Source organism: Camarhynchus parvulus, chromosome 20 (assembly GCF_901933205.1).
Source record: "Camarhynchus parvulus chromosome 20, STF_HiC, whole genome shotgun sequence".
Lineage (NCBI taxonomy): Eukaryota > Metazoa > Chordata > Aves > Passeriformes > Thraupidae > Camarhynchus > Camarhynchus parvulus.
In genome coordinates, this window is record NC_044590.1 from 2,540,696 (window position 1) to 2,612,420 (window position 71,725).

The 71,725-nt window shown below is 44.9% G+C and overlaps 1 protein-coding gene across 1 annotated transcript; it reads right to left on the reverse strand.

Annotated features, from left to right (window-relative positions):
* Nucleotides 1-18,723: 18,723 nt before the first annotated feature.
* On the reverse strand, nucleotides 18,724-57,712 carry BMP7 (bone morphogenetic protein 7). The gene is made up of 7 exons (XM_030963316.1): nucleotides 57,199-57,712; nucleotides 33,490-33,682; nucleotides 23,370-23,518; nucleotides 22,007-22,204; nucleotides 20,550-20,626; nucleotides 19,827-19,937; nucleotides 18,724-19,320 (listed from the first exon to the last, which is right to left on the reverse strand). The coding sequence occupies exons 1-7, from the start codon at nucleotides 57,710-57,712 to the stop codon at nucleotides 19,171-19,173; spliced, it is 1,392 nt and encodes a 463-aa protein (XP_030819176.1). The 3' UTR covers nucleotides 18,724-19,170.
* Between the last annotated feature and the right edge of the window lie 14,013 nt (nucleotides 57,713-71,725).

Sequence of the window (71,725 nt, forward strand, 5' to 3'; positions counted from 1 at the left end):
CTGTCATTAAAGGCACGCCTCTTATCCTCTCTCAGTTCTCTCCTCCTTCTCTTCTTACCCCACAATGACTGCATTTAAAAACTAAATTTCCTTTCAGGGTAAAAAAAATACGCAGGGTAAATTACCTCCATCCATTACTGCCTCCAGCAAGCTGCAGCTGCTCAGGTCCATTTCCAAGTGGACTTCATGTGTATAAAATGAGAGAAAAAAAAAAATCTCTTTTCTGTGCCATGCAGTTGAACAGCTATGATCAGATATGTCCCAGTGTGAGAGGCCTTTAATGGTCACAGGGCTGACCAGATTCACCCTGCAGTCCCTCGCCAGGATTAGGTGGAGCTCACAGCAGAGGTGGATTGGACCCAGGAGAGAACACCAGCGGCCTTTGGGTTTGCTCTGCAGAGCACACAGAGAAGCTCTTCAAAGGCTTGTGGTACAACATAACCCCGACTTCAACTCTGCCTTTAATGGCTGCTTGGAAGATGACAACGACCACACTCTTTGGGAATCTGTCACAGAGTGAGAAGCCTCAAAACCACAGGGCCCAAATGTGAGCAGAGCTGAAGCCTGTGCAGCCCACACAGCTGCTGTCAGGAGGGTGCCAGAGCCAGCCCTGCTCCTGGCTGACAACTGCAGGGCAGAGGGGCTGAGCACAGCTGAAAGGAGATGGGTTTCTTTGATGGGTACCCAGGAGGGGTGACTGCTTCCTCCCAGGACCAGCCTGCTGTGCCTGGAGAGGCTGATCAGCTCCCACAGCAGCCAGCATGGACGGGAGGCATGGCAGGAGCCCTGATCCATAGGCAATGGCACTTGGGGAACCTGGAATTGATGAATTTGGGTGGAGCCCTGATCCATAGGAATGGCACTTGGAGAACCTGGAATTGATGAATTTGGGTGGAGCCCTGATCCATAGGAATGGCACTTGGAGAACCTGGAATTGATGAATTTGGGTGAAGCCCTGATTTCACTATAGGACACGAAAGAACACAAGCGCACACCGCTGCTCTCAAGGCGAAGAAGAAAAAGGGAAGTTTATTTTCTGACTCCAACATTTATAGTTTTCCAAAAGTGACAGTGGATTGGAAGGTGACAGTGCCACCTCTCCAATGACACTGGACAAACCAACAGCCCATCAAATTTCTCCTCCTCCATAAAGGAATGCAAAACAATGAGTTATTTACAGAAAGTGTGTGAGAAAGTTGGCTACAAGAATGTCAACATCAGAAGGCTTAGAAAATCTTAAAAAATTCGGGGCAACACCCTGATCCATAGGCAATGGCACCTAGGGAACCTGGAATTGATGAATTTGTGTGGAGCCCTGATCCATAGGAATGGCACTTAGGGAACCTGGAATTGATGAATTTGGGCATTTGTTTGACTTGTCAGAGGGAGAAGCCAAGCTGTGGTTGATGGGTAGAGGAGGACTTGCCTCATTCATTTGCTAATGGTTTTCTGGCCACTGGGAATCTTGGTCCTTAAGAGCAGGGATTTTGTCCTGGCACTTGGTTTTAGCAGGAGTTTTCTGCCCTGCACTGCCCAGCATCACACACCATCCCTCCCCACCTCCATCTGTGCTCACCGTCTAGTTCACTCTCAGTAACACATATTTTATTAAATTTGGCTGTGAGAATGTCACCAATTATGAAGGGGAAAGCAAGAGTGAAGGTTAGGGGGGAAAGGTGAAGGTTAAATTCAGACACTCATGAGTTTATGGGGCAGTTTGTCCTCAAATCAAAGCCAGGCATTCATGTCGAGCTGCGTAAACAGGAATAAACACTCATGTGAAAATCACTTAAGGAGCAAAAACCCCTAAGAATGTTTGCTGCAAAATATGTTTGCTGCTTTCTTCTCTCTCCCTTCCCCTCCTCTTGGCCCCACGGAAGGAGATTGCTCAGAGTGTTTCCAGCATGGACAGTGTGATGCCTCCAAAGATAAAGACAAAACCATCCCTGCCACAGACACATCTCGTGCTCTGAGCCACTGCTGGCAGCACGGCCTCAAAAAACAGCATAAGAGTCCAGAGCCCCAGGGTGAGGACACATCCCAGTCCTTCCTGAGGCGCCCAGCGATGTTTTTCCTCAGTACCACACTCTGTAAAGGTTTAGCTCAAAGTAAAGTTTTGGGAAGAAATGAGAAAACTGGTGAGAACAGTTTTTAAAAAGCAGATTAACCTCAGATCCTCAGCTACCTTTTATTTACCAAACAGAAGAAGTTTCTCTGTGTGATATGTTTCTCAAATTATAGGTTTCCCATTTCCTGGCATCCCAATAAAGTCTAGATGAATGATGAGAGAGTCTGCTGGGAGAATGAGTAAACATCTCCTACTGTCTGGAATGCAAGACGACTACTGTCTTATCCTTTGTTACAGGTTGTTAAGATAAAATTACCCTATATATCAACAGCACTGTCAATGAAATTAGAAAGGGCATTCTACCTCCACACTGCCCCCGAGGGTTTGAGGAGGGAGGAGTCAAGGCAGTTGTTTCTTTGTTTATTTTGATTTTTCTTCTGCCGTGAAAGAAAGGAAGAAAAGGGGTTTGTTTTGGGTTGGGGGGAGAAGCTCTGTTTTGCTTCTTCTTAATGCAAATGAAAAAGAGGAGAAAAGCCAAGGAGAATGTGCAAGGCAGGTTTGGGTATTTCACTGACTGTGCAAACAGGAGAGGGAAAAATTATAGTTTGATGAGAAATGCCCCAGGACAGCTGAACTGCAGTGGCTCCAAAGCTGGGGTGCAAGGAGACCCTGGAGCTGCAGATGGTGGCTCCAAGCAGGGCAGCATCCCCGAGCCAAGGACACCCCAGGGCTTCTGTCCCCATCCAGTGTGTGCTCTGAGCAAGGGCTGCTGCAAAATTTGTCAGCTGCAGTTTGGGGAGAAGCCTCTCGTACATCCCTATAATCCACTGACCTGTCTGGGGTGTCTTTTATCAAATCTTCTTGCTGCTGCAGTTTTCCTGGGATTTAGAGAGAAGATCTGCTTCTGGATTTTCTGGGAATGTGAGTCTCATGAGTGTGCACTTGATTGCCAAAATACTAGAAAATACTGCATATGATCTTCCTGTACTTAGAGAAATCCAGTTCTCCTTGCAATTAGGCTGTATCACCAAAGTAATTACCTGGTTTACATTTGTTACATTAATTGTGTCTTCAGCTGTCACTGCCCTTGAACCCTAGAGCCATGAGAGTGGGATCCAAAACTTAAATCCCATTGCCTTTTTTCCACAAAAAAAATTTGATTCTCTGTTCCAGACACCTCCCCACAGATGATCTCTAAACTGCAGGAGCTGCTGGGCTGTGGTGGAGCTCAAGGGTTTCTTGTGGAGGAGCTGGGCTCTAGTGCAAGTCAAAGCCTCATCACTTCCATGTCCTCTCTTGTGTCCATGTCAGCTTCTGCCACAATCTCATTCCTTTGCCTTTTCATTCTGTTTTTCCTGAGAACTTTGGATCACTTCTTTTTCTTTAATTTTTAAACAAAGTCGTTTATTCATTTTTGAAGCTCAAACGTTTCACACTTCAAATATTTTCATTTTGAAATCAGAAAAAAAATTAACTGAAAACAATACTGGAGAAAAGCTGGGCATAAAATGCTGAACTTGGGTGAGAAATGCTCTTGGATTCACAGAGCATTCCTGAGTTCCCCCATCCCATCTTGTGGCATGCCAGAAACTACATGTCACTCTCCTGCCCTTACGTGTGTGTGCACACATACACAGGAGAATTTCCTCTGACAAGCTGTAGGGCTTTGCTACAGATTTTCCATCCCTTACCAAGTCAAGAAGAAAATATCTTAATGCTCTACTCACAAAACACTTTTGGCCTGTTTCCATGTGAACGTTATGCTTGTTTGCATAGGCAATTCAGAGGGGAGTTCATAAAACCTTGTTTTACCTGAATTTGTGAATGTCTGCCCACTGCACGGTCTTAAAATGAAATTACATTGGAAAAGGGGCTGTTTTGGGATGCATACATTTTGCACATATCCTTTAAATAACTCAGATGTGTTTTCTAAGGAGGATGTTTTTCCTATGCACTGAAGGCCATGTTTGTGCCACCTACGAATTTCTTCAGCTTCAAAACAGCACTGAGTAAACAGCTGAGGGTTTTGCCAACTCAGTGTTTCCAGCACTTGGGTCTTCCTGTTGAAGAGATCCCTCAGCAAAGGACAACCTCTTGCTTTAATTCTTTCTTCTTAGTTCCAGCAGAAAATCCTTCTCCTGCCTCCTTTCCCAGCCTAAATCTGTGATGATGGGGACAAAGGCTCTTCTCTGCCCAGCCCTGCCAGGAGCAGCCAGCCCAAAATGGATATTTGTCTGTATTAATCAAACACACAAAATGTGCAACCTGAACTGTGCGCAGAAATGAGTGGAAAAAGTGCAACTTGACCACAAAAGTATTATTTTATAAATAAGGTCCTTCAGTAGTAGTTAATTGGACACACATTTTGCTGGATTCGTGGAACATTAAAAACTATCATATCCAAATTGACTGACTGAGTTCATGTTACATCTCCAAATTGCCAGTGACCATTCTGCCTCGCAACATCAGACCTTGGGTTCAGCAATCTCGCTCCAGGGCCTTTTTTAAGTACGTGGTGCTTTTTTTTTTTTTTCCCCCCTAATAGAGATTGATTTAGTGTATGTTTAATGGCCCCATAAATCACTCAACATGCCCAACTCACATACAAATTCTGCCAAAAAACAAAGTTTTCAAGGAAGCAGATGCCTTGTTGGTGGAACCAATTTGCCTTGCTCTCTGCATGTGCACGAACCCACCATTTCAAGAACCTCCTTATAAAAATGTTCTGCTCTCCCAAGCCCGCACATTGGTCATTTTCTCTGGGGCTGCTTTCTTACCATGCCAAGTTAAACTCGGGCGATTCCCCTGCTGTGCCCGTTCTGTTCGAGTGCCTTTTAGATCAGCAATAAATAAATTCATTGTGCGTTTCAACAAGGAGAAAGAGCTGGAGCTGGAGCAGCATTGTGCCTGCCCTTGTGAAGATCTATTGTGTGCAAAGCAGCGCGCTATCGGATGGCGTGGGTCATTTTTCATTACCCCACTGAGGATGCAGCTCAAAGCAGAGGATTATAGAAACTCATTTCCTTTGGTTAGGGGGGAAAAAAAAGAGTTAACATTCAATAAACTGGAGGGCTATGACGCAATGTGGCCCTCAGAACCTTCCGAGCAGAGCTGTTAATAGCTTCCTTTCCCAGGACGCGGGTTTGCCCCGCTCACTTATCGACTTTGATGCATTAGTAAAAGAAAATATCAACCCCTCATAACTCTCAGAAATGATACAATACATCACTTAAAAGTAAGCTAGGATCAACACATTGTTAACTGTTTGATCTCTCGAGTCAAAATTAATGATAGGTGTTTTGCACACAAAAAAATGAATGTTAAAAGCCTATTTAAGCTAACTAAAGACATCCCTACAACATCAGGGTTGAATTGGAGGTGATTTCCTGCAATGCAGCTGTTATAAGTTTATCAGTCTGCGGGTGGCAGTAACCAGTAATCATAACCAGATTGCAGAGGGGTGGGATGGAACTTATCTTTAAATAGAAGATCTATCTGACTAACTAACTACAGAGAGCTGGTTGGGAACCAAGTCCACGGTATTATTCACTAGAACACCCAAGGGTCTGGGAGAAGCCAGTTTTCTGTATATTTTAAAGAAATGAAACGATTCTGAAGGTTTAACTGCTAGGCAGGGAGAAACCAAGGTTCATAATGATTAACAGCAGACCTCCTGCGCTCTTGTACTTGCAGCATTTACACAATGATGATAGCTAATAAGAAATGGCATTAAGAAATGACTTCAACTTTCTCCACTGAGATGTTGCCATAGGCTGTTGATGAACTTTTAGCTCATTCTCTTGTGACATGGAAAGGAAAGATCTGAAATGCAGCATATACTTCAAGCAGAAAAGCGATTGAAAAAATTCCAAGAAATCTCTGTGAAGAGCCAAAGAGAAGTGTTGCACTGTGAGACAATGCCTCTGGACAATTACAGCCTGTTAGTTTTAATGCAGCTCCAATTGCTTCCGTCTGCAGCTAATCTGACCACTGGAAACAGGCACTTTTGCAATGCCCTTTAGTTTTTCTGATTTGTGTGTGGGCAGTATCTGTTGGTATTAATATGACTCTTTTCCGGATTGAATTAGAGAAAACAAGATGAGCTTTCAAAGGAGCCTCAACTTTCTTTGAGAAACGTGAGCTGCAGAGCAGAGGATCCACGTGGATGGGCTGGGTCTGCCCAAGTGCCTGGTGTGCAAACTCAGGAAGGAGGCACAGAGGAGTCCCATGGGTCCCCAGATGTCCCCAGCAGCACTCCACAACCTCTTTAGCCATCCTTGCTCCTGGTTCTGCCAGGTACTCCAGCTCCATCCTCAGAGCTGTGCCCACAGCCAGCAGGGATCCCACAATTCCCAACCTTCTGGGCCATGCAGATCCACTATTTTCTGTGGATTAATTAAACAGCTCATGAGCTAAAAAATCTTCTTCCATCCCTACAGTCAGACAGATACACATTTTGTTCTTAAACTGACCCTATTTTGCAAGAACCTTTCCCAGATCCAGCTCCCTCCCCTTGCAGGGATTGTCTTATGCCTATACTTAAACCTGGCTTATGGAAACCACAGCTCCAGAGAAGCTCAAATTTGCTCTTTTTATGAGGAACAGGCTGAAAAATGGCAAACATAAAGTTCTAATAAAAATGAATGTATTTTTAAAAATTCTTCACACAGCCTTCCTTCAAACTGTGCTGCAAGTTTAAACCTAAAATAATTCTCCCCCATGTCTGACATCTGTACGTTATTTATACAACACCTTTTTTCATAGAGGTTTTTTAATTATTATTCCAGAGGTGTTTTTCAGTGGAGAAAAAGGAAATTATTGATGAAACTGTAAATTTGAAATACATTTCAATTAAGACCCTTAGTCATTTCCACTTTTTGTTTTCCAAGCCTTACTCAACAAAACCTCTTAATTATTTCTCCATGGCGATGGGATCAGCTCACTCTGCTGCTCTCCCTGCGGGGCCTATAAAACCCTCAGCTGGCAGATCTGTGTGTGCAGCAGCCTGAGAGATGTGACACATCACAAATATCTGCAGAGGATAAATTTTCCATTGAACAAAGTATCAGAGAGGCCCCTGCACTGCCTGCATGAGGACAGGTGGATGGGGGCCAAACACTTCCCGATTTTTGGACTTGGTGTGAGAATTCCCAGCTTTGGAGGTGACCCATTCCAGGCAGTCTGGTTGGCCTCATTCCTGTCTGCTCGCTGTGGTCACTCCAGACTCCTCACCACAACCTCTGCCCCCTGCATGAAGTGCTTTCTGTCCTTTACAGCCCACCCCATCACAGCCATTTCCTCCAAAATTCTGCAAAATTAAAATTTTACAGGCTGGGAAATTGTGGCAATGATGGGTGAGGCCTCCTGCCCAGAGTTATGCAGTGGATGATGTGAAACAGAAATCAAGACTCCAGGTCCAGCTCATTCCAGTCATACTGAGTTATGTCTTGTTAAAGGACAGAAATGAGAGTGGGAATTATCAATATTCAATATAGGAACTTTTGCCAGAGTAGGCTCTGAAATTCTCTGATGTGTAAATCAGTTAATTTATAATAAGGGCTGTGTTAAGACAGGGTGAGTTTTGCTGCAATCCTTAGACTCACAACCCCCTGTTAAACACACCCTGTGCAGGTGCGGGATGTGCTGCCCATCCATCTGACCTGGAGGAAAATCTCTCTGCAGAGAAGGAGGACTGGTAAAGAACCAGTTAAGTGGCTGTCACCCAATCCCTGCTGCACTGCCAAGTGCTGGATTCCTAAATGTGGGACCCAGATGCAGAGGGAACAAAGACCACATGAAAGTGGTGCTGATCACCGAGCTGTGGCTCTGAGCAAGATGCAGCAGTGCTTGGGAGGCTGACACAGGGCTGGGGACAGCCAGAAATGGCTTTTGCAAAGCACATGTGAAGGGGAAAAGGTTTCTGTGCCTGCACCAAACCTCCTTGTGCGCAGCCTTGGGCATTGAAACCATGCCTGCACTCCCACACGCGTGGGCAGGGCTCCCAACCCCTCTGCAGATGTGGGGCCCCCCAACCTCCTGGAGCAGCTTGGGAGAGGAATGTTTTGGGAGCAATCCTTGCTAAAATGGGCCATGAGATGTGAAAAATCTACCTTTGTCACACCAGGCTTTCCATGGAAGCAGTGATTTCAGTAGGAGCTCCCTCCCCACTGCCCAGCTGGACTTGTAAACCAGCCCAGAACCTGCTTGACACCCTGATTCTGTGGGCAGGGAGAGGGAGGCAGGACAGGGGCAGGTTCTGCCTGGTCCCCACAGTGATGGGGGGCAGAAAGTCCCCTTGCAGAGGGGCCAGGTGTGTGGGTGGCTTCTGGTGGCCACAGAGGACTCAGACTGTGTGAGACCACAACCCGCGAGGTGAAGGTGATCAGCAGCATTGGTGACTGCTGAGTAGTGAGGGCCTTGGGGTGGGAGCCTGGGAGAGGGGCAGAGAGAGGCTGCTCCATGCTTAAACCATAGCACATGGTGGAGAGACAACCTAATTGAAAAACTGATGGGTAAATTATCACAAAATGAGGTGAAAATCAGAAGTTCCCAGAAAGGACTGCGTTATGGGGTTTTAAACCAGTCACTGAGGCTGAGCTGGGAGCTTGGTTCTGGGGTTTAGTTAGAGAGGCTAGAGCTTGTCCTAAGGAGAGGAAAGGTCTTGTGGCCTTTGGTGCTTTGGTGACTTCAGAAAGGAGCAAGTTCTCTTTTCCCTGGAAGGACAAAATGCTGTGACCTTGATGTCACAGCCTACTTCTCTTGAGAAGAGAGCATGGAGGAAAGGCAAAAGGTGACCTCTGGTACTGGACAGGTAAGATTTATCTTTTGTTGTCCTAAATAAAATGATGCAGTGGTTTGCAGTGTCAGAGAAACAGGTGGTTGGATTGAGCACTGAACAGGCTGCAGCTTGAAATAGTGTGTGAATCCTGGTAGAGGAGATTCTGTGTATTGTTTTTAGGGTTATGTTATTTTAATTTATTATTCCAATGATTTATTTGCTCTGGCTTTGCCTTCTTTTTGGTCCTGATCAGGTGAGGGGCTGGCTGTGACAGAAGCAATTCAGGCAGTGGCCTCACTTGTTGTAGCTGGCAGAATTTGTCTGCGGGCTGTGTGTGTTGTGCAGAATTTGTCTGCAGGCTCTGTGTGTTGTGCCCTGTTCTGCTGCTGCCCACCCTGCTCCACTCACTGACAGGGGTGAGCACAGCACAGAGCTGGGGGTGCTTCCTGCAAGTTCTCCACACTCTGCAGGCAAAATAACCTTGAAATTGTGAATTTTGCTGCTGTAGCTTGATCTGCAGGGAAGAGTGGATGTTGTTCTATCTGTGTAGGGGACCAAAAGCATTGCTTGGAACCAGGGGTGCAGAAACAAAGAATGAGGAGGTGCTCTGCCTTTGGAAGTCGGTTTGCTCTTGTCCTGAGGCCAGCAGAGCTCAGCTGCAGCTCTGGCTGGAGGCACTCTGAGCTCCATCCCAGAGCAGGCTGATCCCAGCTTCCTGAGGAACTGGCTGGGTGGAATGAGCTCCCCTTTGATCTGGCAGGCAGGAGCCACAGCAGCTGCTGAGCAGGGGATAAGGACAGGCACTCTGCAGGCTGATGCTGCTGGAGATTATCCCAGGATGTTGTGCAACAGGAGCTCTGCCACCTGCAGCTGGGGCAGGGGAACCTGTCTGCTGTGTGCAGGGCTCAGGTGTGATGTAAATGGAGGAGCTTCTGCTTTGGCCTTCTCTGCTGTGCACCCACAACTCCTTCCTTGGGCAGAGGCTGGGGAGAAAAGCTGTTCTTGCCAGCAAAATGTGTGAGCTGAATCTGGAAGCTGCTGTAAAGATTTTTTTGGTTGGTTGGTTGGTTTTTCCCCTTCTTTTGCTTGGTTACCACCTCCTCTCTCACAGTTTTTTAGCAAGAAACATTTATTATTCCAAACAGTCTCACTAGAATGCTTTTTTTACTTGAATGTTGATTTGGTCTTGCAAGAGAGGGTGATGTGGCTGGTGTGGCCCTTTGGCCTTTGTGCGTGACGCAAAGGTGACACACAAAGATGTGTCACACCTTTCTGGACACCTGGGGGCTGCCAGAGTGTGGGTGAGGCTGGCAATAACCTCTGCCTGCAGTCAAAGGTAGTCAGGAGTGGCGGTGGACATGACTTCACCGTGCCCACTGCTCAGCATGAGTAACCAGTTCCATGATTTCCATGCCAACCATTAATTTCCAGATGCAATGACTAGCACGGTATTTTCCATTTCCAGATCGTGTTTGTACTGGCATGATTTAAAATACTTTGTAATTACAGTGGTTCCTATAGTCAAACTTCTAGAGCAATGCAGGGTGCTTAGAAGTTCTTCTTCAACCAGCAATTTTGGTAATGACAGTAATTCACATAACCTATCTTTGTGGCCTTGTGGCTTTCAGAAGTATAAGGTTTTTTTTAATTTTTCAGAGATGTAGCCCTATCTCTATATATAGCTCAGTAGGTATCTGGTATTCTGGATGTGTTAAGACAAACTCCACTGAGGAATTCCAGTCCCATCACCACAAACTTTCTGATGTTGCTGCTGCTGTTAATGCAATTGAGTAAATGGCAGAAGAAAATGGAGTGGGGAGGGGGATATGGAAGTTTCCTCTCAAAGATGAGGAGGCCTCAACAAAAACAACTCCAGGCAGCAGTGGAGCTTCATTTTGGCTGACAACTCACAGCACAATAAGCAGTTTTGGCAGCCAAATGTGACAACATCCTACTGAACAGGGAAAATCCTTTAGTTTGGGGGAGATGGCTGAATCCCAAAGCTGCTCTCATTTACTGGTTTAGAGTAACAGAGACACTTCTAAATTACTTGAGGGAGAAGCTGCTCGGGCAGATCAGAGGCAGACATCTCCCTCCGTGTGCAATTAGATGTGCTGCCTCCTTTGAGAAGGGGCCAAGGCAAATGGGGAGCAGCAATTAAGGCAGACACCAGCAATGAGGACCCAAAGTACAGGGCACAGTGTTTATCAGCTGTCACTGCACAGAAAAGCTCTTTAATTTGACTGAGGAGGGAAGAGCTGTAGTTCAATATTTTTGTGAATTGATTAACTCTTATTTTCCCCAGAAGATTCTCATATGTGCCGGGTGGGAGGGGCAGATGTTGATTAAATGTAAACTTCTCTGCAAATGCGTGTGTGACCTCTGGCATGTTGTTCATTCACACTCCCTTCAGAGGCAGGGAGCAGAGCTGGGGAGGGTTTTCCATGCCTCTGTCCAATTAACCTGTGTGTTTTCAACCAGAGGCTGACAAAACTGGGGGATCCTGAGCCAAGAACAAGCCCCTGAGGTCCCTATTCTCATACTGGCAATAAATCACCCCAAATCATTTGGTTTTCAAGCTGCAGGAGCAGTAAATGCAGTCTGTGGTGTGCCAGGGTGTGCCCTAGATGGTGACAACCCTTGGGATCTGTCCCACCTCCCCATTTGCTGAGAGTGTTTCAGGAGGAGGCAGGGGAAGGACAGACCTGAGGCATCCATGGTTGATAAAGGGAAGGAGGACACTTGAGGGGACACCAGGGTATGTCTGACACATGGCCTGGAAAGGAAGCAAAAGCCACTCCAGTATCCTGCAGGGCCAGCAGAGATGTTTTCCTTTTCATTTTCTGAGAGGTGCTGCAGCAGAAAACCAGATCTGCTTCCTCAAAGACCGTCACTCCCATCTGGAGAACATAATATTTGACCCGTGGGCTTAGTTTGCTGTCAATCTCCCACAGCTCCCAGGAAGGAGCCTCCATCTCCTTTTAACTTGAGGCCGTTGCCTCTTGCCCAAAAAACAGGTTTCTCAAGGCTTGTTCCTGAGCCAGATGAGAAACATGAAATAAATGAATGCAAAATACAAGCATCTTCCTTTTTAACTGCCATCAATAAAAGCCCTTTGAAGAGGGAATGCTGAGCAAGTGTTAATTAATAGGACTGTCACTGTGACTCCACATTGCCACTGCAAAGTGCACTGAGTCACTGGAGACACACGGCTCTTTTTGGCTGTGATTTTCCTTTTATTGAGCATCTTGTTCTCAGCTGCTACTAGAAGCAGGAAATCTCTCAAAGCTGTGAAGAGCTGATGCAGTTTGTGCCTTGAATTGGTTATGCTTTCCCACCTACTCCCATGAAGAAGTGCCTCCAGCAGCTCTCTGAGGGGGCTGGAGGAAAGAAATTTCTTCCTGGCCAAGGAAGAAATTTCAGGGCTTTGGGACCCCCTATCTCTATCAGGTGTGGTCTGAGCACACCCCACTAATCTAGACTATGAGGAGCTTGGTTCTTTTCCTGCAAACCAAAAATACCAATGTTTTTTATTTTTTTTTTTATAATATCTGGAAATAAACAGTTACATGATCCACTGAAATTCATAACAAAGAACAAATTGAATCCTTCATGCTGTGTAACAGCCATAAATAAAGGCTTTATGGCTGAGAAGTTGTAGGCAAAGCTCCAGCAAAATCAGATTTATTCCCTCCCCACCCCCTGCCCTATAAGTCTCTGGAAATGGGGGTTCCAAGGGCTGTTCTGACACAACATTAACTGCAGCTTCTTAAAGCAGACTCCCTGCCAGTATTTACAGTTCACATTCTGTGCATGGTATGTGTCTGTGTAACTGCACCAGCTTTTACAGTTGATTTCTCAGTAGTCATGTGAAACCAAAACAACTCATGGGCTGAACTTGGAATCACTTGTGCATTTTTCTGATTTAGAATTTAAAAAAAAAAGTCTGCCTTGGTGTTAGGGTAAAAGATCTCCTGGTTAAGTAGCTCCAAGTTGATGGTGGCTCAATCTCTGTGAGTGTTGTGTTCCTTCTCCCCAGAACCACTGGCTGGGTTTCCAGGGAGCCCTGCAAGGTGGATTTCAGAACTTGGTTGTACAATTGCAAAGGCAGTATCTGCATTCTTTCTTCTCACAAAGGCCTGGCCCTACCTCTACTTGCTGTCTCCTCTAAAACTTACCCCTGAGGTGTCACAAAATCCATTTTGGAGTAATTAACCTTGGAGTAATCAACTCCTAAAAGTGCAGTTCAGCCAGGACATTCCCTGTTAAGGAAGAACAACTCATTTCAGTGGATTTAAGAGCTGGTTTCTCACTTCAGGAGCCAAATCCAGGTCAGCAGTGGCAGTAGATCACTGAGAAATGGACAAACAAATCAGAAGCAAAGCTCCTCTCATGTCCGTTTTGGATCAGCTGATATTTTGGTTTGTTCTCCTTTCTTGTGTGCTTAGTATGTAGCCTAAGATAGAAGCTAAAATGAGGAGTTTGTTCTCATTGAGCAGCTGCCCAAATCTCTCTTTTTAAAGAGTCTGAGGCAGAAGATGTAGAGCCACTGACTGCTCTGCTCTTGTCTGCAGCCTGTTTTAAACACTGAGCAAAATGACTTAAATTGTTGGGACCTGAGAAATGATATCTGACCCCTCATAACTGAATCCAGACACTCAATGTCCCTGCTTCCTCCTATTTGATGTGAAGCACCTGACGCAGCAGCAGCAAATGGCATGGGGGTAAATCCAGCAGCCTGCAAGGTTCTCCTTCATTAGCCAAGGCCAAGGTCCCCTGGCTGGTGTTGCCACCAGTGTCTGGCCACTCCTGGGGCTGCTGTCCACTCTGGAGCTTAGTGGAGAGACCATGCAAGGGAAGGGAAGGTGGGGAGCCAGGCCAATAGAGCCTCTGTGTCCCTTTGTGCACTCCACAACCACAGTGACAAACCTGTAGTGCTGCTCTGGAAACTGAGCACAGCCCCAGCGTGCTGGGCTGGAGGCCCAGGTGCTGACACACTAAAGCACAACAGATCCACTGAGCTCCTGGCATCCCCTCCTTTCTTCTTAAGAGCTTCTTAAAATAAGCCCATTAGGCCCAAGTTATCAGCAGCCCAGAGCTGCTCACTCAGGAGCCACCTCAGCTCTGAGAGTGGTTTTAATTACAGGCACTGGGTACAGCACTCACCCCAGACACAGCTGCTGCGCTCCCCACAGTACTGCTGGCTGCCCTGGGATTGGGGTTTATTGCAGACAAGCAAGGCAATTCTTTGAGGGTGAGGTTAATTCAAGCAGCCCCATGTAGAGCTTTAGCCTGCAAATGGTTAAATGCTTAACCATGCCTGCAAAAGCTGCTCAAGTGCAAAGCTGGCTTTCTAAGGGTTTGTGGGGCTGAGGCTGAGCCCCCTTTTTCCCCCCAACGTTCCCCAATACCTTTCACTGAGGGGAAAAAAGTGTGAAGCTGATGGATTTGTCTATGGCTTGTCCTGTTCTCCTTTTAAATGCAAAGCCAAATTTAAACTGCTTAAAGATTGTGCTGTCTTCATTTATGGAATTAATTCATACACAAGGATTCTGTTGGAGAAAACAGCAGATTTATCCCAAACCTCACAATACCAAGAAACAACTTTCCAAATTTTAAAAAGTCTGTTCCCATTGCTTGGTAAATGAACCCTTGGAAAACCAGCTAGGAAACAAATCAGTGTGTTAAACGTGCTATCCTAAGCTTCTGGTCTTTCTCAGCTGCTGATTTAGGAATACAAATTCCACAGCATTAAGCAGAAAAAGGGAATAGATATTTTTATTTAAAACAGAGTAACTCAAAGTGGCCATAATAACCCATTTCTGTTGCTTTTGTACTTGGGTAATGAGTGACTGCAGCATAAAGTGCTCCTAGTTTTTGCCTCGAGGTCTTGTCAATCATTACCTGATAAATAAAAACTTCAAACTGGTTCCTTTTAGCTTAATTGGGCAGAATTTCTCTCTGAAGGAAGGTTGGATACCGAGAATAATGTGTTTGTGGCAGCAGTGGAAGTCAGCAAGCAGGGTGTTTGGATGGAAGCACGCAGAGGATGTGAACTCTGAACTCAAAAGATGAGTCTGTGGGGATTTTTATCCAGCAGTATCTGTTCCCATTGCTGAAGGACTGAATCCAGCAGCAGAGGGAATCCTGCAGCCCCTGGCCATGCCCTGAGCTGGGCTTGTGCAAGCTCTGCTGGCCCGCTCTGGTTTTGGGCTTTACAGCTGACCCTTCCATAACAATCAGGAATCTTAAAGCTGCACTAAGGCTTATTTAAATCATTATTTTTTATTACACGAACACTGGCAGCAGCAGAGGCAGTTTCCTGCATAGGGACAAAAGGATTTTTTTTGTCAGTACTGGAACAGATCTGAAACAGCTCAATTAAGCAAACATAACATCCTCAAAGTTTGGCCTGAAAGGGAGCTAGAATAACTGTTCTATAAAATGTTTTAAATGTGCTTTAAAATGTCATTACTCAGATAAATCTAGCTGTTTGGAAGCTCATCCACCAGGGTTTTATGGCCCTGCCAGTTTATGGCAGTGGATGTATTCATGTCAAGAATTCCTCTTCCAGAACAGTAGATGAGGAGACAAAGCCACAGGAGTGCTGCAGACCAAGGGGAGGCTGCAACCAGCTTGGGAACGGAGTTTTGGCTCCTAGGCTGGGAAAGCTGCTCCAAAGCACATCCAGCAAGCTGTGTGTGTTTGTGGCAGAGCTGGAAACCAGCAGATATTTCATGGCTGGACGTGTTGAACTCAGTGGTAAAGCTGCTGTTGGCTGCAGGACTGGCCCTGCAAAGCAAAAATATTTATTTTTTCTGTCCTTGCTGGCACCACCCCTGTCTTACACCTAAATGAAGAGAATTGGGACCATAATGAGAAATACCAGAGGATCCTCTTTCTAAATTTAGTCCAGGCCTACAAAAGCTGAGTAGGTCCCGTTTTACATCAACAAAGGTCTTTCCACTGATGCTTTACTGGACTCTCAGAGCAGTGCACAAAGCAAATTTACTTATGAATTTGTACTTGCTCGTGGAAGATGGCAGATTAACTCCCAAATGCTGATGATTTAATCCTCTGGCCCTGTAAATATATCTATGTAAGCTGGCACAACTCTGCTCACAGTTCAAAGAAAACAAGAACCCCAAAATTGCTGTTGTGCCCCGAAGATACAATGCTCAGTTAATAGAGGGATTTAGACCATTATTTTTTTCAGCTGCCTCCATAGCAATGCAGTGGTATCCACAGTAGGAAACCTTATGCCAGCAGCATCTCTCAAATATGCTAAAACAATCTAAATTAGAAAATGTCAGCTTCTTGGCTGATGCTTCTTTGGAGTTTCTTTCTTCCTTTCTTGTGCCTCTATAATTTTATTGGGATGACTAAATCTCTGAACTATGTTAGCAGTAAACAGAACTAATTTACCCCCTGCTTCTTTGAAACAGCTGCTGACAGCTGCACTATAATTCAATCATGGATCTTAGCAGCACAGACTGCAAAACACATCCATATTTTTGCTATTCTTCCCTCCCTGTTGTATTTGGACTGAAGGAGCTGCCCCAAATAATGACACGTGACAGTTTTGCCCGTACATAGAGACTGAGCTGCATGAAAACAGAGGCCCAAGATGAAACATTGTCCAGCCAGAAAGGTTCTTTGAATAAAGGGAGAATAACCACACAGATACACAATGTCGTCGGGATATCTTTTGTAAAGTTGCAATGATTTATTTTACTAGTTTGTACAAAAAGGCTTCTGACAACTGCTCTATGAAGAGAACCAGAAATGTGTATGCATTTTTGCCAACTGTTAATAAATAACTTCTTAAATAAGGAAACAAATGTGTTTAGGAACCCAGAATCATTTTTCCTGCATGTGATTGAAAAGGAATTCAGAGATGGAAATAAATAATTCTTCTTCCACTTGTGACAACTATTTACACAAAAATGTACAAACAGTGAGGCTGATGTTGAGCCTAGCAACAGAAATCCTGTTATTATGCTTAAAAACAACAACAAAAAACCAAAACAGAAACAATCCCCGCATAATATTTAATATATGAGTCCCATACAGCAAGACACCGTGGTCCAAGTTAAAAACGCAATACACCAACGCAGAGACCACCAACACTGAAACACCCACAAGAGAAAACTAATCCTTGACTACTAAATAGTGGAAGCTCAGGCATGATTAGCTTTTAACTTTCTAGGCAGCACCTTCACTTCCTTTAGGAGGTTTACAGAAGCACTGGTGTGTATGTATGCAATGTCAAAAGATGCTTCCTCTCTGTGTGATTTCAGTTCCTCACCCTAACCAGGGATGCATTGAGGGCAGGTTGTGGTGGATGGTGCTGTCTGCAGGCTCCATGAGAGGTGGATTTTTGGCTTCAGCTGTTGTCCTGCCATGTGGCTGGCTGTGTTTGCCCAAAGTCTGCCCACAGGGAGGTTTGCTGCAGTCCTCCCTGCTGCAGGCAGGCTGCTCCTGCAGATGTTGGAGGGCTCTAAGGGGATGCCAGGCACATCTGGCAAGGTGGCAGCTGCTCAGCAAGGCCCCCATCCAAAACCTGCCAATGTTGTAGGTTTTTCCCCTTTCCCATCAGCCTAATCCTGCTACTGAGAAAACTGCTGGGAAAACACCAATTGACTGAAATGAGATGAGAATTAGGCCATCAGAAACAAGTTTCCAATTTATTTCGTAGACAGTAGGGGTTTTTTCTTCCTTTGCTTATTCTTTTTAAAGTGAGGCATCTGGTCTGGATTTGATCTGCGACTTAAAGGGAGAAGAGCAGCGAGTGAAGTCCAGAATTTCATTTATCTTCTTTCTCTAACTCTCCTCTAAGGCAGGACATGGAGCCAAGTCCCTACTGTGGCTGCATGGCCCCATCTGCTCACTGAGCAGAGACCCATCTCCAGGGATTTGTGATGCCCTGGACCCATCTGTTGGAGGTTTAGCTTTCTGAAGTTTGGAGATTTAGAGCTGGGTGTGCTGGGCATGGTGTTTTATTGGGCATTATTTTCTTTTTATCTCCCTGGTGAAATTTATACCAATCCTACTTTGGTGCGTGCCAAAGTGGGGAATTGGTTTGTGATTTGGTTACTGCAACTCTGCATTCTTCTTTGCAACAACTTTAACTGAGCCTTAATTACTTAAGTGTGATGTTTGTGTAACCTGTGACTTTAAAAGAAGGGAAAAGAAAAGCCTTGAGGGGACATTTTCTTGCTTCTGGTTCCAGCTTCTTGGTGGCCCTTGAAGGGGATTGTGGTGGGGTTTTTTGAGGTGAAGCCAGGAGAGCAGGGGGTTTATCAGAGGCACTGGCCCCAGGAAGGTTTCCCAGCTTGTTCCCAGTCTGTGTGGGGCTGGGTGTGCATCCCAACTCACAGCACCTTCTGACTTGAGTCTCCATGTTCTTGGAAAAGGGCTGGAACTTGTTCCCTCAGGGGAGTCAATGGACATTTTCCACACAGCAGCAGGATTTTAGTTGCAGCTTTTATAGCAACTGCTCAGGGCACCCCAGCTAAACATCAGGTTTAATCCCTTCTTCTCAGCATTTTGCTGCTTTCCTGTTTCAAGTTCATAGCAAATTGAAACACCTTCTGGCAGCTGGAGGAAATTTCCTTCCTTGTTGATAGAAAAAAGCACACCCCAAAATTCTCACTCTTTGAAGCACTTTTCTTCAGCTCTTTTGCTTGCCAATTGTTTTTTTTTCTTCCTTAGCCTAATCTGTCCTTTGAATTTGTGTCAATCCACATCCAGCTTTTGTTACTGTAGTTTAAAGCTGGAAGTTGCATGTAATTCATCCTTGGTTTTGCCTATGAAATTGAAGCAGAGGAATGGAAGCAATAATTCTCTAACAAAATACCTGTTCACTCCAGGTATATTTTGTTCACTTATTTTATTGCAAACCGTGTTACAGGAACTACACACACTTATTAGTCACAGCACAGTCTCACCTTGGATAGATTATTACTGTTTTACTCACAATCAACACTGGTGAGTTTGCAATCTCCAGAAAGACTCATTTGCAAAAGTATGTACTGTAGGAGCCAATTTTGTAAGCAGATTTGGTTTTAAACGGTTTCTCTGGCTTGTTTCAGTTTACAAGCTCATTGTCTGTAATAAACTAAAACAAAATGTGTTCAAATGCCTCTTCAGATCCAGAAACTGTTCCATTGTCTGAACTTTCAGAGGCCTGGTCCTAAAATGGTTTGGGACTTTTTTAAACCCACGGCTGGAGCACCAACCTTTCCCCCAACCCCACACAGCCATACAAACCCACTCTTTACAAATAACTTCTTTTTCTTTTTTCTTCCTCTGTCCTACAAACCTAGTGGCAGCCACATGCTCGTACCACCATGTTCCTGTATTTTTTTAAGATAACATTGGAGCTGTCATCAAAATAGAGCACTGAGATGGCGTTGAGTTGTGTAGGAGCACAGCAGGGCTTCGGCACAGTCTCTGGGTTTATAAAGTGAACCTGGGGAATGAAAACAGAGGAATGTTAAGATTCACTTCTCCCCTCTGCTCCCCCCATATCCTTCTGTCCTGGGCAACCTTCTGCCTGTCCCATACCCTCACTCAGCAGCTGAGCTGTGTAACTTTGGGATTCACTGATTCTCAGCCTGACCCCAAATCCACTTTTGGTGGCAGCACGTTGTGGATCCTTACAGAGTTTCCCCAAGAGGTGCTGACAGTGGGTCTGGTGTCTTGCTCCTTCCTTCCCGTGCAGTGGGACCAAACCCCCATTAGTGTCTATCACAGGGCCCTTTGAAGCCAGAGAGAGCCTGCCACTGCCTGCAGCAGAGACAGGGTCATTTCTGGCCAGGTTCTAATCCAGACATGTGGGGCCAGGTGCTGCAGGCACCCTGAGAGCTAAGGCAGATCCTCCTGCCCCTGTTAGCTCAGAGACCCTGTGTGTATAAATTTATTTCTGAGTAGCAGCTGTCAGGTGTAAGGCTGTGCTAGGAGACAGGGTGCACCTACCAGTGTCTGTACAATGGCATGGTTTGTAGCATTCATGTAGGAATTCAGGGGGAAAGCACATTCTCCTTCACAGTAATAGGCAGCGTAGCCCTCCGGAGCAATGATCCAGTCCTTGAGTCAATTGAAGCCATCAGATTGTGGAGAAGGACAGAAATGCAGTGAAACAAAAAGCCAACCAGCACATAAATCTAAACATTCATACACACAGTTACAGCGGCCTGCAAAATAAAAATCTGCCCCCCTGGCCTTTCTGAAGCTCTCTTAGAGGCCTGTGAAGCGCCTGCTCTTCCTGCAGGGACACACCCCACATTGCAAATGTGCCCACAGAGCAGCCGCACATCTGGGTTCAGTTGTTTATCCATTCAGCAGTGTCCTGCCTGCCCACGAGGATCCCTTCACCCAGCAGCACAATGCAGACACAAGCTTTCAGAAAGGAAAATAGCTTTAACCAGGTCTAAAAAAACATGTAGAGGAAAATGGAGAGCCATGCCTTCAGCACTGCCAGAGGACCTGCAGGCCCACAGCCCCTCAAAAACACTGTGTTGAGCTCCCAGCCAGCCTCCCACTAAATATTTGTATACCCAACTTAGCAGAAACACTTAAGCATGCTACAGGCTGTAAACAATATTTTTCCCCTTCAGGATTTAAAATAAAAAATCTGTTAGCAGCTGTGTCTCACTGCTGCAGTTGATAAATGATGTGCCAGGGCACCCCAGTCCTTACCTGCCACCCCAGGTCCCTGAAGCTGACGTAGAGCTCGTGTTTCTTGCAGGCCTGTCGCTGGTCACTGCTGCTGTTCTCTGTGAGGGGACAATGGTGGCCATGAGCTTGGGCTGCCCCAGCTCCCTCAGCAGGGAGTGAGGCATTGCTGCTCATCTGGTGCACTTACAACTGGTTATTTAGGTTTTTTAGTCATACAATAATGGCTGGGTTCAACATATATGAAATGCACTTCTGGCTTTTTTGTGCAAAGCCAAAAAAGGCCTGGGAAAGTAGGGGTTTTATCTTAATTTTTTTCCCCTGGACATCCTCTGACCTCCTAATAGCAACACACAGATCACTCTGATTACTGCCTATAGATAAAAGGAGAAACAGCGCAGTTTTAAAGTTTTGTCTGTTCTGGACACATAGCCTGAGCTGAAGGCCCAAGCAGAAAGAATGGCTCAGGAAGAATTTAATCTCCAACAGGGTGGTCAGGCACTGGAAGGAGCTGCCAGGAATGCAGTGGAGTCCCCATCTCTGGAGGTGTTCAAGGGACTGGACGTGGCACTCAGTGCTCTGGGCTGGTTGACAAGGTGGGAGTTGGTCAAAGGTTGGACTTGATGGTCTTGGAGGTTTTTTCCAACCTTAATGATTCTATAAAAGTGTGATTGGAAGCTCTGTTTTCCTTTTCCTTCTGCTCCTCACAGCCTCTCCTTCCACTCAGTGAGGCACTCCCAGAAGCAGCTGGAATTTGCTGCTGCCTCAGCAGAGCCAGCCCTGAGCTGGGGCTCCTGCTGGGACCCTCATCAAGGGCCAGAACCTCCGAGGTATCACATAATTAAGCCACATTTCTATTTCAAATGCCTGATGGAGTTTTCTTCCAAATTAGGAAGCACAGCTCCCCCCAGAATAGCCGTGGTTATCCAGAGAATGAATGGGTTTTCTTCTTCTATGCAAGAATTTTGGGACTACTGTGCTTTTTAGGGGCTAAACTTAAAATCACGAGCCCTGAAAATGGACAGCATTTGGATTCAGATACACTGATCACTGATTGTTTTAACGTACTTATCTTCCATTTCAAAATGAGAATTTATTTCGCGTGGGAGAAAAGGAGTTTTTCTGGTTAGATGCTTGGGGTATTTTTTTAAATTTGGATTAAGAAATCCCTCAATCTAACATAGGGAAAAGAATGTTTGTTTGAAGCTGACATTTTTGGAACAACACTAACCCCACACCATTCTGAACATTTTTGAACATTTTCTTACTTCAACTTTTTTAAAATTTGAATTAAGAAATCCCTCAATCTAACATAGGGAAAAGAATGTTTTTGGAACAACCTGATATTTTTGGAACAACCCTAACCCCACACCATTTTTGAACCAATGGTGACCAAAGGGACAACAAACAGATGAAGTGGGAGAAACCACTCCCACACCATCCCAGAGCCACAAGCGTGCTTCCAGGCAGCTGTGCTGTACCTGCAATGTTGGAGACCCGGAATGCCTCCTGGTTCTTTGGTGTTTTGGATCTGTTCTGGCTCCTCTGCTTGCCGCCTGTGGAGCGGATGCTGCGCAGGTGCACCTCGGTGGCCTTGAAGAAGGCCACGGTGAAGGGCTGCTTGTTCTGGGGGCCCTGCCTCCCGATCAGCCCCGCCAGCTTGGGGTTGATGCTTTGTCCTGCAAGCACAACAGACTGGTGAGGGTTTTGTCCTGGTTTTATCCTGGTTTCATCCTGGCAGCAGCCAGGATAACTCCTGGGAATGCCATCCACCCTCCAAAGACCACGGCTTAACGGGCAAAGCTGCTTCTGACACGAGCAGCTCAGTACAGCTAACTTCATTTTATATCTGTGTGTAAAAGTTACATTAACTAGTCCTACATATAATTGTTTTAGCCCAAATCCGCTTAGCGTTAGCTTTTCCTGCATTCTTTAGAGGGGTTTCTTCAAGTTCACCAACCTATAATTTGAAGTGATCCTATAAAAGGAGCCGTAAAACTCAGCCCATAGGAACACTAAATTCCCACTGGAAGGTTATTAGCTTAAAATAAAAATGCCTTGTATGAAATGCTGACAGAGTTCCAGATATACCTCAGCTGAGAGAAACAAATATTTAGAGGCATTTTGCTTATTGCTGCATCTTGCCACCACTGTACCTGATAACTTTGTACAAAACTCTGATTATCATCCATGATAATCATCATGATTTCATCATCATCCTTCATCTTGGGCTCTAGAACAATTTGATTTTTGCTAAAAGACAATTAGTAGGTTTCTCTGTAGAATTAAATCAATTATTTACAAATAAGGCAAGGAGAGGGTGGCAATGGGAAATTTAATGTTTCTCCTTGTTGCTGTTGAGGGATGTCTGGGTGCTGCTGTGAAATGCAGAGGTGATTTCCAGGATTATTCTGTCCCAAGCCACTGAGTGCTGCTGCTAAATCCAGGTTATGGTTTTGTGATCCTTTTGCTAAGGCCAGAGCTGGGCCTTGTTATCCACAAATCAAACATGCCAAAGGACAGCTGACATTTTCCTGGAGAAGCCCTGCAAGGCAGCCTGACCAGAGAGAGTGGGAAAAGGGCTCCCAGTTCATTTATTTTGTATGATTATTTTTTAATAGACTGCATTTGCTTCATGATTACAGATCATGTAACAGCAGATAAAATGAAAGGATGGGGGTTGATTTACTTTGACATTTTACGTCACTTAAAGCCTTGAGGATTGCCCGAGCATAAAGCGTTGCATCAAAATGCTGCTGTACTTACATCATATGATATTTAGTGCCCCTCCTGGCTGGGAATCATGAAACAGAGTCCCTGATTTCTGCTGGGGTGTGAACTCACCATCAATGCCTTCCACGGAGAGCTGCAGGCCCAGGTTGTGCTGGGGATTCACCACCCAGTGGTTACTGGTCGCGGTGATGTCGAACACCAGCCACCCTTCCTCTGCAGCCCAGATCGTCCTGGAGTCCAGCAGGAACAGATCTGAATCCCTGAAACAAAGAGCAGAATTCCCAGTTAGCCAGGATTTCCAGTGGAGTCTCCACACACATCCTTTAGGCAGTGCATGGGGTTGGGATTTCAGCGATAGGTGGAGCTGGGCTGGTTTGTGCTCCCCTCCCATCACCCTCAGGTGAAACTTCTCTTCAAAAAAGGGAGGATGGGTTGAAGCAGAGCTGAGCTGGGTTGGGGTTACTTTGCTGTTAACCTTGAGCTCCTGATGCAACCTTAAAAAAACTTTTGCCAGGCCCAGATCTGCAGAATTACTGTTTGCATATGCAAATCCAGTAATTGGGCAGACAATGCTGCTCATTAGCCTTTCCACACATAATTTCCTGACTTTTATGCATAACTGTAGTGTTGGTGCAAGCCAGCTGGAACAATGGTGTGCATACATTATCATATGTAATAGGTTTTTTTTTAATTGGCTCATCTGAGGTTACAGATAACTGATTGAGGCAATAACCCTCTGCACTGCTGTGGGTCACAATCTTTTTTCAATTCATTGCTTGGGTGGTTTTTTTAAAGGCCACTGCTGGGTTACTCTAGCCAAAGAAATAATATCAGAAAATGGAAAAGATCCTAAATAGAGAGATTCTGTTCTTTTGAAATAGGTGAAATTATTTCAGATTTACAAGCTGTTTCCTGGCATATTTCTGAAAAATTAAAATTTGAGAAAATACAGGTTCTGTAAAAGAAGGAGTTTTATCAGAAAAGAAGGAGATAAAACTCCGATTAAAAAATGGATGCTGCTGCAGTTCTTTTATAAAAAAATACTTTAAAAGAAGAACAAAGACACATGGTGGAAGTGTCTAGACAAGTCCTGTAAGAGCTGCTTTTGTGCCTACAGTGAACAAACATGATAACTTGTTCAAGTGTAATTATATCCTTTTGAATGAAGAACTATCCTTGAAAAACCCTTTAATCACATCCTCAAAGCTTTAAAAGGCCTTATGAATTTGGTCACTATAGATTTGTCAGTGCAAATATGTATATTCAGCTTGGTTTACACAGTGCCTCTTGTTTGCATGAAACATCAAGTGATCAGAAATGAATCTGAGGAGAGCTGTTGGCATAAGGGCTTTTGACTCACAGCTTTTAGTGTTTCTTTCCCCTTTGACATACCAAGAAATTAGAAGCTTTTGTCCCACACAGAACAGGAATGGAGGGGTTGTTTTTTCAATGCTTTTATTGTTTATCTTTCCTTTCAACCTTAGTGGGCCAGAGTGTGTAAGAGGTGATGCTTTCTTCTGTGAGCTAAGGGGTGTCACCACCCACCTCTGATTGTGCTGGCTTGCATGAAATTCAATTTCTGAAATGAGTTCCTGCAGAGCAGGCGAGCGCAAGGCTGAGGAAGAAAATTTTGTGTTTCCTCCCTAAAGGAGGAGAGATTTGGGTACCCCGTGGCTGAATATGCAGCCAGTGCTGCTGAGGGTGCAATCAGTGCTTGCTTTTAAGCAAAGCTCTGGTTTGTGGAAGAAGCCCTACACCAGAGCTGGACTTGCTGCACCAGCTCCTTGCCAAGGCAGAGGGGATCCTGTGGGAGTGCTCAGGGGATGTTTGGGGGCCAAAGTGGGTGGTCAGGAAGGGCTGTGGGGCAGCAATGCTCCAGGCAGGTGTTGGGAGCTCAGTCAGCTTTGCTCCCAGGAAATCTGGAGTTAAACAGGACGGGTAACCCCTCTCACATTAGTTACAGCAATGCAAGAAGCTTGAACTCCAAGCAGGGGACAAATCTCCTGGGGTTCCATCCCCACCCAGGAGCAGTGGCGCCGTTCCCACAGCACAGGACACCTCCCACCCTTCCCTGTTTACAGCACACTGAACCAAACACATCCCACAGGAGCCAGGGACCAGGCAGTTGCATGGATTGGCCCGTCCCAGTGGCTGAGGCCAAGTTTCCAGGAGTAAAGGGTGTTTTATTCACATAGTCCATTATTTCAGCATGGCCCCTGACTGGAACTCATGATTCACACAAGGTTTGGTTAACAGGGACTTGGCTTGCTTGGTTTTCTCCCCTTGTAGTTTGCAGGTTAATGATAATAGCAATCGTGATAATTTTTTGTTTTGTTTTGTTTTTAGCTACTGCTCAACTGCAGTATTATTACTCAGAAAAAACAGCCTTTAAGCTTCCCATGCTGACATGATGCAATCAGGGTAAGCAGACTACATGAGGCATCAAGTACCAGGGTGAGTCAGTCTGGGAAATTGTATAATACATTTGTTTTCCTGTAGTTACAGCAATGTGCAAACAATAGGCCTGGAGGGGAAGCCCGAAGTGAGAGAGATCAAAGGGACCCACTGAAGGGAAATGTCCTTCCCACACACACTTGGAACATTTGGACCCCAAGAAAGCCCAGTGTTGGACGCCCTTTGGAGGAGTTCAAGCACTCCTGGGTTAGTGTTTTCTGGGTGGGATGCAGAACCTCACTGGTGTTGCAAGCAGAGGCTCCTGAGATGTGGCTCCTGTTCAGATGAAAAGAAACCTCTCGTTCTTTTCAAAAAGAAAACCTCCTTGAAGTGGAACGTCCTGCTCTCCAAAGACAGGCAAACAGCATTAAATCACCAGCTAATAGGCAGCCAGCCCTCAAGATATCCTTGTTGGACAAGACACAGTAAACACAGCAAAGAAATGTTGTTCTGCTAAGACTTAAACAACATTTATTCTGAGGGCTCCCATCTAATGACTTGCCACAGAAGGTAGTGCTGGTTCAGTCTGACTAATGTGGCTGCTTTGGGTTTTAGCTGAGAGATAAAGATCTGAGCCCAAAGAGAAAAGGTTTCTATGCACATCTCACTCCTGTACCTCACCTTCCCACTGTGTACTCACAGAGCTTGTTCCTGGAGCAGTGTGAACGATGGCTCTGCAGCAAGGAGGGAAAAAACCCCTTTGGTTCCTCGGCCCTGCATTCAGTTCCTTCATTTTAGAATTTCAGTGCATGCAAGAAACTGTACTTGCTTTTTTTCCAGAGCAAGAGATAGGAAAGGCACATGATCCTCCTTTTACAGAAAAAATTAGGCTGGGACATGGAAATGTTAATGTCTAGATTAGAGTTACATAAATTACAAAGTCTGGATCCAGACCACAAGTATGTTCTGTTGAGACCACATCAAAATGGCTCAGTGTTCAAAGAACTGACATCAGCGGGAGTGTCAGAGCTTATAGCAATGATAAAATTTGGGGCTTTCTGCTCGCCTGTCTCAAGCACTGAGAGCCTGAGATGAAGACAGGAGGTTGGCATTTGCCTGCTGATGTCTTTGGTAGTGTCTCACACTGGATGCCAGACAGGAGAGTCACCTCCTGTTAGAAAGCACTCCCAAAAATTTGTCTACAGGTCATGTAAGTGCTGTGTGGTCTGTGAAACTTCCTGAGTGAACTTGTTCTCTGGGCTCAGGGCTGAGTAACCAGCACTGCAGCATGAGGGTGGCTGGGCAGGATGCATGTGAGATCGTGTCTGGGAAGCAGCTGGAGCTATGGAGGTGGAAGGGCTGACCTGCCAAAGGGCTGATGGTGGTAAGGAAAGGGATCACAAATATTTAGTGAAGAGAAAAGGGCTGGAAGAAGTGAGGATTGTGGGGGTGAGCACAGAAATCAGAGAATAAGGCAGGGAAGGGAAGGTGTGGGATAAAGGGAATTGTTGCAACATGGCAATTCTAAATTAAGAGAAAGGATTAGCAACCATGAAGCTTTGTGAAAATAGTATGTATGGCTTCTTGCTTTTTGCTTTTCCAGTCCCTGGGATGCAGCTTGGTTTGAAGCCATAAACACTAGAAATATACCCAAAAATGCGAAGTGCTCCATCTGCCCCAATCACCTGCCTTGGTGAGTTGGAGCACAAGGAGAACATGGATGAAAACATGAGAGACAGAAATTCTGCACTGGCAAGGGAACAGGAGATAAAACTCTGCATTTATAGACTATCATGCTGGAAGGTCTACACTATTTTAGGCCAGTCCTCCTGCCAAACAGTCCCTGCTTTTATGTCTGTTTTCTTCACCCACTGTCCCCATCCTGCTCGTCAGCCCTGTTATTTCAAACTGCTGCTTACAAGTGGCAGTAAACACTAATGAGCACTTCCAAGAGGGATAAAAATAAATGGGAAAAAGGACGGGCAGCAGCAGCGAAGGTGACTCTTGGATATTTCCATTACACTGTAAGACAAGGTGATTGCTGTGACCAGGCAGCACTCTGTGCTGGGAGCAGCCCACAGGCTTATCTGCCTGCATCAGGGACAGGGAATCTCTCAGCCCAAAGAGCCCACCTGGCAGCTGGGCTCCCCTGATCCCTCCCTCTACCTGCAGGAATTCCAATATCCGTGCTTTAAACAGATACCACACAGAGGCACCTTGCAACAGCCTTTGGGTTAATGTGGGTTAACTCTCCTGCTTCTGTTTTAAAGTAGGAAACTCTTGATGCGTGGATATGTTGAATTCTCATTGATTCAGCGTGTAAACCACAGTGTCAAAGGCAGGAGCACAATCCTCTCCTCTCAACTCATATTCTGACCCTAGAGGGGCTGTTTGGGTCGCAGGCACAGGGCAAGTTTTCCAGCAGGCAGCCCAAGGGCAGAGCTGGCACGGGGGAAGGGGTTATTCACATCCAGGTTTGAGCAGGTGGAGGGAGGAGAAGGCAAAAAGGGCATCCTGGCAGGGTGAGAGGAGATGTGAGGCTAGAAGACATCTGTTTGGATTAAAAACCTGCCCTATCCAGATTCCAGCTTGCTTGGTGTCATTGCTTAAAGTCAGCTGCAGCTGTCCAAAGACAAGCTTAGGAAAATATTTTTCAGACTTTCCTACTTTGAGAGGGCCCCAGGATCTCCCTGGGCCTCTCCCTGGCACGTTTGCAACACCCTCTGTACACAGACCTGATGCAGCCCTCCTCCCACACCTTCCCTTCCCTGTGCCTGGGATCCCCTGCTTATCCTTCCCTCTTCTCCTTCCCCACTGATAACAGCTCTCCCCACTGATAAAAACTCTCCCCACTGATAAAAACTCTCCCCACGCCCCCAGGCAGCGACCATCACCAAACACAGCCCGGGGGCTCTGCCAGGTGATGTCCACAGCAGGAATTCAGTTTGCTAGAGGTGTTTTCCAAGGGTTGGCCTGAAAACTGGCTGTACTGGTAGTGAAACAGATCTGTGTAAATTCTGCTGAATCTAGGGGAAAATTAAATTCACTTTAAAATTGCGGCAGATTCTTAATTCTGCTTTGTGTGCTTCAAGTAGCTGTGTTGCCTTTCTTAGACAGTGTTGGAGAAGGGTAAGATCTAGATCTCAAAGGCTGATTAAAAGTGGCAATGGGAGTTTGTTACTGAGATGCAACATGTTTCCTAAACATGAAGCCTGTTGTAAAAACAGCGCTGGGAGAAATGAGGTTTTACACATATCCCTGACACTTTCTGTACAGCTGTTTCTGCTCAGCATTGAGGGGCTGTTGATCAGGGCATCACTTCCCCAGCAAGGACCCACTGGGGTATGTAAAATGCCTCCTGCAGCTCCTCAAGTGCCTGTGAAGAGTTGTGCCTTGCTAAATTCAAGATTTGTCAGAGGTTTTGCAGGCTGTGGTGGCTTTTAGGAATGGTCGGAAGGAGAAAACCAAATGCACTCTGTTCTTGGAGAGCTGCAGGATCTCTGTGCTCAAGTTCCCTTGTTACTTGCTGAGAGATAAATGACTGAGTTGCAGATAAGTCACCAAAAATTATAATCAAATTAATTGTTGGTATTTGTAGATACTGTCATGGTGCTGGGGCACATCATTAAATCCAGCTGTGCTGTGCTGCACCATCCTCAGAACGATCACACTGGCACTTAAAAAATCCCCAAAAAGAAGGCACATCTGCTTTATGGGTTGGGTGGGCCCAAGCCTTTCTTAGGTACTAGAATTACATGTTTCAACCCACAACATGGAACCAGACTCCAGTGAATGGCAGAAAGGGGTCTGGAGAGGGGCTCAGGTTTGATCTGCTGCAGCAGTGCTGTAGTTTGAAGCTCAAGCTAAAGGGTTCCAGCTGCAAGTCAAACCCAGGAATGCATCCTGCAAGATCTGATTTTTCTGTGGGGCTGGTAACATGAGCATTCAAATCACTGCCTTTGAAGCCCGTGAAATCCATAATGGCCACAAAGTGAACATGTAACAACTACATTTCAATTACCAAAGGCTGGTCAAGTACCTGGTTTTATTCTCCCCAGTAACAAAACTCCCATTAACTTCAAAGGGGCTGGGATTCACTCTGCAGTGCAAGAGCTGGGTCCAACGAAATAGGAGATGTAACTCTGGGATGAGGTATTTCAGCTTCAAAAGGTGCAGACAGAAAAGCAGGATCGAGCTCTGAGCTTTAGGGCTGCTCTACAGTCTGCATTTTTTCTGCAGGTTAATTGACTGAGGGGGATGCTCTGACTGAGCACTGGGATCTGCTTTGCTCTCCCTCCTTTTCCAGGGGAGGAAACTTGAGCAGCCCCTGGCTCCCCATGGCCACCTCCAGCTCCCACTGAGGAGTTTGTCACCTCAAACCTGGACTGGATGTCCTGCTGCTCTCACCCTGCTCAAGTCAGGCACTGGCTTTGTCAAACACCTTCCCAGGCTTTTGGGTGAGTGAGCCATGACGTCCAAAGAGAAGTTGGACATGAGTCACTGGACTTTGAGCTATGCACTTGAAAGCTTTGAGGCATGTTGTACCAGTTAAAACATCATCAGTGTTTGTGATATTTGGGACATTTTTGTTCATGAATGTACTTGTTTGCCTAAAGTGAATAGCTGATGCTGTTTGCCTAAAGAATGCTGTGCACGCCTTTTTATCAAGGAGATGCTGCCAGTTTGAAGAGCTTGCCTTGCAAGGAAAGACTTGGAGAAGTGAGAAAGAACATTAAATCCCTTAGCCTGATTTCCTACAAACACCTGTAATAATATCTTCAGTCTGACAGAGATGTAATTTCTGGCAGTCCAAAGTCACAAGTGGCATCTCATCTGCTGCAAAGGGAGGGCTGGCCCCTCATTGTGCTGCCAGGGTTGCTAGGCTGAGCAGGTGGATGGGGGAGAGCTTCTACCCTGCAAACACTGAGCTGCTGAGGGGCAGGATTTCAGGAACAGCCTGCTGGGGGTGCAGCTGTTGCTCTGGAAACACCTAAGCCTGTATTTTTGGCTGACAATGAAGTGCACACAGGAGATGTTGCTGGTTAGATCCCTCCAACCTGCCTGAACTTGTGAAGTCATTTACTGCTGAGCTGCTCATACCTCTGCTTTCTGCGAGCTGAGGGCACCATCACACCCTCCAAACTGCAGGCTCTTCTGTGGTTTCACTGAAAACCCTGCCTGCAGCACATCTCACAGAGGAAAATCTCTCCAGTCCCCCTCAGCCTGAGCTTTCCCTGTACTCTGGGAGCTGTCCTGCTCTCTGCTCTGTGTGAGAGGATGCTGAGCTGCCCCGGCAGCATCTGCTGCGCCTCGGGCACTGCACAGCCTGCAGAATTTCAGGGTCAGGTCTCAAAAGGCAGTTCCAGCAGCGCTCCTGTGTCAGGAGAGCCCTGGCAGAAGGAAACCCGAAGGCAGCAGAGGTTTCCCTGCCTGCGTGGGGGGGAGGGTTTGGCTTTGTTTTGCTCCTGTTGCTAACAACGTCAGATGGGGCTGACTTTCCAGAGCTCAGGATGAGACAAACAGCCAAGGAAGCATCAAAGTCAATGGGTGTTTTTTGATCAACACTGGAGAGAGTTTGTTTTCTTTCTCCACTTGCCCAATGACACACTGGCTTGGATGACTGGGCTGTGACAGAGCCGGGTGGAAAATGTCAGTGGAAAAATGCAGAAAAAGAGCAAATATTTTTACAAATGGTAGTGACAATATTTTTACCTTTGGTCAATCCAAACCAACAGGAATATTTTTTCAGGACAAACTGTTCAAAACTCACCATAGCCTGTGCCAAAATGTATGCAAAAGGGGAATATGCATGAGCACTCATTAGTGTTGCTGTGGTGAATATGATGCAGTAAAATTGCATCTAGTCCTGTGGCTGGAACATCTGTATAATTAGCAAGATTCCTCACCTCTTCCAGACAGTGGTTGATGTATATGCCCACCCTTTGCATATGGTTTTTTTTTCCTTTAGGAATAGGAATTAGTGGAGGAGAGAATTTGCAGAAGCATTTGCTGCTCCCCAGCAGTGCCTTCCCATCCTCTCTAAACAAAGTTGTAACAACCTTTTGGATGCACCATGGTAAAATTAAGGTATCAGATCTCGTTCTGACCCTGTCAGTAAGATTCCTAGTGGGCACCTCACTCATCAGGACCCGAGGGGGAACTGCCCTGGCATCTGATGAGGAAGGAAGGTCATTAACCCAAGAACAGGTTCCTGGCAGCTCCCCAATGCCCTGGCACACAGGGTGGTGCCTCCTCCTCTGCCAGCACATCTACAGTTTCTGCTCTTCCCAAGACTGGAAGGTCATCCCTGCAGGCTGGCACCTAAATAACCCACTCAGGAAATAGAGCAAAGGGGGCTGCTGCCTCTGGAACGGCCTAAGAGGGAATAAACTGAAATGCTTAGGGTGAGCAGGACATCTGATGGGTCCTGTGTACAGCTCTGGCTTGTTGCCTTCTCCTTTAAGGAAGACCTGGTTAAAATGCACAGTTTGAATTACCACTGTTTGATAAAAATAGATTTAGTTTTAGCACAGTCCCCAAACACTGCAAATAATTGCATCATTAGAAATGCCAGGAGAACCATGAGTTTTAAGCTATAAAATCAGAATTTCAGATATGGAAGAAAACACACCAGTGGTTAAATATTTTTACCATCCAGCAAAGCCAGTAGAAATTCTCACCATTAAAAAAAAGTTGACAAGGTTTCCTGACATTTTTCAATTTTTTCTGCATTTTTATTAGCTCTTATAAAACTATAAAGCCAGGGTCCTGATTATACTTTTTTTTCTTACCCTTTTGGACTTTCCACTTTTTAAATCCCTAGTGTTTCTCTTTTCATAAACCTAAATTAGAACTGTAGTATTATTAGCCCATATTTAGTAGTCCTAAAGAATAACTTCTGACTAGAATGTGATTGTAAATACTTTTCACATAAATAAATGCAATCTCACTTTTGGTAGGATTTGTATGTGAAAGAAATCTGTGCAAATGAAACTAAGTGCCTTTGATAAGTGGTTTGGGATTGCTGATTAATTGGAACTAAAACCAGATGAGAAAATTGAACATATGTTCTTATTCAAGTTCCCTGGAGGATTTGTCAGGGAGCTTGGCATACATTAATAATTGCTTGGAAGGGATTTAATAGCTCATCTTGTAGTTTTGCACATGCAAAACAATCAGTCAATATAAAAAGCATGGTGTCATCTGTCTTTGTTAATTAGGGAGCTCGAATGCCTTTGATAATAAGGGCTAGTAATTAAGCTACAATTCCAAAGGAAGCATTTGGGTTTGCCACCTCAGGATCCATCAGAGGCAGGAGGAAGGGGGGAGTACTGCCAGAAATCTGGAGATATTCCTGGTTTGTGATAGTTTTTCTGCACTAGCACACAGCCAGGCTACTGAGTGCTCCCAGAGGGCAGAGCAGGAGTGCTGGGGATGCTCCCTGGGCCATGGGGAGGCTCCCAGGGCATCTCTCCTTGGGTTTGCCACCTTGGGATCCATCAGGGGCAGGAGGAAGGGGGGGATTTCTTCCAGAAATCTTGAGATATTCCTGGTTTATGATAGTTTTTCTGCACTAACACACAGCCACTGCTCCCAGAGGGCAGAGCAGGAGTGCTGGGGATGCTCCCTGGGGCACGGGGAGGCTCCCAGGGCACCTGTGCCCATATCACAACACTCAGGAGCTGCTGCAGCAGCATCACTGGGATCCCCTGCACGCCCCAAAGCCAAACGCAGCCCCTCGTGCTGATGGCCCCAGGCTCTCTGGGAGCCCTGGCTGGGACTCCCTGCAGGAACAGGGAGCTGTGCCCTGGGCAGCGTGTCCCTGTGGGTGCCTCACCTCCCCGGGTGCTCCTGCAGGACCTGGTAGACGCTGATCTGGAAGGTCTCGTTGTCGAAGCGCTCGCGGATGAAATCCTTGTAGATCCTGAACTCGGCGGCCGTCACCGCCTCCCCCTCGGGGATCCGCGAGAGGTCAAACCTGAACTCTCGGTAGTGGCAGCGCTGGTGCTGGAACTCTCTGTCATGCTCCACTGGAACAGAAAACAGCCCATTAGGCACCTGCTTTGTTCCCCTTCTCCTCGCCAGCAAACACCCTCTGAGCTGCCACAACAGAAAAGGGCGGGAATATCTGATCGCAGCATCTCGGGGGCTGCTCAGATCACTAAAGCACAGAGGAAATACCTGCCTCTATCTGGGCTATTATGGGCATATATGTGTTTATCAGGCTCCCTTTGGAACAAAATTACAGTTGGCTGGCACTGGGGGCCCTTGTGTTTTAATGATTTTTGGCAGCTTTGTGCTTGACAAGTGACTCTGGATGTTTGCCACCGATAACGACCGAGCTGCTGTGGGAAGGAGCTGAGACCAACAGATGGGGCTTTTCAGGAGTGCTGCTTCTTGGCCTGGCTCTGCTCCTGACAGTCACACACACACATACCCACACTCTATAGACACAAATTCCAGCCTTTGAGGCTTTTCATGCCAGTGACCCACATTTGGTGCCAGCCGAACTCATCACGAGCTCACGGCTCCTCTCTGTAGGGTCAAAGCTTTCATTTTAAAGGATCTTTAGTGATCAGGGCTGTGAAGCAACTGTTCAAAGTGAGGGCTTCCTTCCACCTCCCAACCCTGACTGTGAAACAACAAGTGCCAGATCCTGCCAGGCTGGTGTTGGGATGTGTGCTGTCCCACGGGGTGACAGGCCTGCCTGTCCCCTGATGGAAGCTGGTGGTCCCCCCTGCTTGTGGCACGGAAGCAGGGGTCAGTGTTGGGAGGAAACAAAGACTTCAAGCCAGTCCTGCAGCAAGGGGGAGGAGAGGTGTCAGTGCCCCAGCCCAGCACATGAGGCAAGGCACCCTTCTTGGAACAAATTCCAAATTAAACAGACAAGTCAGACAAAGGAGAAGGGGGAAATGGAGCTATAAGGGGCTGAACTGACTCGCCCAAGGTCACAACGCATGACATTTTAAGAGCTGAGGTTTGAACCAGGGACTTCCTATATGTCCCAGTCCTGTCGTCTGTCCACTTGACCTCTCTGCAGCTCGAGTGCACAATTCAAGTAGTTAGCTCTGAGATTTCCTTGGCGAGGAATGTGTGTCTTCCTACAGGCCTGATTTTCTTCTGGCAGCAGCAAATCCATTGTGTAAATCCATTGACTTAAAGGGAATTACTCCTGAAAAAAGAGGAGTTTCAAGCCCGGCTCTGGAAAGTGCTGTTTAAATTGACAGCTCCGCATGGTACAAACACAGCTCAGCCCTGGCCAGGGTGTCCCCAGGGCAGGGACAGAGCATGGGGAGGCTCTGGGAGCAGGGCTGTGTCCAAGCACGGAGCAGGTCCAGTGCTGCTTTGCTGGCCGAGGCTCAGCCTCTGGCCATGGACTCTTCCTCCTCTCTCACATCCCTTCTGTGAGGAGTCCAGCTTGCCACTGTGTGATTGCTGCTCAGGGAAATGCTTCAGAGCTCTTACTCATAGCTGGGATTCATCTTAGAGGAGTTTTTTAGGTATGAAACCACTGAGCTTTCCAAGGCAAAGGTGGTTAAGTTTAGCAAATGGTTTTATGTGTTGAGCGCTCTCTGTTGCACCTCTACTGAAACACCTCAGGGCAAAATTTAGTGTCTCATACCCTGATGTGGAGGAATATTGTGAATATTCACCAGTGTTTGTGAAAGACTTGGCACACTACAGCTGCCCTGGACGTGCTAGCAACACTATTAAACGAGCCTCAATCCCTTTCCTACAAATTACTCCTAACAGAATAAGACATAAAGAACATAATTTCAGTTTTAAAGGAATTTATCTGCAACTAAATTAAAATGGAATGAAAAATACTTTAATATGGAATCCCTCCTTTAACCACAAATGTAGAACAATGAGTATAATGCTGTGTGGGTTTAGTTGCAGCTGTTAGCAGTAGGATATACAAATATGATTTGCTTCCAAAGACATGGGAAGGCTGAATTTCCAGAGGAAGGTGGGTGCAGTTTTTCAGAACGTGTGTGATGACAACTACATCAACCAACACTGGCCTTTAGCTGCACTTTATACACAAGGTCTGACAACAAGCACATGAAGATGAAACTTTTTGGGGTGCTGCTGAAGTTCACAGCAATTCCCACTGCTGAGCCCTAGAAAAAATGTGTCGTGTTAGTATGAAAAATTAACAGCCAGGGTCATAAAAGAAAGAGCCCCAAAGTTTGAACTTTCCCATGCTTTGCAGATGTTTGGATATAGGGTTTTGGCCTGAGCCATCTTTAGTGTTAAAGCAAACATTCCTGTGGCTATAGTCATTAAGATCATGAAAATATGTGGATATGTAACTGAAGAAAGAATCCCAAGAAACCCTTCAACTCAGTGTTTATTGTTTTTCCCCTTTTTCTTTGCACTCTGGACCTATCTGCTGACCCAGAAGTAACAAATCCTTTCAGAACTAATTTATGAGAAACACTGACCCTGAATCAACATCTGTTAGATGACTGCAGTAAATCTTATTACATAATTAAACACCAAAATCTATGTTAAAATAACGTTAAGGGTCTGACTCGAACTCATAAAAGCAAGACTCTTCATTATGAAGGCTGAAATCCTATCCCCAAGTCATGCTGCTGTGTGTTGGTATTTGGGAACATGTGGTACAGTATATCTGATCAAGCACTTTCTGCAGACCCCTGTAATACCTTAAGCACAACAGCACGGGGTAAGCAGGGGAGCATTCAAGGAGCCTGAGTTTCCTGGGTTTGATGGGTGTTAGGCCTCTGACAATGCTGCAACTGGGTCATTTCCAGTTAATTACCTGAGGAGCTGGAAGGGGGAGAGTGGGAGGAGAGCTTAAAAAAAAAAGGCAAAGGGGAATAGTGGTATTTTAAGTGTTCACTGCAACAGTTCAAGAGAATTGCTGCAGCAATTCTTTGGATGTGACTGTAGTTTTGCATCTTGCAAAGATGCAGTTCTTTGCATCTTTGGATGTGATTTTGTAGTTCCTCCATTAGGTTTATAAAATCCCTATTGACACGATGAGCATAAGAAGAACTTTTTGGTCATCCTTGAAGGACTTAATCTCAGCTGTTTGGTCGCCACTAATGTTAAGTTAATGTTAAATGCTCCCTTAAAACACATCAAGCATTTTGAATATTTGCTGGATATGCTTCATAGCCCTTCTGGCCACAGAACTTCAACTCATCTTTGTCCCAGGCTCACAGTTCTCACAAATCTACTACCCAAAGGCTTTGGTGAATGGTTTTAGCCCAGACGCTAATTTCAAACATTGGAAATTCCAGCTCACAATTCAAATGCCTTGGCAAGGCAGCTGCTTGGAGAGGAAGCCAAAGCTCTGGATGTGCAATCAAAGGTTGTAAAATAGGAAAAGGAAGAACACCCTTGAAAAATAATTCTGCTATGAAACAGACTGTGTGCCTTGACTGTGGGAAAACAGGGCATTTCCTCTCCTTAAAAAACAATCCAAAGTCACTCACAGGTGATGCGTGTGAGCCTCTCCTCTTTCTTAGAAGTAAAATTGCATTTTGGAGGCGCAGCCACTGCAGACAAATTCTAACTTAATTTGGCCTAATTTAACACAGGGCTTAATCTGACCTAACTAAAAGGCCTAATTTAACACGGCTCTAAAATTGCTGGTGTAAAATAACCCTTGGCATGGTGAGCGTGGCAGTTAATTGGGGCTCTGGTGGATGAGGATCATCAGACACTCCCCCTGGCACAGTCCTTGGGAAAGGTGGAGACAGTGGGAGCTGTGGGATGGAGGAGGAGGTCAGATGCATGAGAAAATAAGCAAGACACCAGAAATCGTGGGGGAACAATTAAGGAGATGCAGCCAAAACAAGGAATATCTCAGGCTGGTGGTTATCAGTGGCTTGGCCACACCTGTCACAAATATGCAAGTCAGATCAGCACCTTTGAAAGCCTGGCCTTGCTATCGGAGCAGGATCTGAGTGCTGCTCTATCTGACGCAGAGAGGGCTCCCAGCTCTCTGAAGTCCTTTGTGTCTCCAAGGCTCTGTTGTGGCCTGATGGTGATGCAAGAGGGGGCAGGACAAGACACAGTTGTGCAACTGCCAGGGATGGTTGAAAGCAAACAGGATGGGTACATGTGCTCAGGTGTGAAGCAGCCAGGTATCAGATCCAAAAATATGGGAAAGCTGGAGATAAAATGTCAGCAAATACTGGGTGCTTGTCCTGGCGTGTGCTGAAGATACAGAACTTAAAAACATCAGCAGACAGGGATGAAACAGTGTGGCTGCTGATATTTGGAACTTGCAGCAATACAGTTAAAACCTGTACCAAATAAATAATGTTGAACAGAAAACCTTGAGGTCCTGGTTTAGCACCCCGGGTGCCCAAACTTCCAAAGCAAATGACACATCAGCATCAAGCTGGAAACTTCAACTGATCCCACGTTTGGTCATTTTCACAGCAAAGTATGCTGAGGTTAGAAATAAACTAACTCCAGCTCTTTGCAGCCCCATTGTGAACCTCTGCTGGCGCATGCAAAGCCACCCTGAGGTAATTCTGCAAACCTGGTGTGACCTTTGGGGTGGTGTCAGGGATTGCTGGTGGCCAGGCCTGCCTCGTGACACCAGGGTTATGGTGAGGCCCAGCTTGCAGTGCTTTTATTTCTCCCCACACATCCCAGCTCATTCCTGGGACCCAGCGCAGCAGCACCATGCCAGCCACCAGCCCCAGGTGTTCAGCAAATCACAGTGAACCACAGCAAGACTTTTTTCCAAGAATGACTATGTTAAAAATAATTATTATTGAAGAATTAAAGAGCTTATCTAAATGCCAGGGAAGTCAATAGAAATATTTTCACTAATTTCAATGGATTTCACGGGAGGCCAATCTCCCTGCGTAGGTATTTTTACTCCCTTGTTTTCTGAAGATGCAAAAAACTGCTTTTCAGAAAGAAACTCAACATCAGATGAATAGACTCTGTTCTCAGGTTGCCAAGCTGGGAAAGCTTTGGTAATTCCACACCTCTTCCTCCCTGGCACATTTGGGTGATGCACTTAGAATACACTTTGAATATATAAACAATTAAAAACTTAAATTTTCTTGTTAACGCTTTCACCTGATAATATGTTAATTGTCTTTATAAGGCACTTTGAGAGCAGTTGTCTCATTTACTGTAGTGCTCACAACAATTAGAGCTACTTGTTTCTCATTTACAATGGAAAAAGGCACCAGAAGGAATGTGCAGTAGGGTGTCTGTAACTTCTTCACTCCCAAAAAAGGCCAGAAGGGATTTGTAAAGGACTTTAATCTCAAATAGATTAAAGGTCCTGAATTCCTAAGACTGAAAGATAAGTCAAAGGAAAATAGATTCCAAAAGACAACACCCCCCTGCCTCAGCCTCTCAGCCAGGCTGCTGCTGAGCCACCAGCAGTTGCCTGAGAAACCCCTCAGAGATTTGGGTGCCAAAAAAGTCTGCCACATTGGCATTAAGGTCTAACAGGTTTTCAGAGTCTACCTGTGTGGTGAGTTTAGAGAGTAGGAGAGTCTTTATCTGCTTTCTCTCCAGCAGCTGCAGAGCTACAGAAAATGGGCGCTGTTTCTTCAGAGGTGGCTGAGGCTGCCTGGACTGTCCTGAGATCCAGGGTGGATCTCAGCCTCCCAACTCTGACTGACACATTTGCATCCAGCAGTGCAGAGTCCTGTTTGAATTTTCCAAGAAAATTTACCTTTCTTTCCCTCCATCGTCACCCCCTGAGACCGAAGCCAAAGCTTCAGAGGCTCTGTTGCATCATCTCAGAGCAGGAATTCCCAGAAACCAAATTCCCAGAAACCAGCTCCACCTGAGCCCCACCAGCCCGTGTCTCACAGGGAAGGTCCACTCCTATCTCCTGCCTCACCCTCCTGTATCCCTTGGGGAGTGCATCCAACTGGAAAGAAATGTCCCCTTTCCCAAAAGATGCACTTTTGGGTGGATCCTGGCCTGTCCCAGCTCCCAGAGCAGCGTGGCAGGAGGAGCAGGGACCTACCAGCACGGGGAGGGAGGCCAGGGCCGCCCCTGGGGCTCGGGGCTGCTGCTGGTGCTTGTGAAATCGGGCTGTAAATTTTCGGGATGCCAAATTCGAGACCTCTTGGTGGGCTTCTAATTAACAGGCATTAAATGTTCCCTCTATAAATTGCGCTTCTTTGTCTCTAAATTGGTGGATAAAACCATGGCACTTATGAAATATAGGCCTTTTCTCCTTATGGTGCTGAGGTTCAAGAAGGAGGAAACCAATTAGGGGGAGGATCCAGCGGTCTCTGCAGCTGAGAGAGCCCACTGGGCTCAGCAGGGCGCCTGATTGAGCAAGAAATGTGAGGTCAGTCCTTATATTTTTCTGAGGAAAAACCAGGCTATAATAAAGATTATTGCCATAATGTCATGCCAGGCCACAGTCTGCAAAGGCACATGTTTCCCTCCTCATTGTCCTTGACAGCAAGAGTTACAGGGGCAGTGGCAGGAAATTTATAATGGCAAGAATTTGGGAATGCAAAGTTCTGTGATTGGTTTTCATCTGTTCCATTCTCTTGGCTTCATGATTTACATGCTGACATTAGGCAGCTAAAGCAGCAGTTACAGAAATAATTGAAGAAATAGTTGAAGAATATAAATTGGGAGTTCTATAAATGGAGTACAGCAAATGTCCTGGGGTATGTGATGGGATATATTTTAAAATTTTTTTAAGGAGTGATAAAAACAGTATTTGGCAGGCCTTTTACACTGAATAGTTGCAGCTCTCCAAGTCCTCTAGAAGCTAGTGCAGGTTTTTGGAGAAACCTAAGGAAAAACAAATACAGCCTAGATTCTGATCTGTGACATAAGCTTACTAGAGAAATAGCCTGTGGTTTTTCTATAACTCATTAATGCATCCCATCACCAGGGATTGCTGCCATTCTGAAACCACAGCCTGTCCTTGAGCCACAAGCTCAGCACCCCCAGATATTTGGGGGCTCTGGGCCCATCTGCCCCAGCCCTGCCCTGGTGCTTTGTCCCCGTGTGCCCTTTGCTGAAGGGGCTGCTCTGAGCCCAGGCAGAGCTCAGCAGAAGGGAACCTGCACCCAGCTGCTCCCTGCTCAGGGACCCATTTTACAGCCAGGGAGAGGGAGGAGAAGGTGATAAACTCTTTCTTGCGTGGTAAATTCAGTGTGTGCCAGGGCAAAGTCCTGCCCCGTCCATGGGTGGAGAGCAGGACTAATGCACTAATTTCCGAGAAGATGAAAACCAGGCTCCATAAATCCCTATCCCCAAACCCAGAGGTTGGAAATTCTTTAGTGCTCACTCTGCAAAGTGATCTGGGGTGAGCATTTTTGCTTCGAAAGGGGAAAAAAACCCCTCTGGAGTTAATATTCTCCCTTTAGCCATCACTTCATTTGTTCAGCTTTCAGCATGGAGCTGGTATTGCCAGCGAGACCACCTAGCCACAAACCCAGCAGGGAGCTTCCAAAATTCTTCTGAACACTGACTCCTTGTTATAAATTGAAAAGTGGTAATAGCAACAGTGCATATCACATCTGTGCCAGGCTCCAGGCCTGGGGAGCAGCAGCCTCCCTACTGCAGAGCACAACTTGGAAAGATCCTTTCAGTCCACACATGTATCAGCATTAGCCATTTCTTTGTCAACAAATCCCTTAATACGTAGCCTTTCTATCATGTACAGATGTCCAAAAAATAATGGAATACTGTAGTACAAGATTAAACACTTTAATGTCAGCATATGTGTTGCATGACTCTGAACAATGGTATCATTGTGCGCGTGCAAACAGCCGGGCGAGGGAAGATGGGTTTAATTATCTCCCAAACAGCAGCAAGTTCTTCCTGACTCAGTCAAACTTCAGCTAGCAAGGGCTGCTCAGGACAGAAATGGGTGTTTCTCCCTTCCTGGTGTTCCTAAATTGGTGTTCCTCCAGCGCTGGGGTTAGTGTGGTACCCAGGCCAGGCAGGGAGCCACCTGCTCCCCCAGGAGCCACCAGGGAATGTGTGTGGGGACCAGAGGATGCTGAGAGTCACCACATCCTCTCGCCCCATGTGTCACCCAGGAGCCCTTTAGGTTAAAATTCCCAAGTATGGTAGGTGGCAAAGGGGGAAACAGCCGCTGGGAAGGAAATGACAGAGAGAATCGTGCATGCTGCTGTCTGAATTCAGACATTCCCTGCTGGGATTTCTCTGCAGACACTCTGAGGCAATTCTGCATGGTAAAACCATTTCATTTTAAAGAACATCCATGAAGTTTCTGGGCAGGTTAAGCACAGGTAATCCATTTTCTTTCCCGAGTGTGCCCTGATGGGTGCCTGCTCAGGCTGTGGTTTCTCTGCTGAAAGCAGAGCCAGACGAGATGAAAGGTATTGTGAAAAATTTACACCTGGGACTGCTCTGAGAACACAAAACTCTCCTAATAGTAAACAGACCCATGGTGGTGTGACTCCTGGTGCTGTTTGCTGTGTCTGCGTGTGTATCTGGGGAAAGCAAAGTTAAATAAGCAGGGAAGAGCTGTGTTTCTACAGAATACCTTATTCACAGCCCTGTCACGTGGAACACAGCAGCACATGGAGCTGCAATCCATCTGCAGCTGCTGTAATGCACTGAGGATTGCTGTGGGATTTCAGTGGTGTGAGGGAATGGAGAATTCAGGGAGGGGTGACAGGGAAAAGAAAAAAAAATGGGAGTCCATGAAGTTGTTCCTTTTGACAGACTGCCTCTATTTCTACCTTCATCCTCCTGGAATCCACTGTAAGGAAATCTCCGGCAGCGCCTCCCTCTCCAGGCTCTCAGATCCTGTTTCTCTTCCTCCTCTCACAGCAAAGGGGGAACCCAGGACAGTGCTGAGCTGGGGATTCACCCACCAGCTCTCCCATTCCCAAAACCAGCTCCCATTCACCCCACCAGCTCTCCCATTCCCAAAACCAGCTCCCATTCACCCCACCAGCTCTCCCATTCCCAAAACCTTGTTGGGTGGCTGTTTTCCAGAGAGGCAAGCTGGGGACTGCGCTGATGCTGTAAATCCTGTGTCCCCCCAGCTGGGCAGTGTTGTGGCCATCACAGATGTCTTGAGCTCTCATGCTGGCTCTGGGATCAGGGTTAACCCAGGCTGGTGCTCACCCTGACAGAGCAGGGCTGCTGTGTCTCTGTGTACCTGAAAATGGGATGCACCTGGGCAGCAGCTCCTGCAGGGCCCCTGGGTGCGCAGGGCAGGCTGAGATGAGTGCACAGCACCCAAAGGCAGCCTCAGCTCTGCTCCACACCCTGCCCTAGAGATGTCCCTGCAGCCAAACTGAGCAGTGAGCAAAAGGACAGGCAGAAGCTCCTCATTGCTCCTGCTTTCTTTTCTCTGTCTGCACAATGGAATGGCACAGCCTGAGAGCAGAGGCATGCTGCTGCCTAACACATCCCCCAAATCCTCTGGGTGCAGCTGTGGGAGGTATGGGAAGATGCAGGAGTGTATTTTTCTTTCCCCTCTTTGAGCAGAGATGATGGCTACATCACACTGCTCACTGGCTCTGTACTTCAGGGGACAGCAAGGCTGCCTCCCTGGTGCTGTGGAATCAGGGAGCTGCATCTGGCCAGGCCAGCTTCCCAGGAAAGCTGTGCCAGCCTTAGGTGTGAATTGCAAGTCACACATTTTGCCAGGGCATCCAAGGGTCACGGAGATAGGGGCAGTGTGGGGAGGATTCCTGATGAGGATCAGGCTGGGGCAGCACAAAAATGGGAGGAGGAGAAAGCAGGAGGGTGATGGGTGTCTCAAGGGGGAAGAGGTTGCAGAGCACAAAGAGGGAGAAAAGTTAAGTGGCAATAAGGTTTATTGAGAAAAATAATCCCCCAGTCCAGACACTTGACAAATGGGGCCCAAGGTGCTTCCTGCAACCTGCTCTGAGACTGAGCAGGTCTCAAAATATCACTGATGCAAAAACCAGCAGCCTGCCCTGACTGCTTGTACACCCTGAGCAAATGGAAACATCCCCAAGGAAGGAGAGAGAAGTGGCTGAGCAGATCTGGTCAGAAATAAAGTGGATTCAGCCAGGGGAGATAAGAGGCAGTGTGAGACTGCTGCAGGCAAACCTAAAATGGGGAGAAAAGCCCACAAGGGAAGGACTTGGAGGAAAATGAGAGCTTGCTGGGGGCACAGGCACCTCAATCTGTAACTGGCATGTGCAGAGGACATGCAAATTAAAATCAAATCTTGTTACACTAATTCTTCAATGCAATAGTTTGATCATGCAGAGATGTAACAGGATCAAGTTTTTTCCCTTGCATTCCCGTATCTACACTGGGGCAAAGTAATATGTTTTTAAATAATTTGATAAATTAGCTACTATTCATCATAAACAGCCTGAGTCAGTAATTTTGGGAAGGTCACTGAGCATCTCTGATGTGTTTACACAAAACAGACAGAAATGGCTAAAGGTACCTCTGGTGTCTGGAGAGTGAATTCCAAATCTTCCCTCGAGGGCCAAAAGAACTTTATGAAAGTTGTGCTCATAATCTGATGCTTTTAAGATTATATGTTAATTATCTTCTACTACATAATTTTTTTTCGAGCTGCTCTCTGTTTTTTATTACTATTACAGTATCATTACATAGCATGAAGTTACTTAAGACAGCAAAAGATTCAACACTTGGAAAACTGATAGAGAAAGAAGGGCTGGATTCTGGACTGGTACAGCTGGTTTAAGGTATTTTACAAGTAAATGAAATCAAATGAGAATTTATAATCCTTCCTGAGGTCTGGATTCCATCAGACTAAACTCATTAGGCATTAAGGTGCAGGTGCAGCTAAATAAAGGATTGTTCTGCTTTTCTTAATGCCATAGATTCACATCTTGAGTTCAAAATAAAAGTCTTTTAAAAGCACATGTATATGTTGTGCATCTACTGGCAACACTTGAAAGGGAAAGCTCAGCTGATGGAATCTTCAAATGCCTCATTTTTGCCAAAGGAATGTGCCCATTTCTGCACCAGCTGTGCTGAGGGAGGCGAGTGGAGTTGTGACTGGACATTGGCCTCTTCAGGCTTATTCATTTCATTTGCATTAGACTTCCTTTCATCTACTGAACAGCTGCCCAAATAAATAGCATAAATCTAATTAATCCTCCTTTAATATTGTATTGCCACAACAACTCCAGCATGCCCCCAAATGCTGCAGGAGTGTGGGCCTACACCTGCACAGGCTCCCTGGGAGGAGCACAGCAGGAGTTGCAGGGAATCCAGCCTTTCTTGTGGTTTACTGGGATAAATGGAAAATAATTAAAAACCAGTTTCCCAGGTTTGAAGCCATACAACTTGCTGGATTTCTCAGCTGAAATCCCAGGTTCTGATGCTGTTGAGAGAGCAGTTTGTGGGATATTACAAAATAAGCAGCAGATATCAGGCACAGGCCATGAGATAAGGATCTCAGCCTTTGATTGCGATCAGCAAAATCTCAGCTTGGAATGTACACACTGAGCTGTGCCCCAAGACCATGAGCAGCTGGGCCGTTTGAGCTTGTCTGTGCACTGACAAACATCTGCAGCTCTGGGCAGGAGAGCTGGGAGATTAGGGGACAGCAACAATTGAGGGGAAAGGTCCTGCTGCCCCAGAGGGGAAATCCCTGCCAGAGCACTGCTCTCCTTGCACCTAATCTGCTGCAGCCATTGCCTCTTTCTCAGGTGTTCTGTATGTGGGAGGTCCAGTGGTATTAACACAGTTTATAATTATTAGACAGAAATGAAGTATTTGGAGGGATGTTTTGGAAAATAACCATTAGAAACATCAGTTACTGCTTACAGAGACACTGTGGAGTGCCCTTCCTCATGCAAGTGTGACTTCATGACCTAGTTCACATTTTTCTTTGAGATCATCATGTTTGCTCTGCGCTGCCAAGAGAGGAGAGCTCAGGTGGGGCACTGGGTTTGGGACACGGGACCTGGAGAGGAGGTCACTGCCTGGAGTGACCCTCCCTGCCAGCACCACGTCCCCTCACTGTCCTTTACCCTGGGATGGGACTCACAGCTTACGCACAGGAGCTTTTTGCTTTCTAGGAACATTCGCTGTGCAACACATTTATTTTATTGAGAAATAGGCAGGCAGCTGTTTGTTCTTTATTAACTCTATACAGCCCTGAGAGCTATGAATATTAAAGACCTGGGGGCTGCGGGCATCCACATGTACTCCTGTTTGCAGATGTAAAATGTTAGTGTCTCAGAGAGATGGCAAGGTTAAACTGCTATTTCAGGAATGTCCTCAGGAAGACAAACATGAAATATTCACGTGTAGGGCATGGGCACGTGTCTGTCCCCTTCACACTCTAAACGCTGGTGGCCCATGCCCCAGGCATAACGGCATCTGAGGGTGAGGCAGGGATTTATTTGCAGTTTAATTCCCACCCACGATCCCTTTTATACAAGAGGAATTTTCTTTTGGTACAAGATAAGCCCATCAGTGACATCAGCAGCACCTAGCCCTGCATACCATAGCCCTGCTGGATTCCTGACACTGAGCCTCTCACTAGGGCTGGGCCGCGCAGGCCTCCTGAGTCAGCCCCTAACAACAGCATTTTCTGTTTTGTTTTGGTTTTTGTGTGTCTTCAAGCACAATTTTGCAACTGCAGTTCTGGGGTAAAAGATCAGCTGTTGAAATACACCCTGGTGTCCTGGCACGGGTCTGGCATGAATGGACAGAGCACAGCTCACGTCCTGTGGTGTGCAACTGCAAAAATAGCACAGGAGTGAGTGTGGGGGGTTTGTGAGAGCATCCCTGCAGGAGCAGGAGCACAGAGCACCCTTCTCCAGCTCGGTGTCCTGCCTGCCAGGCTCTGCTCACTCCGTAAGCTACAGCCCAGGGAGGAGACTCTGTGTGTCACACACACGGGCTTAGATTCACCTCCCTCCTCTGCAGGATTTCAGTGAAGCAGCTCTCATCTCACAGCTGTGGGCTAATGAGCAAAATGACAGTTCCTGTTTGCTGGAGAAATATTTGGGGTTTGCTTGGATGAGTCCCTGCCTCGTTCTGGGTTCTTTTGTGTGTTGCTGTATTCCCTGTGTCAGGCTTTAACGCAGCAGAACAGAGATTTCCTATTTTCTAATATCCTGGTAACTTCATTACAGTGCATGCCATGGATTGCAGGAACTGCTGTATTCAGAGGTCAAAGTTGTGTCCACACCAGTGAGAGAAGTTTTACACCACATGTCTGATTTGCTTCTCCTTTTCACCTGTCTCAGGAGACAAATGATTCATCACATAGTGCTGAAATATCTTCATCTCCTGATTTGGGCCAAGATTTAGGAGTAGTTACCCGAAAGTTCCTTTTTGAGCTGAGGAGAAGGATCTGTGATGAGTGATTCTTTTTCAGTTCTTCTCTCCTGCAGTTTATTACAAGTATATTTGTGTAATTAGGGGGCCCAGTAGTAATGTTGTTAAAATACAAGTGGGCACATTTATTGTTTCCTCCAAAAGGAAACAACCAGTCTCTAGCAGTTCTGGTTTTTCCCTGCCTCAGCTGAACATTAACTGTTTTATGTAGCTAGCAGATTCAGGCTAAAGTTACTTCTTTCCTCCCCCCACCCTTTTATTTCTTTTTGTTAAAAAGAAAAGAAAAAAAATCCCCTCCATTCTCTTAACAAATGCTGGATTTTTTAAGGATATGGTCAGAAAGGGGAGCTTAAACTCAGCATAATGTTTATAGTGCCACACAAGCTTCAGGAAAAGTGATGTGCAGTGCTCTTTATTAACATCTAAAAAGTCCCTGTGGGATTATAATGACTGCAGAGTAATAAACAAATAAAAGTAGCAAGATTAAATTGTTCAGAATATTTTTAGTGATGGAAGAGGCAATAACTTTTAACCTTGAGAACCAAGGGAAGAGCAGTTTGTGGGTAGAACAAATACAGTTAGGAATGGATTCCTCTTAGTGATGACTGGTTGTCATTCATGGCATTACAGATAATTGTCTTATGTAAATAAAATTGTTAAAATATGTATACAAAAGAACAGTACCCAAATGTGGGCACCAGAATTCAGAATTTCTACTTTACAGTAATTTTTAATCTTCTGTTTAAATGACAGACCTGAATTTGCTTTCCCACGTGGTGCCAAAGGACTCAGTACAGGCAATGGGTGTTCCAGGCACCGACAAGGGAAACACAACCAGCCCCATCCCCAGTGCTCACCCAGGAAGAAACTCTTCTCTCCACCAGAACTAAAACTCCCAACTACCAATACTGCAGCGCTTTATGAGCATTTTTTAGTATCTCTCCCAGAGCTCTTCTGCTCTCTTCTAAAAAGTTTTACAGCCACTGAGCTGTGGGAAGAACAATTGGTAAAGCCAAGGGAGCCCCCCCAGTGCCAAGGCAGAGGCCAGAGGCAGGATTTGGCCCAGGGGCTCCAGAGTCAGGGCTCAGGCTGATTTCCAGCCCCAGGCTGATTTCCAGCCCCAGGCTGGGCACAGCACACCCTGCCAGCTCCTCAGAGGGTGCCAGGGCTGGTGACTTCACCAGGGTGGCCTGGGGCCAGGCTGCTGCAGCTGAGGGAGGATGCTGGGGTGACATCCGTGGGTCTGTGGTGACATCAGTGGGGCTGTGTGACATCAGTGGGGCTGTGAGGAGATGGGGTGACATCAGTGGGGCTATGAGGAGCTCTGATTCAGCCCAGCATGGGGAGGCTGCAGCGGAAGCGCAGCAAACTCGGTGCTCCTTTGGAAAGCTCTTGTGTGCAGCAGGGAAAACCTTGCAGGGTGATGCTCTGTGTGATCATCCAGCAGGGAAAACCTTGCAGGGTGATGCTCTGTGTGATTATCAGCTCATCTGCTGCTCCCCCAGCACTGAGAGAGCTCCTGCTCGCTTTAATTATTGCTTAGGGGGAAGCTGCCTTCCCTCTGCCCTCCTTTTCCTTGTTTTTTTTGGTTTTTTTTTAAGGAAGGTAGCTTTTAAGAGCTTGCCATGAAGATCTAAGTTAAGGGATTTTCTCTACTACAAAGCCTGCATAGTTTCCCAGGCCAGGTGGACCCGATAGCACTGAGTGCATGCTGAAAAATCTCATCCCCACCCTTCAGGCACTTTAATTGTAAGCCTTTCCAGATACACTGGATAAACACTGTCAAAATGAACCTGAAAGGGTTGTTGTTGTTGGTTTAGCCCTTAAATAATTATGAGTTTGTCTGTCTAATTACAACATAATCTTGTTTAAACTTGGATGGCTATTTGCAGTATCTCTTAAATGAGGTGGAAGCAGAAACACTGAGAAAAAAAAAAGAAAATTCACAGTTCTTCCACTTTAAGAGAAGGAAAAAAGGAGTTTTTTACTCCTGTAAAACTTAATTCAACCTGACAACAAAACACTCTAACTTGGAAGCTACTGTGGTAGGATAAGGATGATAAAGAATAGTGTGGAACTTCTGAGATGCAACAGAAACTTAATCCTCTGCAGATAATATTTTTCAAACAGTTTAGAAATAGTTTAAGGTAATTTACGGGAAGACTTGAGTGACAAAGCACATTACTTGAAGTGCTTTTCCTTCACTAGGCACTTTCTAAATTCTTTCTCTTTCATTTCTTTACTCTCAGGAGACTTTTAAATCCAGTGAACCAAAACAACACTTTGTTTGTTGGTGTAGCACGGGGCTGGCACAGATGGCAGACACTGCACCTGTTCCAATAAACTGGGGAAATGGAGAGATAAACCATAGCACTCATTAAGGGGAATCTACTGAAACATGAACAATTTGTATTTTGAATATCTTCCAGGAATTAAAGGAGAAATACATAAACAGACTTTGTTTTTACCATTATCAGTTTAAAATAAACTTTGTTTAAAGGGAACTTCTCATTTGGTTTATGTACAAAGGCAGACATACCACTAAAGAAGTTATGATAATGCTTGATTTTCTTTAAGAAAGGCAAATGATTTTATCTAGCTGCTACTATTCTACTAAAGAAAAATTACCTGTTGGCAGTTAAACTAAAATCAGTTAATTCCCCTGTTCCTTAGTAGTGGCAGCTTTTTTTGCTTTTGCATTTTCTCATGTTGAGTAATATCACATTCTTACAATCCAGTTCAGAATGATCAGAGGAACAACATAAACTAAAGTCCATCTGCTCATCTATTAATAAATAACTAAAATTATTGGGGGGTGTGGGGGGGAATTGTTTGGCTCTTTAGCAACAAAGTTCCCTGCAAAACAGCTTTTTGCTGGGCACAAGGAATATGCTGTGTAATATCTGACATTATTTAAAAATCCTAAGAAAGAAGAAATATTGAGTAAGAGTTCCTCAAAGGATAAATTTCTTCAAACATTTGCCTTGATCATCAGAGCTTGTGCTGTTCAACATGCCATACATCTCCCTCAATTTCTCTCTCTCACACACACAGCATTAAATACAAAATGTCATGAAAATTCCTAAGTATCATTTAATGTTGGCAGCCCTGCACTGTAAAGCCATTTATATAAAACTGTGGTTGGCAGCTCTCACTCTTCCATGGGAACAAATTAACATTGGCATTCCAAACACAGGAAAGTAAGGAAATTAGAAACACAGTTTATATTTGGCCAGTGCTTTGAAATACTGTACCATGCTACTGATGTCAATTAATGAAAAGCAGAATTTTGCGGAGAGGGTCTGGTTTTGAAACACATTAACACACGTTAAACATGTTTGCACAGGAACTGGATTGTAAGCATCTCGGTTCCCAAACAATAAAGCAATTACACTAAAACTTGTAGTCTCAAAGTTGCCATTAATTCAATCCACTCAGTCTGGATTTTCACTGACTTTGAGATGTAGATGGCACAAATGTTTAAAAGAAGGGGTAAGGCACAGTGTGGTGGGGATTACACCCACGATGGCTTCTCTGTTACCTTCTGTAAATCAGGTATATTTATGTATAAATAAAGGAATTGTAGAACATAGACCCAAACAAAGGGGGGGCTCAGCAAACTTTGTGGTCCTCATCAATTAAACAAGGATCTCCAAAAGGGCTTTTTGAATTAGAACCAGTTTGATCTTTGCTACCTGCAACATTTTCTGCAGCAAAGAATTTTACTGACAAAATCTTCAACACCAAAAAAATCTAGATGGCAGTTTATCTCCTGGCACAATTCCACTAACTTCAGTGGAATTACTCCAGCACGGAATTTGGCCCCGCAGCCTTTACAAGGCGCTGTTTATTTGTACTATGATTCAGATATTTTGATACCAGGAATCTTTCAGCACTGAAGTTTCTCCATATGAAATATGTCTTGTATTAAGAAATATCAGTTTCACATTTTTGTCAAACATTATTTGCTAAATTCTGTTTGTTGCAAGGATGGGAATTCAGCTGTAGTTCAACAACATGGATCGGGCTAATAATGATGATAAGCAGTGACTAATAGGAGCTGGTTCATGTTTTGATTGTTTGCAGCAAAGGAAACTTCCCTCAGAAACAATTTCAAGATGAGAAGAGAAAATTCTGTGAAGCTCAAGCAGAAACTACTGCATGCTCATTATTTCAACACAGGGGCACTTCTTTGGCCCAATTCTGCTCTCAGTGGTGCTCGTGTAAATCAAGAGGGAGTTTATGGGAATTACTTTGGACGTAGAGTTGTATAAATGAGACCACAGGGCCAGCTTCAGTAGAAATTTGACAATTTACACCAATGAAGACCCAGCCAAGAATTTTCTCTTGGGTTTCCATTTTTCCAAACTTAAGCATGTGCAGAACTTTATCCATGTGATTAGTCCTTGTGTGTAGTCTCGTTTATTTCAAACAGTTGAAAAGGAAAATCTTCATCCTGAAACTAACTTAAACAGCTCTCTCATTTCTTTAGAAGTTTCTTCCATTTAGAGAAGTAATATACATACATAAAATAGCATATTTTATTTATATATAGTAATAGTATATATTTTTGATATATATATATGCAGTTAATTCATAAAAGTACTTTGATGTAGGCCCTAGAGAGGAGGACTGGAAAGGTTTAAAATATCATGGTCTCTTAATGCTGTATATCAACAGGTAGTCTCCTTATCTGGCATGCTATCAAAATTTGCTTACTTGTGTTCTTGCTCAGATGACTTCATCCATCATCGCAACTTCTCACTGGTATTCATCCAGTTAGGACAATTTAGAGGCATAAAACTAAATGTGTTATCATTTTAACCACAAATTAACAGTTTCCACATAAATATTAGCATTTCCTCACTTGGTTCAAGGATAGCAGCCCTAATGGCACTAACCGTATATTTGATTTAAACTAATTAAAAACAGGGGCTCTTGCAATTTAATATATTGATTTTACCAGTGGGACTTAAATCTTTTATAATAAGTGTACACAGCTGCAGCACTCACCCACCGCCACTCTCAAACCTAATCCCTGCATTCCTCCTGACAATAACATGACAGGATCCACACATCCCAGTATTAGCCTTAACCCCAGTGACACTGCCAGAATGTATTAAACTAAAACATCACAGTGTCCTATTTAAAAGGAGCCTGTCAACGGCTCTGACTGGGCTTTAATAGTTATAATCTTTTTTTTTAATTAATGTTTCCAACCTCTTGTGTAACCTTCTCTCACACGTCTCTCCCCGCCAACCCGAAAATGTGTTTCAGGCTTATTTCCAGGGAATGCAGTGCCTGGTTTTGTGCTGCCTGTCCAGAGGCCATTAAAGCTCCTTTGCAGGGGGAGTGCTGGGACACACACAGAGACACAGGCATGGCACAACTGGGGGCACTGGGAGCAGGTCCTGCACGCTCCACTGGTGCCCAGCTCCTGTTACCCGCATCACAAGACCTGGCCATCAAGGCTTGTCTCCTTCAAAGCCCTTAAAGAGCTGCTGTGTTTTGGCTTCTAAACTGCAGCTCACAGAGGGGGATTCACCCCTCCAGGACAGCCTGTGTGGGAACAGAGCAAAGACCCTGCTCTGGGATAAATCTGCTGTGTGCCAGCGGATGGGGACAATTTCCAGGTCCTTTTTCCTTGCGTAAGGACATCTGTCCTTGGCTGCTCCTTTCTCTGCTGCCAGCACAGCCACATGGCAGAGGTAAATAGTTCCTGTCCTGCTCTGCTGTTTTACAGCTGGAAATTAGAAAATTAATTAAATTCTCTCTGGGATGGGTCTGCACATTCAGAGAATACCTGCTGGTCACTTGCTGCATGGTCCTTCCATACCTTGACTTGGCTGCGAGCTTTCTGCCTTAGCCAGTGTTACACCACCAAGGGCTGCACATATCCACACTGCCCAAAACAATTATGGGATGTACCTGTTCAGGCTTGAGAGCTTTTAACAGCGTTAGGTGGAAGAGAAGGAAAAGAAAAGCCGAGGGCTTGGCCTAATGTATGGACAAACCATGTGATCGGGAGCAGGCATCCAGGGCTAACTTTTAATCTGCTTTGTTTCAAGTGGGAAATATGTGAAGATCAAATAAGTTCAAATCCAGGTCAAATATCCTTGAAAATCTTTGATTTATACAAGCAGGAAAATGAGGTTTAAAAGAAGTGATTATGAAAGGGTTACTAAAAACACAGCTGTACTCGTACTCTTATATCTGAGGCTCTCCAAAGAAAAACTGTGTGACATCTATATTAACCTTTGGCTGTACACCAATGAAGGCCTGTAGTGAGCTGGAATGCAAGGCAGCCCCTTCCAAATTTTAACACAAGCCAGGTTACAGCTGCAAATGCCTGCAGCCCGTGCTCACTTTATAAAGTATTCCCCGAAGGAAATTTTTTAACTGTTATAGAATCTTTTTCTAATACCCTACAGTGTTAAAGCCTGTTATTAAAGGGCAAAGAGATGGTTCTCTATGCCAAACACTTGTCAACAAAAAGGATAGCCAGATGGTATGAAATAAAAGGAAACTTGGGGGCTCTTCAGCTTCTTGATTTATATTAACAAAAGCCACTTTCAAGTGCTCCTTCCAAGAATGACTAATTCCCCCCCCTCACTTTTTTTTTGCCAGGATTAAACAACGTTGTTCATTTTATAATCAACCACGAGACAAATTAACAAATTGCGTATCACTTGTGCCGACTCTTTTAAAAATATTCTAAGCAAGTCTGTTTACCAAGGCAAGTTTACCAGCAAAAGGACAACACAATTATTTTTAGAAGAGAAGGCCTAAGTCATCTAGAGGATGTTTACTCCTTAGCTGCTGTTTATAAACTTGAAATTAAACTTGTGCAGAAAATGCTTTGCATTTTTTCAGTTCCTAAAATGGATCAGCTTGTAAACTGTATTGGACAGGATATGAAATTAAATTCCAAATGCTAAAATTATAGTAATAAATTTAACAAAATTAGCCAGTAATTGACTGGCTAAATTAGTCAGACCACTGTGGCTAAATTATCTTTTAACTTACAAATAACTTCGTTCTTGACACAACTCCATTCCCCATTCATCTTAGCACAGGTGTAAGCTAAGACAAAATGTAGCCTGTAAATTAACGGGTTATAAATCTAAATCTAATTAGTTGTTAGGATTTTACAGTAAGTAAAACTTTGCTTGGTACAAAGCTCCCTAAAACGGAGCACCTGTATTCTGGTTCCTCCCTACCAATACCCAGCATGAATTTTCTGCACTAAATATACACAGTATCCCCATAGAAATCAATGTGTGTGTGGGGTTTGTTGTTGGGGTTTTTACTATGTAGCCTAGTAAATCTTGCAACGTAGTTTTTTAAAAAATATTATTCCCTCTAAAGTGGTACAACTAGATGGATGAAGAATATTAATAAGGCAAAAAAAGTGCTTTTGTAGATTAGCATTTGGAAGCCTGGAATTACCGTTTTTTACTGACTGAAATTTCAAAGTATTATTTCTTTGCTCGCTTTTACTTCCTCCACGCTAAAATGAAACTTTATTATGCTGTGACACTTCCTCATTGTGATGGCTCTGGTATAGTAATAAAAGCCTACCTGTGAAATGCAATGCTCACAGAGTATCTCTTACAAAAGTAGGACACAGTTTACTACAGTCTGCATTTAGGAATTCAGCTCTGCTTTAAAAGGGATCATTGTAGAAAGTCTCCACAAAAATTCAGTTCTACAATAGATCTTCTAATTTTCCCTGAATGTCATAGAAAACTGTACATCTCAAAGCAGGTGTTGTGTTTGATTATATACGGAGTGAGTGGCTGCTCTAATTCATTAAAACCTCCATAAACAAGCCTGCCTTTGTCCTATAAAGATGAAAGAGCAATGACTATAATGGGATGAAAGGTGTGCAGAGCGATGAAGAAAGCTATTATAGATCTGTGTCCTTTTTAAACTCGTCCTGGCATGCACTGTTGACAAGGGAACAAAACAGCACAGATAAACCTCCAAAAAGTGCCTTGCTGGGCCTAATTCCACCTGTCCTTAAAACTGCTGGGCTTTGCTTGTGCTCTTACTGCTCCCTGACCACACTGACAGCAATTAAATAAAATAATCATTTAGGATTTTGCATGAAGAACACTCTTGCATTTCTAAGCTGATAACAAACCCTGGCAGGTTGAAATGAATGAATATATCCACTGCAGTCACCAAACTGCATCAGGATGTCGATTATCAGGGGTTATGGCTTATACAGGTGAAACCTGCTCCATACAAAGATGTCACATAGAGACAGACATATCCAAAATGTAACTTTTATTTCAGATTTATGGATCGATTTAATTCCTTTGTATTCAAACCTACCAATGGCCTAAATATTAATTCTTTTTTATAAGTCTTACATGAGCTGACAAGGAGACTCTTCCTTGCAGCAGCAATGTGGGACGGGAGCGCTGCAGTTTCGCTGGTGATTCAGTAGATTACTACACCTGAGGAGCAGAGCTAAACTCCCTGCCATTATGTACTTACATGTTTCATAAGGTTCTTTCCTCTCTACTGAAATGGAAAGCAAAGAGTGAATTTCGCTATTGTTATTTGAACATCTTTTGTCCTCTGCTCAGGGCTCTCCTTGCACTCGGTGTAGGACTCAAGAACCACGGAGAACAGTGTTAGCAAGGTCACCCTTATCTTTAAAGTCAAATATTTGACTGCTATTAGTACTTTTGACTGCTCAAATATTTGATTTTAAATGTATCATTGCTCATCGGCTTAAGTATCCGGCAGTGACTAGACAAACACTGTAATTCCAAATGGAAAGCACCAGCCCTCATAGAGCACAGCCCCCGGGCCAGATGTAATTCCGAGTTTCCCACTGTGAAGCTTATGGCAGTTAATAAGGAGGCGCAGCTCATGCAAACTAGAGCTCTCCCACAGCGTCCCGTGGCTCCTTATCATGCAGGAATTGTGCCGGGATGGCTACCGTGTCTAATAATTATTAACGTGTGTCACAGAGCCTTTACAGCTGCTGAGCTTTTCAAGTTAGTTAAAGTGCTGGGATTAGAGACGTGGTGGTTTAGGTGGTGATTTAATCTTTGCTGCCTCTGAAGTTCCAGACAGTGGAAGTGTCCAGAACAGTGACATCCATAAAGGTGTTAATGGATTTATTGGAGATAGGGGGGTCTGTAATTCCTGGCAGGTTATGTGCCAGAGGTGTGCTCCTCTTGCACTTTGCGTTTCCCTTTGTTTGGGACAAAGTCTGAGCTGATCTTGTTTTGGAAATACAATTCAGGTTCTGCCTTGAACTCACAGGCACCCAATCTGTACGTGTGTGGTTTGAAAGCCGCACATGATGAGGTCTCAAAATGGATAGAGCGAGCCAGGTCTATAATTATATATTTAAAATAGAATGTGCACCCTGACAATGTTTTACTCAAATCCGGCCAAGTCAGTCCACACGGGTGTGCAATCTAAAGCGAGCAAATAGAAATCAGATTGGGCCGTGGCATCCAATTAGGGAGGCCTAGCGAGGCGCATACAAAGCGTGCCAACTCTCGTATCGTTTGCATAAACCCATCCACATGTGCTTGTGAAAAGAGGGGAGTTAGCGGCATAAACAGGGGTCAACAGGAAAAGCTGCAGGAGTAAATAAGGATTTACTGTGGAATCCCTCCCAAGCCATTAGGAAAACATGTGCGAGCAGCTCAGCCCCTCCAGCCGAGGGAGCGCGGCGCTGGGATGCCGCAGGGAACCGTCCCGGCCGTCCGTCCCCGCAGCCCCCGCGGCTCCGCATCCCGCCGGAGCGGCGGGAGCTGTGCGGCACCCGTGCCGTGCTCCTGCCTGCGCTTCGTGTCTTCCTCGGCGGTGTGGGATACGGGGCAGACCTGCTAACCGTCCTGTTTAACTCCTACCTGCAAATCCCATTTCTGACGCGCAGCAAATATCAAAGGGAGCAGACGACAAAGAGCTCAGTGTGCCGGCGTGTGTGGAGCGTGGGGAGAGCTCGTGGCTGTCCAAATGCTGCGAGGGGAAGTCAGAGCCCTTTCTTTCCCCGTCGATGCCACTCAATTACCGCCGGGCAAAGCAGCCACCCTGCCGAGGGCCGCTACCTGCCCTTCCTTGCCCAGGCGGGCTGTCACCCACCTGAGCCGCTGGGAAACAGCTCCCAGCCGGGGCCACCTGCGCCACCGGCCCCTGTCCTCCCGTCGGTGGCCGGGTCCCCGCTCCAGCCTCCCCCCGGTACGGTTCCCTTCCCGGTTGCCCCGGACCCAGCCCCGCCGAGCCCGGCACTCACCCAAGTTGACGAAGCTCATGACCATGTCAGCTTCGGTGAGGAAGTTGCTGTCCTGCAGGCTGGCCAGAGGCGGCCCCTGGGTGCTGAAGATGGGCTTGTAGGGGTAAGAGAAGCCCTCGCCGTCCTCGGCGGCGGCCCCCGCCGCCCCCTCCTCCACGGACATGGCATTGTAAAGGTCCAGCATGAACATGGGGGCCGAGTTGTGCTTGCCGTGGAGGTGCGGCCGCGGGCGGTGCGGCAGGCCGAGGATGGAGAGGATCTCCCGCTGCATCTCGCGGCGCTCGGGGCCGCGCAGCCGCCGGTGGATGAAGCTGGAGTGCACCTCGTTGTCCACCGTGAAGTCGGCGAGCACGCAGCGCAGCCAGAGGGCGGGCGCGGCGGCGCCCAGCACCAGCAGCCAGGAGGCGGGCTGCCCGCGCCCCGCCACCGGCATCGCGGCGCGGCGGCGGCGGCTGCGGGGCGGCGCGGGGGGCGCGGGGCTGCCCCGCCGCGGGACGCGCCCCGCCACCGGCATGCGCGGGGGGCGCCGACGGACGGACGGACGGACGGACGGGCGGGCGGCCCCGCGCTCAGCCCCCGCGGAGGCGCCGCAGCCCGCTCATGGCCCGAGGCGGCGGCGGCGGCGGCGGGGGCTGATCAGCGGCACCGGCCCATGGACGGGGCGGCGGTGGCGGCGGCCCGAGGCGCTTCCCCGGCGGCGGTGGCGGCGGTGGCGGGAGCGGAGCGCGGTGCCCGCGTCCCGCACGCCGCGGCGGAGCCGTGTGAGCGGCGCGGCTCGGCGGGGAGCGGCGGGAGGGTGTCTCTGGTGGGAGGAGCAGGAGCTAAACCCAAGCGCTCTCTCTCGCTCGCCCGCTCCAAAGCGCTCGGGAGAGAAAATCCCTGGAACTGCCTCGAGGAGGGAGGACGTCTGCTCAGGTTGCTTTTCAGGATGTTTGTGGAGGCTGCGGGCTCGGCGAGAGGCTGAGCCGGTCCCGAGCGCCTAAATTGCCATGAACGTCATTAAGGAGAAGACAGCCCAGGAGAGAGGGCGGTTTATGTGTAAGGAAGGGGCCCAAACTCCCACAGACTTTATAGATGCGACTACCTCGGCTATCTGCACAAGCACGCGTACACACTGCCTACACTTTTCTTCTTTTTTTTAATAAGTACAGATTAGAAGAGCCTGCCCGTGACAAAACAAACTCCATTAAATAATTTAAAACGCGATGATTATATATTCACCTACATAGACACGTATGTGTGTCTCTGCGCACAGAGCCCCGGGTCACTTTTTCCAGCTGGCAGTGGGGAAAAGTTAATGGAGAAGCGTTAGAAATCCAAAGGGGGAGATATTCTCCAAGAATGGTAAAACCAGGAAGATTTACTTGAAATGAAACTGTCAACCTGTGCACACGGGTGGTTTATGCCATCCCATTACCCTGCACCCTTGCCTTCCCATCTCCTTCTGCTCCTGGTACATGCCATTTTTGGGATATTGCCTTGAAATAGATTGTCAGCTTCTTAAAGCAATGACTCTTTTAACTCGCTGGATGGAACATCCACAGTAACGGAGATCCAGTCCCAATTAGCCCAGGTAGATGTCTGCTACAACAGTAATTAATAATAATAATAATAATATCAGTTGGCAAATGTAAACTAATGCTTCCCAGATCTTACTTGGAAAGAAGGGGAAGCCAGGATGGTGTATTTGGGTCACTGTATTGAGCCTGAGATAACCTCAGAAATCATACATATATACATTAAGTTTATGCTGACATTAAGATTAATTCCTTAGGCAAAGAAGGAAGAAAAGGGGTGGAGGATAAAGCAGGTCAGTGTTTTGGAGGTGTTTTTTGATAGATTGTTCATCTAATATTTTCAGACAAGCAACATATGGTAGTATCCAGCACCAGATCCTGCAACTCTTTGGAAAATAATATTCAGCTCTTCTTTAAGTTCTTTATGTTTCAAATCTTGGTGTGAACAGCAGGTAGCCAGTCAAAAAACTGCATGGGAATCATGATGAATGATATAATGTGTTTGTATGCATGCATGTGCATCTCTTAATAACAGGGAAACTGAGGCATCACATCGAAATGACTCACTCATGGCACTATTGAAATAGTGGTGGAACCAGCATTAAACTCCCAGCTCAGACCCAACGCGTTTAGGAATGGCTCAGTCTCAGGGAGGATGGAGGGGGCAGAGAGGTTGTGGACCTACATCCACCTTAGCTAACAAGAAAGCACTTGCTACACTCACTGGTGCTGCTCAAAAATCCCCCTGGAGCTGCCTTCCCAGTGCTCCCCACGGATGGAAACACCAGTACCCAGCAGCTGAAGTTTGGCTGCCCAAGATCAAACTCTCCAGCATCTTTTGTACTTCCTGAGGAGCAGCACTAACCTGCTCTTCACCACGCAATTTGCCTAAATTTCTTCCTTGCCGAGGGTGTGGTTTCTAGATCAATTCAAGCTGATTTAAAGGCAGGGTCCCCCTAAGAAAGATCTTTGTTTTCTCATCCCACCCCAGCCTGGACATTCAGCTGTACAACCCCACCCCTCTGCAATGCTCGTACCAACACTTACACACAGGTCAGAAAGCTGATTCTGTTTATAAAATATTTTTTTTAACCATTTGTGTATTTGCTTTTGCTGAAATAATTTTCTGCTGGATCAGCTTCTTGTTCTGACTGACTCTGTGTTGTGGTGGAACAAGGGAGGCCACAGGAATGCACAGCTGGGGGCAAGGAGAGGGTGTCAGGGTCAGGCTGCTGTAGGAAGGGCAGGCAGATGATTTGGGATCTCTCTGCTCTCCCTTTCAACTGCAGACAACTTGATTTCTCTTCCTTTTTTGTTCCTTGTAGACTGTTCTTCCAGAGCTGTGAGTGTTGGCCTTTCATCAAGCGGCAACAGAATAAGGAGCCTTGCCTTTGGCATGGATATGAGATTTAAAGTCTGCAAGGATGGAACAGTGGGCTGGAGAGCAGGTGTCTCTGCTGCCTAAATTACTGGTACTGGAATTGCTTGTAGCTCCCATTTAAAAACTGACTAAACTTCAGGTCAGTGTTGTGCTCTGAAAGAAAGGAAAGGAAAAGTGTGGGAGGTTTCTCTGCTCACTCGTTAACACCTTAGGTAACTGCTCTTGGAGCTGTAGGTGTCACTGGAGAAAGAACAGAGAACAAAAACTAAACCTTGAAACTCTTGATTTGACAAATTTCTTGAAAAAGTGATGGTTGAAAGTATTTCCTTCTTGTTTTGTCTAAGTGGTTTGGGTTAGGCCACATTTAGCTATATTCTGATTAAATGCAGGATATACTCTTAAAAGAGGGGCAGTGTTGCAACTGTAACCTGTGCTTTTATAGGAACAGTTGAGAAAGTTTTCTCTTTTATACAGTATTTTCTATGATCCTGCTGTACCTGTACTCCTTTTAATAAATGCATGATAGTTGGCAATGGGGGTACTTAACACAACAAAACCATGCTAGCAGCATGGGATGAGAAAGTGAGTTTGTTAGACAATAACTTTTGGATGTATGTGAAGTCCCCAGCTCTTGTCTTCATCTTGCTTTGGGACACAACAAAGGGCAGCATTTATTCTGCTGGATACAATAAAGGATGATGCAGCTCCAACTGCAGTGGTTCAGCCCTCAGATCTGAGCTTGAATTTCAAATACCTTTCAAACAGAAAGGCAATCCAGTTTGTACCTTTTTTCATGGACACCGTCTTTCTCTTCCCTCCTTTCCTGCCTGCTGTGTAAACCTTATCCTGCTTCCTGTAGGATCAGTTCCACACAGGTTGCTGAAATATTGGCACCTTCATGTCACTGTCTTTTTCCTCCTCCTTCCTGGATCAATTAAGAAACCAGTTTTTCCTCTTAGTCTTCTCTACTTCTTTTGTGTAGCCTCCTCTTCTTGAGAAGGAAAACTTAATGCCTGTGATGAAGTAATCCCTGTTTGTTGGCATTTGCTGCTTCAGATAATTTCTATAAAAACAGACTCCCAATGTTTCTGGGGTTCTGCACAAGCCACATTACCAATTGAGTAACTTTTTGATCTCTGTGAGCTTTGTGTGCATGCTCTTACCCCAGTTTAGTACCAATTACTGCCATTTTTTTGTTTGTGTGGAAACAGACAGAATATTTGGAAGTGCGTATTTAGGAGATAAATAAAGGGGCTGATTTAAAAACAAGAAATGCACAAAAATGTGCAGGTTTGTGCTTGGTGAATTTGTCATCCTCATGAACCCATGTGAGGCATATGCCAGGGGCAGAATTTGGCCATTTGCATTCAGTTTTACCAAATGGGCGGCAAAAAATATGGGTTCTGCTCAGAAACTCATTTAACGACTTTTCAAAAATTAGACACAAAGCATTTTGTCCTCTTTTCTGCTGATTCAGTTTGAAGCTCCTTGTCTTCCTACTTTGATGTCCTCTTTTTAACTTTAACCATGGTTCTTTTCCATTCTGTTTTGCATCTTCTCTCATTTGTCTTGAACAAAGTGCAGCTCCTAAATTATAGCAAACTTTTTTCTCCTTCCAAATAGTCCCTCTAAACTAGCATGTGTTTGGGGAATTTTGAACTGTTTGTCTATGCTCTTTGCATGAAAAACATTTTATACAGCAAAAATAATAGCATTATTATTTGTATAAGAATGGATCATTAGCTCACGTGTTTTTTTACACTGTGTTGGATCATTCTTATCAAAAGATTCTAGTCGTCATCCCAGCATTATTACTGAGAACATATTCACCAACATGGAGTTAATCACATTATGGATAAAGCCATTATATTAGCTCTAATCCAGGAATTTGAACAGATTTGGGTTGAGCTGTGCTCTGTTGGACAATACTGATCATGTTATAAAAATTAAATGTTGATTCTCAATGCTACTGATCAGAGGAGGGTTAGAAATTAAATCTGTGTTTTGGACTGTGAAAAAGGCATTATTACTTCTGAGGATGCCAGTGAAAGCTAAAATAGAATTTTGGGATTTATGAAATGGGGCTATGGCACTGAATTTAATGTTCATCAGCTGGGGAAAGTGGACAGAGTTCAGTCCTTCACAGTTCAGCACTTCATTTCCTAAAACTGGATCACCACAGGGATCCTTTTATTGCTATTTACTTCAGAGAACATTGGAAATGAGCTCATGTTACTGAAACTTTTGTAATGTTACATTTATTGTACATTTATCTACAATTTGAATATCAGCATGTGCTGTATTTTCTATATGTGTTTATATATTAGTATGAGCATGCATAAATACACAAGTGTACGTCAATCATCTCTTTAAACTTTATGTAACTAATCTATTTCTGCAGCACAGATATAGGCATGGGAGTATTGTTTAATGTAGACTCCAATATTGCCAAAGCAGCTTGAAGAAAACTAAATTTAATTTTGTACTATTAAATTATTGTGTGCACACTTGATTTGGTTGACGCTTTTGGCACAAGCCCAGGTATTTCCTTTGTTGGTAACGTTGTAATCTGAACGTCTGAGATCTCAGGCTTGTATTTGTGCAAAGCTAAGCTGGGCCCGAGCTCGGACGTCACTGTTGGGAGCGGATTTGAGTTGTGCTGCAGCACCTTGGAAATGTGCCTCTGAAAATCTGCTTAGCTGTCACATTTTCTTACAAGACATGGTGATCTTTGCTCCTACAGACGTTCAGGATTTTTCTTATTCACCTATATTTATGTCTTTTTCTGTTTTCTGCTGTTTGCATTCACTAAAGGCAGGGATGTGTGCTATTTTTTGTACTGAACAAAGAGCATATAAAACATATTCATTTTCTTCAAAGGGAACAAAATAACTGATCCCGACCTGTGAATGCAATGGGATGAATTTGGATGGCTTTACTTTTCCTCTCCAGGCAGGTGCAGAGTAATACCTCAAAAGAACCATTATTTTGTGCCTTTATTCCAATGTGTACATAAATGCTTGCATAACCCTTGCACAGCTGCTGTACAAACTACTCATGCCACAAGTATTAGTAATCCTAACAGGGGAGGTTGCATGGAAAATTGGGGTGTGTATGCTAAACCATATGTACCATGCCCCTGAATCATAAAACTCGTGTTGCTGGAGCAGAGAGATCTTTGGAGACTGCTGGTTTTACAGGTCTGAAGGAAGCAGGATTATATACAACAGCTGCACCCCGCAGCTTCTCTCCTGTTGAGGCTTATCTTGTGCATTTCAATAAGCAGGAAGCAGAATTTGGTCCAACATTATCTTATATGGTCTCAGCTCCTGCTTTTATTTATATTTCATTTCCATAGGAACAATTATTTTCACAGTTTATTTTGAATACACATTAGAGCCACTCCAATTGGAAGTTTTGAGCTGCCAATTCCGAGCTGCATGGGGCTGCAGACACAATGTGCATTTTTTTGTTTCTGGTTCTGCCTCTAAAATAACTTTCTTTATATCTGTGGTGATTTATAGCAGCGTTTCTGAACCAGTCTGAAGGAAGATGGAAGCTGGAGAGTCATTTGATTCTCCAAAGCCCTGGCCACAAATATCCCCTCCCGAGCAGAGCAGGGCAGCAGGGCCGGGGGAGGAGGTTTGCCACATTACAAGTGCCTGCGTGAAGCAATCTCCCAGACCTTTAGCAGCACAAAATCATGAATCGGGAGGATTTTAAAATAATCTGAAGAGCCCATTTCCTCTGCCGGTGTGTGTTGGTGCAGCGCTGTGTGAGCAGATGGAGGTGTCCGTGTTTGCCCCCACCCAAGGGCTGGGTGTGGAGCGCTCGGTGTCACCGCTGCCCCTTTTGTGGAGGGTGCTTTAGCTGTAAGTGCAGGGCTGCAGGAGTTTATCTTTCCGAGACTGGCACTTCTAAGTTTTCAGTCAGAACAAATGCGCTTCCTAAATGGTGCTCAGCGTGCACTGAGTTGGCTTTGTCAAGTGCATCTTTTCAGCATTCATCCAAAGCCCTTTCTGCAGTTGTCTGAGCCCCATAGGCGAATATATACTGTTAGACTATTAAGATAATTTTTCAGTTAAGACATTGTCAAACTGCAAGCGGGACAATAGAAACAAAACCCCTTTTGTTCTGACTAAACTGTTCCTAATGACCCCCTCTATAAACAGTGGCACCAGCGGAGGTCTCAACAAGGCTCTTCATTGAGCCCCCTTTGAAAAGGACAAGCAGAGCAGAACATGGGGCAGAAACTCTCCGAGTTACTGCACTTTACTCCGCTCTGGTGGTCTGACCGCAAGAGAGAATCTGTTGGTTTTGTTGTTCAAGGCACCCAAAAAGCATAATTTAAAAGCATGGATTTCCACAGTTAGCATCCTATAAAGAGTACTAAATATTTGGATTGTCGGGAAAAGAGCAGAAGGAAGCAGTTTGTATGTTTGTTGTTTTGTTTATTTAAATCAAGGAGCTATAAAATAGACTATTTAGAGTTGCATATAAAAATTTAAATTATTTCCTTGGGATAAGTTGCTGTCTGTTAAGCTCATGAAAATGTACAATCCAGAGAAGTTACGATTTTTACATTCCAGAAGGATTTTCACATTTGTTTTTGGGGTAAAAACCATCTTCGTGAATAACATGTTTATCATGAGCAGGGGAAAGGTTTCAGATGTTTAATGTGTACAGAAATTGAAGTTATGAAGATAAACTGAAACCACACAGGACCAAACTCCTGCTCTTCCAGCTGAGTAACTGCAGGATACGTGCAGCACAGGCAGTGTCCTCGCACAGATGAGGGCTATGGAGATTTTGAATCACTTCCTGATTATTCCTGTCCCTATTTCCATGTCCTGAATACATGAGGAGAACAGCACAGGAGACCTTCCATTTCAACAAAAACCTGTTTACAGAGCATCTTACTGTCTGTAATTGGGAAATGATGACAAGTCAGACAGCAAACATCCCTAATTTGGACGGTTGGGGAATTTACTCTGGCTACATTTGCAAGTAGAAATGCCAGTTTCTTTTGACAGAAGTTGGGGGTTGTGTTTTAATATCAGATTTAATAAGGGTATTTCTAACTTAAAGCGTAGGCTACTGCTTTATTTGGAAGCAGGGAGAAATTGAGGAAGGAGAAGAGAGAAGAACATCCATTAAGACAGAAAGTACATATTGAGTAAAGGCTAAATCATGGAGAAAAGTAAGAATATTCAGAAAATCTTAAAAATTCCATGATGTGATGGGGGTCTGAGGGCTCTCTGCCATCTTTGGGAGGAGTTCAGCAGTTCATAGCTCTAAGGTTTTGGTTTTTGGTTAGGGATAATGCCTACACTCTTCCTTTGTAAAGTGTGGGATGGAAGGTTTTAGTGTGTCCTGGAAAAAGGAAGGATTTGGGTAAGTCCGGGATGAAGGTCCAGTGCCCTGTGACAGGATACTGAGAGAAAGAGAAATGTCAAAGAAATCTCTAAGAGATTTTCAGTAGAAACAAAAGAATCTTTGTGAAAGATACTGTTAGCAAGTCTAATGGAAGGAATGGGGACGAAAAAGCGAATTGAGAGGATTTGCAAGTTGTTTCTAAGCCTTGAGGCAAGAACAAAAAGCTGAGCATTTACTGTTTACTATATTTGGTAGGTATGGAAGAGCACTTTGGCCATCAAGGGAGCTCATAAACTGCAGAGCCCCACTGTCTGCTGACTGGTTGTTGTGCTGGGGGTAGAGAAAATGCTCCCGTTAAAGAACAGTTCTGAGGAGGAGCAGCTGAGCCTTGACCCTGCCTTTTGTGAAAATGCTGTTTTCTCAGCAGCATGGCCGAGATCCATGAGCACATAGCCGTCTTTACATGAATCTGATTTTATTTTTCTTGTTTGTATGCGTGTAGGCATGATGCAGAGTGTGGTAGCTCTAGTTTCCAGGATTAAATATGATAACTGCAATGTGATAGCATGAAAGTACAATATTCATTTTGTCACATCTTTTCTCAAAAATACTCATTTGAAGACAGTTTTTACTGAAAATTTCTAGGAACAAGATAATAACTCTATCTGACTAAAATTTGCTGCCTCAGAGAAATCAAAGTGGGTAGACAAAAGAAAAAACATATTTTTTTAATCTATCTAAATAAGTTTACGGGAATTAATTGATCAATCAGAAAAAAGAATTAAATGGCTTTTTAACAGTTTAATGCCACGTAAAGCAGATTTTATTTAGCATTTGATTAGCCACTCACATGCTTAGGGATCATATTAGAGATGGTATAACTTTTAATAATGAAAAACAAGCGTGTCAAAATGATAATTTTGTCCAGTTTTCATATGGGTACATGAGGCAAAAGTAACAACATGAACTTTATATTAACTTTGACTGTTGTAAAATTGCTTTCTCTTGAAAGTGATGGATCTGGTTATACATGCATCTCCTGAGCCAAAGTATTCTTCTTACTCTCTTCCAAAAAATGTTGTGATTCACTTAGTTTTTAATAATGTTAATAGTTTTTTTATCCCAGTGCAAATAAAAGCTTATTGAAATCTTTCAAACTATACTCACAGCAGTAGGACACAGGTATATCTTTATAAAGCAATGATCGTTAATGTTTTCTAATTTGCAGACTTTGGTGGCAGCCAATTCTTTATGTCATGCCAAAGCAATGTGTCTTATTTACCTTTCTGGATCCCTGTAGAAGCAGCTTATGGGCCCCAAAGGCCTGTGAAGTAATTTTAAAAATCAGTGATATAGGACAATACAGAATGCACAAATCAAATTAATTTTCCCCATGCAAGAGCTAAGTATCTCTCACTCTTCTAAAGGCCAGCAAGTTGGACCAAGTTAGAAGAGAAGAAATGAAGAGTTAAGGGTGGTGCACTGAGAATTAGAGTTGACCAGAAACAGAAAAAAAATCTAGTGTATAAAAAAATTAATGGTTTTGACATTTGTTTTAGATTTGTCACAGAATGATTTAAAAAACAAAACATGAATAGAAAGAATGAGACATCCCAGAATAGCCAACATCCAGTGGCTAGGGTATTTACTTGGGCCCTGTCCAAGGAGTGCTTTATGGGATTTGGAGCAGACATTTGACATAATGTTTTCAACATTATTTTTGTCAGACTGAAATCTGGGCTCTGTAGTGGGTTGAAAAAGAGATGGCTTGGAATCCTGTTCTTTGTAGGTGAGATTTAGTCACCAGCTGTTTCATCAGGCAGTTTCTCTTCAGCCTGGGGAATTTTATCTATTTATTTTAAAAAATAAAATAAAATAGCTCTATGGATAACAGACAGTTATTCTGTTGTGTTTGGTAGGGTGCTAGCATATATTTGGGTATAATTCTGGCTTTGGGAGTCTTATAAATCCCCCCTCACATTTCTACTCCATTATCATTCAGAAGAGATTTTTCTCATGGAAATATCTGAACCTGCCTAACTGTATTTCCATGGAAATCAGCAAAAATATAATTTTTTTTTTGCAAGTTAGCATTTTCTGATAGAAAAAAGCACTTTGTCTAAAAATTCTCAACCAGGTCTTTTGAGGTGAGATCTTCATATTTGACAAATGTGAGGTGTTTATCTTCAGTATTTTTGTGGGTTGAAGAAGAGGCCATAAGTGAAGTGTGCTCTGGAGTGATGAAATCTGATGGGTAAATTTGTGGAAACTTTGTAAAGAATATCTAGAGCAAAATACAAGAAGATGTTGGTGACTGTCTCTCAGCTCTTACTAAAATTAGGTTAAATTCAGTATGTGGGGGGAAGAAATCAGAAAATGTGTTGAAAGGTGGAAATTTCAACCCTTCTCCTTTGCTTTGCAAACACAGACCTTTCAATCCAATCCTTTCATCCTTGTTCCCACTCTGAATCTCATCAAGCCACTGGACACACATGTTCAGCTTCTCTTTCTGGTTTAGCCTGTGCTCCTGCCAGCCTCCCACTGGTTTGTATTCCTTCCTCCTGTCTGGCACCCAGGCCTGCTCCTCCCACAAAGGCTCTTCCCCTGTGCTGGGCACCCTTGGGCATTCTTGACTAAGAACTGAGGCTTGCAAGTGTCCCAGGGGACTCTAAAGGAGTTTGCAGAGATGAGGAGCATGTGTTTCACCAGACACAGCTCCACGCCTCAGCACCCTAAGTTCAATAATCAGCAGAGCTCATCTGAAATATGTTCACCATGTCTGAGGCTGGTTTTTGGATTACTGGGTTAATGGCCCTGCTTGGAAACAGTTATCCCATTTCTGTAGATGAGGTTGGTGCAGGGCAGGGCACTTTGTGATAAAGCCTGGTCACAGATCATGAATGCAGTCAGTGCTTTGTTTCCTAGAAGAATCAGTATTTTGCACCAGACATTAAATATTGCTTGCCCAACTCCCCAGGCAGTTAGAAAATATTGAACAGTGCTGGGGGGAGCTGTGTTTGATGTCACATGTGCCCCTCAGCTCCATTCCCTTGTCCAGACTCAGTATCTGTAGTGTTTCACTTTTAACTGAAGTATCTAGAAGTGACAATTCATGCCATGCAGGGACAACAAATCTATCTCAGTCATCTCCAGCCCAGGATTTGGTGTAGCTGTGCTAATTCGCTGACTGAGAAATAAACCAGGGTAATTATCTACTGAGAGGCAGAATTTATTAGGTCTGATGCAAGTGTCTTGTTGTGCTCCTAGAACCTGGTCCAGCTCGTTTTTGAGACCATGCAGGTAGTCTGGACAGGTGCTGCACACACTATAAACAAGATTCTACTGACTTCTGGTCAGTGCAAATCCTATCACACCTCTCAGTCTGGTTCCCTAGGGAAATCACTTACACAATCTAATTATTTGTCTGACCCAGTTTCCAGGATGCTGACACATTTGTCACAGGTTATGTAGATGATTTGGAGACACTTACCAGTTGTCCTTACCAGTTTTGCAAGAATTAGCATCTAAGGAGAGGAAGGAATCCTTATTAGTTCTCCCACTGAGGGAGAAGGGAGAGTTCAGCAATTGTTCATTGTGTTTGACAGCAGCGAGGCTCTCGACTGATTTGCACATTGCTCTGATATTCCTTGGTGAAAACACTGCTTCATTCAGCTGCCAAATCAAAAACAAAAGTCAAGGAATGGCTGGGAGAAGATGCCAAGGCATGCTAGGCTATTCCCCAGGGAATAAGGGAGCTTGCATATGTTCTTGCAGGGGGGAGGTGAGGGATGAAGGGGACTGGAGGGATTGGAGTGGGATATGGTGGAGGACACCTGGGGTTATTCCAATAGGGAGATGTAAGAGCTGCTACATAAATCCATGAATAACCAAGCTTCATTAGCTTCACTTTCAGGGAATAATTTGTTAGGAAAATACTGAAGTCTTTATTTTGCTGTTTCGGATGCATTTGCACGCTGATTTAACCCTCCTACAATTCCTGTAGCAGTCAGGGCTGGTACACCACCTTGCTGTTACACAGCAGGCATCTGCTGTTATTTGACCTGAAAAGATCATTATAGGAGCTTTATTTGCTGTGCATTTAATAAAGCTGTAGCTGTTGTGACTATAACTCATGGCTCCCATGTCATTCCGCAGTGGTGCAACCAGCGATTCAGCATTCCAGGCCCATCAGTTCAAAGGGAAGTGTGAGGGACGCCAATGTATGCCAGAGCATTGGGACTTTTATTGCTCGTCTCCTCTGTTAGGAAGATACATTCTCGAGGAATTGAGAAGTACAAAGCATCCTCAAACCTTGTAGTGCAAAATGTAAAAAGTGATGTTATCTGCAGAAAGTGGACTTTAGATTCTATCAGCGCACATTTAGCATAAAGCATTTCCTATGGTAATGCCTCTCACTTTCCCAGACTTTTAAAGGCTCCGAGTGGCACACAGGCTGCAGACCTCTTTGTAATGTTAATGAATCATCTTAATGGACTGTTTTAGCAGAAACATTCATCACCTTTTGTCTCACAATGATTTTTTTTTTGTTATACTTAAATGGTTAAGCAGGCAATAAATGCCTATCAGACCAACCACTATGCTCTAGTAATCCACCTCACTATAAATCACCAGTGGATTATTATTGTCCTGTTTAATTAACACTCTTAAGGGATTCTATCATTGGATAGACTTTCACCTTGCACTAAGAAGGCATTAACATTTGAAATAAGAAGTGTGTTTATCTGAAAAGCATTAATCAGCATGACCTGGAACTGGTAGTGGTGGGTTGGATGAAATATGCGCCTGTGTCCATGGGTGAGGGTTCCTTACATCAGTTTTCAATGGAAGCTATGGAATACTTACCTAAGTCATAGCAAATGATAGTTGCAGAGTAATCTTTAATCAGGTCTAAAAGACATTTGGCTATATGTGGTTGAAAGCAGCAAGTTTAACAATTTTTATTCCGGTAGTTAGGAAGGCAATGGTTTTGTGAGTGTTACCGGTTTGTTGTGGTTCAGTTCAGTTTTTAGAGGACCGGATCAAACCCTTTTCTTTTTCTGCAACTAAAGGTGAGAGGAGAATTCTGATCCTGTTGCTCCTGTGTGAACTCTTTTCAGACTTCCCAGCCACAAAGAGTAAGCCAAGCAGCCAGGGTTCCTGGGAAGGGCAGGCGTGTCTGGAGGCTTGGATGCTCTTTGCAGAACAATCCCAGTAGCTCTTTTGCAAACAAAATTCCCACACTGAGACACGAACTCGGCACAGGATCACTCTCAATATACAAACATTTTTGTACCTAATACAGCTCCATGGTGGTTTTCTCCTCCTGGCAGAATATAAAGGTGGCAGCTTGGTTTTTCCCCCCTCATATAATACAATTTAATGCATTTACAAGTAATTTCCTCATCTTTTGTCAGTAGAGGAAGACATTTGAAAAAGGCTCTTGTTAAGGCAGTGTTTCCCATCCATGAAATCTTATCCTGCTCTCTTTGATTTTGTTACATTGGTAATACCAGTAGTGCATTTACCAACAGCTCCTTTTTTGAATTCCAGCACTAACAGCAGCCTTGTGAGATAGCCCACTGCCGAATTTCATTTTACAGATAGAGAACTGACATGTGCAGGGATTTTCTGAGGTCTTAAAAGTCAAAACTAGTAGCAGAGCTCAAGAGATCCTGGTTCTTGTCTGCACACAGACCTGGTATGCACATCCCATTCCTCCTGGCATTTTCATTCAATTATTTCCCAGTATGGACTCCTGCAAATTAAAGAACAAATAAAACTGCTAAGTGGAACACAAACACACTAAATCTTTTTAATTAAGAGATTGAATCTCTTAGTATAAATTCATTTCCTGAAACAAAACTCCAATTATGTAAGATTAATTCTTTCCTCTGAGATTGCAGGGATTTATTGACTAACAAAATCTTCTATTGCGTAAATGGAAATGTGCTTTTTAATGCTGCCTGCTGCTCAGAGGCAAAACCATAGCATTAGCCTTTTCACTGGGCATTTTTGTTTTAGTTGCACGCTGATCTGCCAGGTTTCTTTCTATTTGTAACAGGAAAGGGGTGAAATGGTTCACATCTGAACATGTGGTAAATAACACAAAACACTAAAGGAGTTTAAACAAGATGAGAAATTAAACTAAGTTCCTAAAAAGCCTGTTGTGATTGCAGGAGGAATTTTAATGACAGAAATAAGAATATCATGTGTGCAGGGCACTGTTGTGAGGAGGTGTGTGTGTGTGCCATTG

Bases quoted from the DNA above. Each gene is read 5' to 3' on its own strand.
- BMP7 (XM_030963316.1), bottom strand. From the start codon at position 57,712: ATGCCGGTGGCGGGGCGCGTCCCGCGGCGGGGCAGCCCCGCGCCCCCC. The intron at 19,938-20,549 runs GTAAGGACTGGG...AATTGACTCAAG, and splicing joins TCAGGGACCTGGGGTGGCAG to GACTGGATCATTGCTCCGGA. The intron at 19,321-19,826 runs GTAGGTGCACCC...TTCATTCCCCAG, and splicing joins ATGCCATTGTACAGACACTG to GTTCACTTTATAAACCCAGA.